This window comes from Chroicocephalus ridibundus, chromosome 1 (assembly GCF_963924245.1).
Source record: "Chroicocephalus ridibundus chromosome 1, bChrRid1.1, whole genome shotgun sequence".
Lineage (NCBI taxonomy): Eukaryota > Metazoa > Chordata > Aves > Charadriiformes > Laridae > Chroicocephalus > Chroicocephalus ridibundus.
In genome coordinates, this window is record NC_086284.1 from 31432461 (window position 1) to 31504549 (window position 72089).

At 44.1% G+C, this 72089-nt stretch overlaps 1 long non-coding RNA gene across 1 annotated transcript; it reads right to left on the reverse strand.

Moving 5' to 3' along the window:
• Nucleotides 1–13343: 13343 nt before the first annotated feature.
• Nucleotides 13344–33706, reverse strand: LOC134518519 (uncharacterized). The gene is made up of 3 exons (XR_010071984.1): nt 33517–33706; nt 30715–30794; nt 13344–14898 (listed from the first exon to the last, which is right to left on the reverse strand). It is a non-coding gene; the product is annotated as an uncharacterized LOC134518519 (long non-coding RNA).
• Between the last annotated feature and the right edge of the window lie 38383 nt (nt 33707–72089).

The window sequence follows — 72089 nt, forward strand, 5'->3', positions numbered from 1 at the left end:
GTAGAATAGCTACAATAACTTGTGTTCACAACACAACAGGGAAAATAAAATTAAAAAACCAAAACAAACAAAACAAAACAAAACAAAAAACAAAACAGGAAGGGGGTGGAGGGAAAAGGACTTTGAAGACATTGAGTAGCAAAATAAAAATCCACTAACGAAACTGGAATGAACACTTCAGTGAAGACCATTTCAGAAAATACTGGGAAACATAAACATATGCTCATCTCATCTACTTTAGGGGCCTGTTGGAGAGGAAACGTAACTACGGAGGAACTTTCAAAGCAAAGCACAGGATTTCTGGTCCTCCTCCTGTTTTTCTGTCTTGGCCACCGACCAGAGCAGCACACTGGTATTCACAATAAATATTCGTCTTCAGTCAGTGCCAGCAAGAGGCATGATACAGGTCCAAGCCAAACAGCATGACTGACCTTCTGGCCTGCTCCTGGCACCCAGCACCCTCTGCATAGGGGGTGGTGGCAACCAAGTATCATCTACCCTTACATTCCTGCAGCACCATGCAAAATAAAGGCATGACAGAGCACTTCTTACATGGGTGTATTTCCCGTATCTGTGCCGTGTTTAGGCAGAAATGATCCTTTTGATCAGATTTTCGAAATGGAGCTTCTGCCACAGGTTGAGCTGTGTCTGTAGGGCATGACAGAGACCAGGGAAGCAGGAAGATACCACACATAAATACAACACCCATCCCAAACCTGGCAAGGTGTTGGTGAGTTATACATTTACTTACACATACAGTATTTTAACAGAAAACCTGTCATATTTTGGCTCAAGTGGTCTAATTGTATGCAATAATATAAACTATTAATTTGCCTAGAGTAAAGGAAGCTGAGGGGAGACCTTATCACTCTCTACAACTACCTGAAAGGAGGTTGTAATGAGGTGGGGGTCGGTCTCTTCTCCCAAGTAACAAGCGATACGACAAGAGGAACCAGCCTCAAGTTGCGCCAGAGGAGGTTTAGATTGGATATTAGGAAATATTTTTACACTGAAAGGGTTATTAAGCATTGGCACAGGCTACCCAGGGAAGTGGTTGAGGCACCATTCCCGGAGGTTTTTAAAAGACGGGTAGGCATAGTGCTTAGAGATATGGTTTAGTGATGGTTTTTGTCAGTGTTAGGTTGATGGTTGGACTCAATGATCTGAAAGGTCCCTTCCAACCCAGGTAATGCTATGATTCTATGAAACTGCTGACAGTACATTTCATTTCAGTGGCTGCTGAAGAAGCTGTTTTCACCCAGGAAAGGAAAAAGCCTCTTACCAAAGCTTGCTATTACTGCACTGTAATGAGTTAATACAGAGTGCAGCTTTTTAAAAGGGCTGAGATGAACCAGCAGATATATGTGGGGAGGTTTGCGCTAGCGCCTACTCCTACAGGGTATGAGTCAGGCCAGTGCTGTTGCTCTTTCACTTTTATAAGCACTAAACTTCTTAGCAAGCTTTTGAGCTACTCTGAGATTTCAGGTACAGATTTTTTAACTGACTAACCAGCTAAAATGTCTGCAGGCTGATAAAAATGCAAGACAATCTTTAAAAAAACCCAACAACTAACACAGGTAAGAGAGCAGAAGAAATAATGATTACCAAAAAACAGAAAAAAGTGGGTCCGTGTAGGACTCACAGTGCAAGAGTGAAATTGAATGTCTAAACCTTGAACATTTGAGGCATTATACAGATGTATAACATTTCAAAGATGATTTGCTAACTTGTCTAATTCAGGGATTTGCTTATTAGTTGTAGTCCAGTCCAGCCTCTTTCTTAATTTGAGCTCTGACCCGTGGAGGTTAGATTATATAAATTCAGAGGGTACTGCTCTCCTGTAAAGCAAACAATCAAAACCAGCCCCTTAAAACACTGATCGAACACGGCAACATGGGGAGGAGATGGGACATATCGCATCACCCCACTGCTCTGAAAAGAGAAGTGACTGCGGGAAGGATGCAGGAAGGTGAGAGCAAAGGCGTGGGTTAGAGTCACCTTCTCACCGTGGCTAAAGTAACTGTTCTGACTCCTTTGACTCGTGAGGAAGCCGAGGAGAAGCAGAAGAGTCAGTCTCCCTTTTCAGGTTTGTGTATCTTGTTTCCCAATCCATTGAAACACAGTTTATGCTTTCAGAACTTACTTCTTTTCCATCAGATTTCTTTTCCTTCAGACAATTAAGCATTTTTATTTAGCTGGTTTTTCTTACTACATACAGTTAGAAGGAATCTTCAGTTCCTCTTCAAACCCTTCTAGTATCTGCACATACATGGAAAAGGCCAGTTTAACTTCAGAGCTATATTTAAAGATAAAGGGATCATAATGGTACCCACCACTTTACACATAGCATACGTGTAAAGATTGGTGACGTTAGGGACAATTTTGAGGTTTAGAAACCACCCCCAACATATCAGCAAGAAATCAGAGATCACATAAGCATAGTTCTGCTACAGATCCTTGTCACAAGTTGGTCCAGACCTCCTGTGAGACAACCAGCACTCTGGCCCTCTTCAGATATCCTGATGGAGGTACTGAGCCTGGTGGTTATGGCACTCCCGAAAGAAGAGAGACACGTACACCTTCATATAGTCTTTGAGCCTGGTTGTCAGAAGCTATAAACCAGGCTGGGAGGTATTTGAACACGGCCATTTCATCCACGCTGCCAAAACTGGACTCCTGGCACAGCCAGGAAGGAGAACGCTGTGCAATCTGTTGCAGCTGGCAGAGAAAGCACACGAAAACAAGGACCCTATCCCGGTGAGGCCACAGTTGAGAGACATCCTCCGGGAAGGTCTCACCAAGAGAAGAAGGGCCGGAGCTGGCATTCCTGAAAATTTTAAAGGGGGTACAAGGGTGCAGAAAAAAACACAGGAGACCTTTGATGTAAGAAGATCCAGGACTTTCTGAAGAATTTTTTTTCCAACACACCGTTTGTTTCTCTGTACTCAGCCTTTTCCAGTTTCGAAGCTTTTGTGCCTTTCTTCCTTTGCACATAAAACTTCAAGTAATAATACTTTAAAAAGTCTACATGTCAGACGAAATTCAACACCTCTCTGGGTAAATACATCCCACTGTGCCCCGTAGCTTTCATTGTGAATCAGAAGAGATGACTAATGCCATAACTGCTTATTAAAAAGAAAATTAATCATTTCTTTGTGAGCTAAAGTCTTAGAATTTTTTTAACACTTTAAAACCAAGGAAAATTAGCTTTGATGAGATACAGCAGAGGCATTTGGTTTTTTGTAGATGTAAAAGAGCATTTTGTTCTCAGCAGCTACTGCTGATTTTTCTTTTTGCTTGACAGATGAGCTTATCAAGTGTCACTGACATTTTTGCAGTACTGTGCTAAAATATGCTTCATTTGCTACTCATCCGAGAACTTCAGATGTGTGTCATTCAGAAGGCACTAAAGGATTGATCCAACAAATCATGTGGGCTGGAAATGCCTCAGTTTCCTAGACCCCCCTTGGTTTCACTCCCAGTGCCTGCACCAAGAGTAACAGATAACCTGGTGAATAGAGCTCCTTCCCAGGCAGTGGGAAGTGATGATTTGAACCTCCTCAAGCTGGAGGATGTCTTTCACCACCTGTGATGGAAAGCAGTTGTGCACTTTGGTCACTCTGTAAGTAAGCTGAGGCACAAGCTTAGGCATTCAGTGCCTTTCTGGGTAGGAATAAACTTAAAACGATCAAGAGGGGCTGCATCCATTGCTTACCTTCTGCACGTGTGAGCATTTCACCCTCAAAAATCCGCCAGTTGTTCTAAACAATACTATAACTGGGGCCTCAAACAATAACACATGACTGACAAATAAAAATTAATAAAAACATCAAAGTACAGAATAATATTTTTTTCATTAAAATGCCCATAAAAGTGTTCATATTTTTCCTCAGCCTATTCTAAAAACCTCTTTTGCTTTGGCAAAGAACCTAGCGTTTCAGGACAACTATTTCTGCTATGGCTAAGAGATAAGAGCTTCATTAAGTTATACTGTAAGCCATTTAACACAAGTTAACAAACCATTACACACAAGAAAGAAACACTAAAAGATTGTGACGGACATACCGTTTGCCACCGAGCATTTCTATTTCCTTCTCTCTCTGCAGCAGACGGAGGCTCGAGAAGAAAACATTCAAAGGGTGATATTTAGTTCCAGAGGTTATATTTGTAGTTTCTATTAGGAGATTAAAGCACATGAGCTCCTTTGCCCTCCAGTGCTGGTTTTCATGGGCTTTGCAGAATTTGAGGACTCTTAACTGCTGGAAAACAGTCTTAATATATCGCATCTCTGCCAGTAAATGTATCCTTTCATTGAATAGATCTGGTTGTTAAGATTCTTTACTTTACAGAGATTGATGAGATTTACCTTACACTTAGGGCTATGCAAATAATTGATTTTTCAGTTCAGTGGCAGAACACAGCTAAAGCCAAAACCAATATTTTGGGCGTTTTCTTGCCAAAATGAAAAACTGAAATATTTCATTTTCTTGTTGAAAAGAACATTGAGCTCAAACAGAAACCAAATGTTTCACTTTGTTTTATTTTTAATAAAAACAAAAGAAAGCTAAGGGATAGAGTCACAAAACCAGCATGGAGGAAATTTTCCATTTTCACCTGGTTTCCCAGTGTTTGGCAGATCACAGAATCACAAAATCTTTGAATTTGGAAGGGACCTCTGGAGATCACCTAGGCTAACCCCTCTGCTCAAAGCAAGGCAGATGAGAGCAGTTTAATCTGCAAAGCAGGTGTCATACGGGTCCACATTATTCACAGGATCTGGTTATGGACAATCCCTCCATCTTTCTTCCCACATGCTTGCAATGCTACTTAACTTGCACCAAGCCTGAGTGACTGCAGGAAGGTTGAGCAGGAGGCGAAACTTCACACAGGGACTAGGATGCAGGTTGTTACACTAGTTAATGAGGTGATAATCCTACTCTAAAAATGTTTTCATAGAGCAATGGAAGAAATCTTAGCTATTCTTCTACTTTATACTCGTTTGTTGCAAAGAGAAGATACATAGTGGAGACCAGGGAAGACAGACCAGTTCCCACACTGGTAAAGAAGGCTACATAAAGCAGGCTATTCATGTCTCTTACAAAGATAAGACTTTGATTTTTTGCTCTTTGGTACTGATTTCCCACAATGAGACTCTATATAAAATGAAGAACACACTCTTGAGTGGCGGGGTCTGATCCTGCAGCGCTCACTCCCCCCTTGTTTCGTCAGCAGAAGGGGAATGTTCTGTTGGAAGAGGCTACGCGAGCAAGGAGGCTTGAGCTCCCACAAATGCTGGGTCACACGCTGCCGTACGTGCGTAGCCAGCCCCGGATTTGAGGCTGGCTCTAAATGGGATCCTCAGAGTTCAGGACACCCTGAAGCTACAGTCCCTTGCATCTCTCATTGTCATAAGTTTGGCCAGAGATGAAAAGTTATGACCTTGGCCACTTTGAGGACATGCTGCTAATACGGCAGAGGAGCAGGGTACCGAAACAAGCACAGCCTCAGCTTTCACCCTGCTGAGCAACAGTTTTGACTACTCTTTTCATGGACCTTGCCTTTAGCTTGTCCCTGGAGAAGCAGACCAAGCATGCCCCAAGGGTGTGACACATTCCTCAGTAGGGACCAGATCTACTCACTCCCCTGTCTGTGCTGCACCTTTACCTGGCTCCCCTTTTTTTAATTAGGAGATCGCATGGGGCAGCCTGTTTCTGCACCTGAACTATTGGACATTTCAACCAGAAGGTTTTGGGTAATGGCTTAGGTCAACGTTTGCTGGGAAAGGCAGGAGCTGCTGCTTTGGCATGATGTTGATGGTAATGGTGGGGAGCAGGCTGGATGGCCTAGATCACTTCTCCAAGCTCTGTTTCCTTCAGTGCTCCTCTTCAGCTGTACCTTGGAAGCCCTCACCCTTGCTTCTCCTCTTCCTTCTGACGCTGGCAAAAGGCACTGTGGGGAATCCACAGCTATTCCAAAGGTCTAAAGTGCAGGCAGAAGAAGCAGAGCTGAAGGGCAGCTCCTCTACAAGCCTTTATCCAGCTTCCTCCCATGCCATATTCACAGCAACCTGTTCATGGTATGCAAAACATCTGCGGCATGCGGTGAATGGGAGAACTGCTTTTCTATTTAGTTTTGAGTTACAACTGAAGAATGTAGGACTAGTAGGTCCACCATATAAAATAGCTCTGCAGTGCCCTGAGAAAGAACAGGAGTTTTGCCCACAACCCCAGACTTTAAGCTTTGTTTCTTCAAGGTGTACTGCACACAGCTCAGGTTGCCGATGTCGGGGCACAGGGGTAGAGGAAATAAAATGACTCATCAGACAGCACTTTTCAGTGAGTCATTAGCAGGGATGGATACAGAAGACAAGGACCCACGATGGTGAGGCCTGCACATTCAACCACTTGCTGCCACTCGGTTGTAAATTCTTTTGGCCTCTATTTTAGACATGACTATAATACGGTTCATAAACAATGTTGCAGACATGAACAGTAAGACTTTTTAAAGCAGTCTTACTGAAACAGAGAGAAAGTGTTAAAGCTGGTTGCAAGTTCTTCTGATAAGTGATTCAGAAACTGTTGGACTCTACAAAACTAGTCATTTATTAAAAGGTGTAAGAATCATTTCTTAACCTATTAATGAATACACCCTACTGTAAAGCATGACTAACTTCCCATAAAAAGAGATCAAAATTGTGGGCGCACATAGTCACTTTGTTATCTTTCTGCCATAATTCAGTCTGTTTCTGCGCTGTGCATGGGCACATCCAGGAATGGAGTCTGCAGGCGCTTGAAGGCGCTTGGCGAGGGCTGAGAGACTCGCTCCTTGAAGGGAAACCTTTTCTCGGAAAGTCTTGCTCTATACTTATTTGGAAGATGGGGAAAACAACAGCAGCCTCTCTCATCTGCTTCACCAAGCCTAGGCCTGTTCCCAGTCATGCTATTAATCTCAACCTCTTTTTAACTCTTGTGGCTTTTTTGACCCAGCCTTTATTTTATATTTAGGCCATTTTCTTGTAATGAGTCACAGCTGTGACTGTCATTTTACTACAGTGAAATGTGTCGACAGGACCAAGAATAGCAGCTGTCTGTCAGACCTGCACCTAACGTGTTAATGGAGATACCAAACATTGGAAACAAAATGAAAGGCAGAGAAATGGAGAATGCGACTCTATGGTAAAAGTCATCTTTAAAACAACATGCTTATTTTTTTCCTTCCTAAAAAAGACAGTAGAGGTTTTTAAAAATGAAACTCACTGGGGCTTATCCTGCCCAGATCAGTCCAAGGTAGTGGTATTTACTGGTATAAACCCTCTGCTGGGAGGAGTGGAAGATCCAGAGTTATCTGTACCTCTTCAGCATCACCCCAGTGACCTATTCTGATTGATACCAGCTAAGAACTTGTCTCTTCCAGCTTCATAAAAATATATATATATGGCCTGGGAGTGTAGTGTGAGACTTGAGTGGAGGTTGGCTCAGCTCTGCACCTTCTGCTCCCCTGAGGTGCCACAGCCGCCTCAGTTCTGGGCAATAAAACTTTCCAAATACGAAAACTTTCACTTCTGCAGGAGCTGCTGTTTTGAGATGTTGTGGTCAGCAGTGCAAAGGCCAGCTCTCACTCCGTAACTTCTGTGGTTGCTAAAGAATCAGTACTGAGGTGAGTGCAGTTTCTTCATGCCTTCTTTAACAATCTGGATGATGGGACAGTGTGTGCTATCAACAAGTTTGTGCATGACACCAAATTGGGGGAAGCAGCCAATACAGTCAAGGGTAGGGCCACCATTCAGAGGAACTTGGACAGGCTGGAGAAATAAGCTAACAGGAACCTCATAAATTTCAATAAGAGGACATCTTCCATCTCGGATGGAAGCGGGACAGTCTGAGACCTGCTTGTCTGTGAAACAGCTTTGCATAAAAGGATCTGATGGGCAACAAGGGCAACATGCCCTTGCTGCAAAAAAGGTCAACCACCTCCTGGGCTGCCTTAGCAAGATTGCAGCCAGATCAATTCAGGAAAGGGACTGTTTCCCTCTATTTGGCACTTGTAAGACCACAACTGGAGCACTTTGTGTCTAAGCTCAGGCAAGGGGCAGAAAACAGGAATTGTCTTGGCTAGGCTCCTTGAGAACCTTATCTAATGAGTGCTCTTAGAGCATAGCTGTTTCATGTTAGCAGGTTCAGTGCAATAGGATTGCCAATGGCAGACACCTCTGGGTCTTCAGCTGGTGCCATGCTGGTGTTATCCCACTACTGGCAGTAGATTTTCACTGTTTTGTTGCTTTGGTGTTGTTTTTTTTCTGGGAGGGAAAAAGACCAACAAGTCGCTTCCAGTGCACAGACTGAAGGAGGTCTTGAGGGGTTTAAGGGCAGCTATTATTGCTGAGGTGACTTTACCTGATCAACATCTGGGCTGAGGCAACACGGAGGCTTATGTGAAATCCAGATCTTTAGCTACAGGTGGAAGAGGCCCAGCAAAGGAGAATTGGGTTTCATTCCTACAAGGGACCCTGGGACTGCTGGGCATCACTGTTATCATTGATCTGCAAGTAGTTTTGGAGCTTGCCTGTCCCCCGGCTGCTATGGTATGTGCGTGGCACCCCTCAGCCCCATGCGATTTGGACACGCAACTTGGCGCTGAGGAAGCTGTTGGTCAGTGCATGTCTGCAGGCAGCCAGGCAGCAGAGCCCAGCACCGTCCTGCACTGATGTAGCTTATCCTGCCTCTCCCGAGCAGAGGATAACCCATGTCCACTCATGGAGCTGCACTCCCCTCCACTCCCTTAGGAGCAATGCAAAATATGAAACAAATATCAAAATGAAGGGAGAAAACACAAGAAGGGCCAGTGGGTCTGGCACTCACTTTGGAGGAAAGAGCCCTGGGTCCAAGATCATTCCCCTGTTCTGGTCAACGAAAAATAATTCAGAGGGGAATCCTTGCCACCGGCCTTTCATTATCAACCATCCCTGGGCTAGAGTTTATCAACTTTAACCAGCCCTCTGCTTAGAGTTTGGCTATTTTGGATCCCTTTCCAGGTTTGATCAATTCTTCCAAGCACTACATAGGGTTTATGAGTCTCACACTGGGTTATGGATTACACTTTGAAGCTGAGGCCTTAAAGCTGGACCTTGTGGCAATCTTACTGCTCGCAAGCGCAAATCTTCTATTTGATTTGTTAATCAAATTGTTAATTTCTGCGCACAAAAGACTTTTACTGAATCCACCAAGTTTTCCATGGTTTTGAGGACTAGTGTGTAGTAGTAATAGCTTACAGATGATGATGACAAATGATGATTAAGTGAGCCCTCAGTGACTGTCAGGAAAATTTCAAATGCCTTGACAAATCCTGCTTCCTGAACCTAAAATAACCCATAGTAAGCCAGTATGTTGGGAGGAATTAGGCACAAGCAAATAAGAGAGTCTGCATTAGCCTGGCTGAGTCACCAGTGTTGGGACAACTTTGAAAGGCTACAGGTCCCCTGAGGCACAGACCCAGCAGAGGTAGCTGAAAGCACTTCCTTCAGCACCTGGACTGACGCTCAAGTGGTTCACACTAAAAGGTTTTAGACCAGGGTTCCTGAAGTTTTCTTCTGGGAGGGCTGTTTAATGAGCTGAATATCAGGCTGGGGCCAGATAACAAACTTCAAGTGGAATGCAATTCCCTTCTGTTTAAGAGTGTAATGTAACATGCTTTACTAATCGAAGCTGAAGTAGAGCAAATGCAGCAGTATTTTTCCATGTTTGAGGGAGTTATATGTAGGTGATTTCATTGCCAATAATTTTTGCCAATAAACTTATATTCCAAAGCTGCCTCAGCGTCAAGGACTGAGCAGAGGTAGTCCCCAGCACATCTCTGCACGTCACCCTTAAAAGAGATTCATCCAGATCCCAGCAGCACGATGTGTCTGGAACAGACATTGGAGCAGTTTGTTAACACAGCACAGGGTAACAGGAGGGCTCAGAGGAGTTCTTAGGGCCAGAAAAGTAGCAGAAATTAAGTTCATTATTGCCCTTCTCAGGAGCCAGTCTGAGCTCAACAGTTTTGTACAATATTGCAGTGTTTTGTGATCAGAAAAGGAAAAAAAAAAAAAAAGGAGTGGTACAGTAATTTATGCTATGCCTTTTAAAGAAAGAAAAATACCATCAATAATTACTAACATGCTACTCTTCATCATAAGGAGAAAGAGTGTAGCAGCTTCAAGGACACCTTCCCTTTAGTACTAATGGAAGTGGAGTTTGTTCAGTCCTAGACAGTACTATAAGAACATGATGGACCTAGTCAATAGATTCTGAAAGTCTAAAACCTCAGGGGAAACCTGAGACCATTTGTGAAACAGCCCATAGCAGTGCACCCCATCACCCTTACTTGGATGCAATACTTGGGTCTGGCTGAAAGCTTATTTTTCCGAAAGATATCCAGAGATGGCAAAGCCAACGCTTCATGACAATTAACCATATTTCTCTCTTGAAATTTTGGCCTTTCTGATCTGAAGGCCTCTGATTTCTGTACATTGGCCTGGGTTCTCAAACAGAGTGAAATCCCTTTCATATGATGCTTTGCCTTCTCAAGAGACAACAGTACCTATTATGGTAATTCTCCAATAGCTGAGTCACAGCTAAGCCTTGGTTTGAATAAGCAGACCTGGCTCTTCAAGGCGTTCCCTGCAAGGCATTTTCTTCAGACCTCAAATCATTTTTACAACTCTCATTGTGACCTTGGACACACACACTGTGCTCCTGGAAACCTTTGGAGAGCGAGGGCTGAACTCATGACAGCGCGGCTCTGCCTCAGATACTCCTGTAAGAAATAGAAGCTGGGATGAAAAAGGTACAGAGCGAGCGGTTTCTTGAGAGGTGAGTTTCAAAGCAATGCCTGGCACACAAGATGTCTGCTCCTAATCTGAAATATCTGAAATACTGAGAGTATCTGAAATACTGATATTTCAGCAGAGCAAAAAAGTTCAGATCCAATTCACTATGCAAAGAGTTAAATCAGGCAACACAGGCAGATAATAACTAAAAAGTGAACTTGTATTTATGAGCTTGTGTTCACAACCACCACTGTCAACTGATTGTACCACGTGCCAGTAAATAACAGGCAATGCTGAGATCACACTCTCCTATTATTAGAAACGTAATAGTCATATCTTGTTTAAAAACCTGTTTTTAAATCTGTTGCCACCTGGAAAACTAGACTAAACAGATCAAGAGTTAAGGTTATCTACAAATATTCTGGGCAGAAACATAATTAGGGCTGTAATTAGGATTATCATTTAGTAGGCAATGTAGACAAGCCTGAGAAGATAAGCCACTATCAGTTGCTGTTGAGGTCTAAAGTGATTATTAAGCTCGTAAGTTTGGGCCATGTGTTTTCCTGGCAATGTGGAAATAATGTTGAACAGCTTCCAAAAACCCAAGGCAGGACTGCAGGTTGTTTCTGCTAAAAAAGCTTTCCCAGCGTGGCACCATCAGCAGACAGGTGAGGTGCTCGCCTGTGCCAGAGCCTGCTTGCAGCTCTCCAGCGCCAGGCCAGCAGAGCATGGGGGACAAGGCTGTAAAGGGGGACATAAAGCTACTTGCTGAGCAGCCCCCCAGTAGTCTCTCCTGGCATGACCTCTGCCAAGGTGTGTGCTTTCCAACCCCCTGATTCATTCACATTATCGGGAATGCAAAGCACCCACTACCACTGCACAGCACCTGCAAGGTCAGGCTGAAGACTTCTCTGTGCAATAAGAAGGAACACCTAGTTAAGATGTAAGACTAAAATAATTTTTATAGCAAATCACGGCTCAACAGGTTGAGCCCTTAAATGAACATATTGCAGGATGTATGACGGTCAGGCCAAGAGCTTTATGCGTCCCTGTAGGCTGGAGGACAAGTGGGAACACCCCTTGGAGCATCTCCCAGCCTGCTGTAAGGTGACAGTAGAGGGCAGCCAGCTCTGTAGTACCAGGTGTCCTTCTCCTCTGCTCCCTCTCACCTCTGCCAGTGAGACAGGCAACTCCCCAGCAACCTCAACCTTCTTTGGGGCTGCGTTTCCCAAGTTTCCCAGGCCTTTACTACACCTCCCACCAGGGATGCATTGCTGTAACCTCTTGCCACATGGAAACCCGCATGGGATTAGGTGCTGGGACCTGTATGCTCCCACTCCACTCCATGCCCTGGCTCCTGTGGGGGAGCTGGCAGCACCTTATCTGCAATTCAATGTCTGCATTGCACCAGGGGCTTGGGGGAGACCCCAGCAGGGACCTTCTAACACAGAGCAAAGAGCTGGCAAAGAGCAGCTTGGTGCCACAGGCAGCTGGCAGAGGTCAGCACATCTCCACGGGCTCTATAAAGGCTAACGTGGCTGTCACATGCTCAAACAGGCTGACTAATCCAGAAGGCACAGGCAGCTCCACAGCAGCCCTTTCTTTCTGCCGCTGTGGCTGCAAAGAGCCCAGGAGAGGTGAGGAGGGAGTTGGGAAAGCAGCATGTTTGAGGGGCTTGGGGTGGTCTTCCCCAAACAGCCCCGTTCCTTGGAGCAGACCAAGGACTCCTGTTGAACGCAGCAAAGCATAGCAGCCCCTTGATTCTTTGAAGTCGCTGATGTTTTGCAGCTTGCTGAGCTGCTTAGTGAGAAACCCTCATTTTGTTTCCAGAAACAGAAATAAATTGAGTCAGAACTTGCTTTCCTTCAGATAACTGATCTTTTTCTTCCTCTGGAAATACTCAATGGACCTGTTTTTATCTGTGTGGTGTTTACTTTCCAGGAGGCTTTGCCATGTTTGCAGCTCCATGGGGTTTTTTTACCTCAAGCTTCTCCACAAAATACACAGAGATCCCGGGGCCGGTCCCTGCTGTTGGGAGGGTAAATCCACTCCCAAGACAGCAAAGAAGGCCCTGCTCATGAGTTTTTCTTTTCTCCATTCTGTTTTGACATTTTATTTTCCTTCATGCTACATGAACAGGAAGCTATAGGGGCAGCCACAAATCTTCTCTCTGCTTTACGTCCTTCGGTTCCACTATTTTTAAACTCTCAGTTGTTTTTATACATGTGCCTGTACCTTTACGGGATAAAATGAAGATGGCAAAACGTCTCTTATTACAAATTCCACTGTGTATAAGAAGGCCAAGTGCCATTCCCCTTATTCAAATGTAGCCAACGATCTTTACTACTCTCAATTTATAGTAACCATAATTCCAGAAGATCCTCAGATACCTCACAGTGGTTTTTTCAGCATGAATAGGTTTTACAGCTGGGCGAGGTCTTACATTACAGAGAAATTTATGCTTAAACATCTGCTCTTAAATGTCCTTCAGCTAGTTGAGGTGGTTACAAATCCATCCACAGCACTCGCTGGAAGATATAAAAAACTTACTACCCTAGTTTAACATACCAAAGTATTTGTTATTCCACTGACAGTCTGGATAGCAGGAAGGAAGATGTCAGGAAACTTTAGATTCATGTCAGACCTCTCCATTTCTGGTTATTTCTCAGTGTTAGGGAAAAGAGTTCTCCTTTTTTTTTTTTCCCTTTGTACAGCCTGTTAAATGTGCTCAGAAGTTGAACTAGTTCAGTGTTGCTGTGAGTACGCGGTCTTACAGGTCCTAACAGGTAGAAAAGCATGCTCGCTTATTTCTGCTTGCTCTAAAACTTTTGATAAGGATTTGATGAAGCTCATCGTGGCAGGATGACTCTACACACATAGTAAAACCTAGTCCTTGACAGAAGAAGGACATAGCTGAGAGCCGAAACCTACAAAAGATTGTATATATGCTTCCCTTTGCTACCATGAGTAGTGCCTTGAGATAAGAGTAAGCATGTCTGTAAATATTGCTGATTTACTAAATATTTTCTCATGTACATCTTTGCTGGTTTTTTTTTTTTTTTTTCAAAAACAAAGGCAACAAAACCTGGAGACACATCTTCAAGTAGACCAACCTGGCCCACCTGAATGAGGTCCTATGGGGACGTTTTCCATGGAGCAGGTCTTCCCAGTGGTTTTCCTGGTCTAATGGCCAGATTTGTTACTTAATTTAGCAGTGTATTGATACAGACCTCATCACTGTTGATCTCAACATCTTTGGTGTTGGTCTTTCCAAAAAGAAAGACCACAGAGCCTTCTTCAAATGTAACGGCACAAAAATCCCTTGTTACACAAAATTTCACCCTGATAGCTTTCCAGCATTAATATAAAATAGCAACTTCATTTTGTCAAAGAAGTCCTCTCTGTCATTGTGGAATCATATACCTTTTGTTATAGTAATTATGTAAATTGAAAAATAGCATCTTTATGTCTGAAAATGTAAACTTCTCTAGGTCGGCCTCATTGGGGTTCTGTAAATATCCAAAATAGTTTTTATTTACCATGCCACGGCCTCTTTTTTTCCTGCCAGCACATTTAAACATGAATAGACCTTTTTACAATGCTGTTATGGAGTTTCTATACCTGCAACAGAGCCAGATTCAACCTCATGGCCTCTCTGAGCATTTTATATAGTGATTTCCTTCTTTAACCAGTTCATTCAATGTTGAAATAAAGCTAGCAACTCACATGGGCAAGACATTCAAAAGGGTAGGCTGGTGGAGCTCCAGATGGAGTTATGCCAATTGACATCAAGCAAGGATACAGCTCTTAAAACCGAAACTCTCCGTAATAAAAGATTGGAGCCCCACACAACACTGATTAAAGCCATTTGGATTTTTCCCATTAACTTTAACAGCACGTCTATTAAGCTGTCACATTTTTTCTCCTTTTCTCTCAGCAAAATTCTCTTCTCTGGCTCTCTTGTATGTGACAAAGAGCTGTGTAAGACATTCTCCACTATTCTTTATTTGATTCTTTCGTAGGCTTTTGCTGTGCTGGCGTGTGGGGCTTCCGTGCCTGGTACAAGTGCAGAACTGGCAGAGGATCCTACACTGTGGATGAGAAGAAAAAAAAGCAAGTGATGTGTGTCAGGAGGAAGAATTTCCATATTAAATACTCATGGCTTTGCAAAGCTGCAAAAATGCCACTGTCTGCAAATAATTGATCTCCATCTTTTTCTTTCAAAACTTACTTGGTATTTGTTAATTAAAATAGAATATATATAATATAAACAAACTTAACATGCCCAGCACTGAGAGAGTCTAGGTGAAGGTTATAAAGCTTAAAAGGAGTCACTGACTTCCTAAATAAGTCTTAAATCAATGGCTAAACCTGTGCTGATTTCAGGGCTGTAAAATTATACCGTGGAAGAGCAAAATTAGAGCCTGAATGCTACACTAGGCTGAGCTTGGTCTAATCAAATTCATTTAACCCCATTATTTTCTTCCTTGTGTATCACAGATGAAAACAATGGAGCCCTCTTGGCAGGAGGCCAGCCCTAAGCCATCTATTACCCTCCATGCTGAAGTTCTGACGAGGAGAACAAGGCAGCTGTCCTCGTGGTAATTGATATTAATGACTGAGGTTAGAGCCCATCGAGCCGGCTTGGGACTTAACAACAGACAAAGAGAAACCCCAGCCTGGCTTGGTAGCAACAGGGACAGAAGTAGTCAGAAGACAAATCAATGAAGGGGGAGCAGAGCAGTGCTGTCCTTTTATTTTTAAATGTATTTTGCCTTGGAAATTCTTTAGATGGGCCACCAACACACACTAAATGAGAAAAAGAATTACAGTTGAAATTGGCGGTGTCTTGCTTTGCAATTTTTTTCACGTGTCCTGCATCACCTTCGGGTGGGCTGGAAGAGGCGGAGGTGGGGAGGTGGGGCTGGCCACCTGCCCAGCGTGGGGGTACAGCGGCCAGGGGGCTGCATACCAGGCACGATGCAGTGCAGGGTGAGCTGCCCGCAGGCTCAGCCCCAGCTATTCCCCAGCAAGCCCTGGCCTGAGCCCTGGTCCTGCCTCAAACTCCATTCCCAAGCTTCTTACGACATTCCTGGTAAGGTCATTTTCAGTGTTTTGTGGAAGTCCATGCTAATTTCATCAGATGCCTGCAGATTTCACACATTTTTGTGTGTTTGTGCAATGCTGAATGTTTGCTCTTGCTTTCAAATTAGCTGGAGCTACTTTAACCAGCAGAACCAGTAATTTGCATTGGTGAAAACTGAAGTGATTTTACCTACTTAATTTTACTCATAGCAGGCTCTGCTTATATGCTTTCAAATTTACTCTTTTAGCACAGAAGCATGATAAAATGAGTCCATTAAAATGAAAAGCCCTCCTCCCTTGAAAACCAAATATACTTGGATTACCCGTGGCTCCAGGGTGAAATGAAAGGATGGAGATGCAGCCCTTACAGTACAAGAGACAGCTTTTCTACCCAGGCACAAGAGTTTTTGCAGTGCTGTTTGGTTTAGTTTGTGACAGGCTTTGGTTTTCAGTTCACGAAAGGAAAAGAGGTCAAGGGGACAACCGGATGCGAGGGGCCTCTGTCATATCAACACAGGGGCAGCCGCTGCACTGTGACCCTGGGAGAGATGCACCACTGACTGCTCTCTCACACCTAACTCAGGTTTCCCTGGTCTTCTTCATGGGTTATTTTCTCTCTCTGCTTTATTCTACTCTTAGCTATTATACTGCTCATCTCCAAAACTGTCTTTCAATGGGTGTGTGTGGGTGTGTGCGTGTCACAAAAACTCTAACTCTATTGGTCTCCTAAATCCTCCACAGCACAAATATCAAAGAGGAAGGACTACTTTAGAGCATGACCATTTCAAATCAAGAGAAGGCTCCAGGGAGATCTTATAGCAGCCTTCCAGCACCTAAAGGGGGCCTACAGGAAAGACAAAGAGGGACCCTTTATCAAGGAGTGTAGCAATCGGATGAGGTGTAACAGTTTTAAACTGAAAGAGGGTAGATTTAGATGAGATATTAGGAAGAAATTCATTACTGTGAGGGTGGTGAGACGCTGGAACAGGTTGCCCAGAGAAGTTGCAGATGCCCCATCCCTGGAAGTGTTCAAGGCCAGGCTGGATGGTGCTTTGAGCAGCCTAGTCTAGCGGAAGGCATCCCTGCCCGTGGCAGGGGGGTTGGAATTAGATGATCTTTAAGGTCCATTGCAACCTAACCCATTCTATCATTCTATGATAAATCACTTTCTCACTGTGAACCATAATGGGCAATTAGCAATTGTGGGACAGAGACTATCTACTTGAGGGGCAGAATGACCTCAGCAGAAGATGCATTCGCTGGAGGGTCAAGCAGATCATGTGAACAGTGATTAGCGTATACCGCTGTTCTGCCTCCTGGGAGTGTTTTGTCTTTTGGCCATTTTATCATCAAGGTGTTGAGAAGTTCAGCATTGCAACATACGCTGTCTGTTAAAATAAATGTAGTGTCTATGTAGTTGTTGTTGTTGAGTAACACACTTTCCTAAGCAGGTCCTTGAGAAATACATTCTCTTCTTGACCCAATTCTCTTCAAAAGACTGAGAGATACAGTCAAGTGTATCGCACTTTCAAAATGAAAACAACACTCGAGTTTGCTCTATAATTTCTGGTCTCTCATGTAAACATCTGGTGATGTTCCCTTCAAACCTTCCCGGCTTTTGCACCTTTGGAGCTTTTTAGCACAAAGGGAAAAGAATGCAGTCTTTCAAAAAGGAAAATGTGTCTGTATGCCCCCACTTTGCAGGAAGAAAGCAAACCTCTGAGTTATTATACAAATACCAATGTTTTAAATGCTTTTGCTTTCCCAGCCTCTTCTTTACTGTCACTCCTCTGAAGTCCAAATAACACAAAGCATTTACTCAGTATAACTTGTCTGGGCTGATAACTATTTATTGACACAATAATCTGAAGTGCCAAAATGTAATTACGATCTGATTCCAACAATTACCTTTAAGCCACTGACACAAGGGATTCAAAACCATGCTATAGCCTGCTAGGAGAGGGACTAGAGTTAAATTTCAGGAAACAAATACTTACCTAGCAGGGGAGACACCATGATCAGGCAGGTGGTTTTCCCAGGGCAAGGCTCATTCCCTGCATTACTTTCTTTTTCTTTTTTTTTTTTTTTTTTTAAGAACATGGAGCAGATCCTCCTGGAAGATATTTCAAAACATAGGGAAGACAGGGAGTTGATTATATAAAGCCAACCTGGCTTCACCAAGGGCAAATTGTGCCTGACTAATCTAGTGGCTTTCTAAGATGGAATGACTGCATCAGTGTACAAGGGAAGAGTTACAGATGTCATCTACCTGGCCTTCTGTAAGGCCTTTGGTACGGCCATCACAACATTCTTACCTCTAAATTGGTGAGATGTGGGTTTTATGGATGGACTGTCAGATGGATAAGGAATTGTCTGGATGTCCACGTCTGAAGAGTTACATTCAATGGCTCAATGTCCAAGGGTACGTTCTGGGTCCAATACTATTTAATATCTTCATCAATAACATAGGTAGCAAGATTGAGTGCACCCTCGGCAAGTTTGCAGATGCCACCAAGCTGAGTGGTGCAGTTGAGATGCCTGAGGGAAGGGATGCCATCCAGAGGGACCTTGGCAAGCTTGAAGAGTGAGCCTATGTGAAACTCATAAAGTTCAACAGGGCCAAGTACAAGGTCCTGTGCCTGGGTGAGGGCAATCCCCTCAGTCTGGAGAAGAGAAGAAGAAAGGAGACCTTGTTGCAGCCTTTCAACACATAAAGGGGGCTTATAAGAAAGACCGACAAATAATTTTTACCATGGCCTGTAGTGACAGGACAAGGGGCAATGGTTTTAAATTGAAAGAGGGTAGATATAGATTAGATATAAAGAAGAATTTTTTCACAATGAGGGTGGTGAAACAATGGAACAAGTTGCCCAGAGAAGTGGTGGATGCCCCATCATTGGAAGTGCTCAAGGACAGGTTGGAAAGGGCTTTGAGCAACCTGATCTAGTGGGAGGTGTCCCTGCCCTTGGCAGGGGGATTCGGCTAGATGATCTTTAAAGGTCAATTCCAACCCAAACCATTCTGGGATTCTATGAAATCCACTATGTATGTGTATGTGTGTGTGTGTATATATAATGCCCCAAATGGTTCCAGACTTTTGATGTCTTTTTTCCCCTTCTTTGTGCTAGCACAGCATTTGAGGTACTTTTAAGACGTTGTCATTGTCTCTAGGGATGCCACAGTTAGACTGTGTTAGAAGTTAGTCAGAAGAGGTGAGTAGAGGTGGTTCATTCAATTATGCTTGTAAAATTCATGGGCACAGCCTCGATGGTATAGTGTGACTTCTGGGTCAAAAGCAGCTTGTGAGCAGTTCATACAAGGCCAAAATAAAAGGCCATAGCCTGCAGTACATTTGTGCAGGTGGATAATCCTAATGCCCAGATGTGGAAGGAGGGAGTGAAGCCCATAGTGTGCCACCACCACCTCCTGCTGGGAACCTCTCCCAGGGCATTCACACCTCTCAGCTCTCCAAGGTATACCATAAATGTCTTGTGGTTGTCAAATGTGGAGATCTTGGTGGTGTTTTGTAGAGCAGGAGAAGCCACTATCCCAGCTGTATGCAATGTCTCTTGTCCCACTGTTGGCAAGTTCACTTTGCTCAGTTTGTATAGCTCCCTCCTCCACCTACTCCTGAGCTTTGACATTCCTTTCTTTTTATTTTTGCCTTATAATCTTTATTTACACACCTTTTCACACTCTATCCTCTAGGCTCGGAGCTTCTTTCCCAGGGGAACTTGCAATACTTCCTTTCAGATCTCTCTACAGAAGTCATCCTTTCTATGAATTGCACAGGTACAAGCCTAGATTTATTTTGCTCAAGTGTTCGCAGACAGAACCTTCCTTTGTGTCTCAGGTGAAGTCTTGGCCTCACAGCAAAATTGTTGCCATCATTTACAAAAGTCCAGATTGTACATTTACATGAATTGCCTATTCGTGCCAGATTCTGCTAGAAACAGCTCACAGAACAGTTCATTTTTACAAAAAAAAAAAAAACCTTAAAAAAAAAAAAACTTAAAAAAAAAAAGAGAGAGAGAAAGAGAGAAAAAAATCACAATTTAAAAAAATACCCATTTTGGAAACAATGGCATTTACTGTCTGGAGATCTGGATCTTCCTACTTGAATTGGTTGCTTATTTTTTAAGCACTGTGGGTGCCTGAAGGCACTGTGTGAATGTCATCCATTTGCCCATGTTTTTCTGAGCAAAAATGGATCTGTTTCACTCTTGCTTTAAAGAGGTATTTGTCAAGTAGTGAAGAAGTGCTTTGGTGCAAGGGATTGGCATGCTGAAGCCTAGGTTTAAATCTTAGAGCTCACAGAAAACAGTGATCCCACAGTTACACTATTAGCGTTCAGATATTTTTCATCTTACTGTACTGCGATACAACTGGGTCCCAGCCTAACGTCTTGTCTGATCCATGACCACAAGACAAATTTTGGGTCATGACTGCCCTTCAAAGCCCGTAATTTGTGTGTGATGGGAGCTGGAAGAGAGGTGTAAACACCTTGTCCCTAGTTGCTTGATTGTACTTCAGATTAGGGTAGGTTGCTACTGAAGAAAAAAACCTTACTCATAATGCTTAACTGTGCTGGTGCAAGCCCGTCAGGCACAAATTCATCCAGAGCTCTGCCCTCCAGATAATGTAATGAATCTTGTAAATGGAGTAACTAATATGCTTCTCAAAGCATCACCTTCCAGCTAGTCTTTAAAAGATGAGAATGATACTGATGTTATTAGTTAATAGGGACTACACGATTACAGAATCAGTAATGAATTTACATGATCTACCAGTATTAGAAAGGTCATAAATAGCTGTCAAGAGCCTTTACCTCCATATCTGAGAAGACTTAAATACCATAAATGTGAGCGGTGAAGCAAAGTTTTTACCACCTCCTACTGTAGTAGCCCATTGAAAAAGCCTTCAGTGTCAAAGGTCCAGGTTTCACAGAGCTATCATTCCCATCAAAATAGTTTAATTACAGCTGGAACTGATTTTTAGATCTGTTGTTCACAGAGGTTTAGAGAGATTGCATATTGTCTGGAGAAGAGGAGCCTTCCATTTATTGCTTGCCCACCAAAAAAAAAAAGAAGACGGTATAGCCTACAAGCATGTATATGGATATCTTACAGTGTTTCAAGCCCACTGTCATGTCTCAAGGGTGAATTGAGTTAATGTGCAATTTGGAAGAAGCAGTTTCTTTCCTGAAAAGGTGAGGGGACATAATCTCATGGTATTGCTTTCATAGCTGAGTTTATTCACAGTTACACTCCTGATCGAATTTAGATGATAATTTATACAGCTGGATTTCAGTGTCCACATGATAATTATTTCTTTGCTTAGTGGTTTAAGCTGCTTTCAATTACCTCAGCTTACTAGCACCTCAGGTGAAACGTAGATTTTAACATATTAATTGATGAGGTTGGATCTGGGCAAATAGTGCAATGAATTTTGCTGATGTAGATTTGGAAGGCTTAGGTGCAGGATTTTGGTTTCTACTCCCCTGGCACAAGATTGCCAGAATTACTAAAGCCCTACCACTCTAAGACAGGAGCAATTTTTTTCCCCCCATGTTTTTTATTTGTTAGACATATGCACTAGCAGGAACTCAAAGTCCCTTTTCTTGTGCAGACGTGATGTGCAAAATGTTAGGCTATAGTGTTACCTGGTATTATAAAGCCCCTGAAGCAGGCAGAGTCCAGTGAGTTCTCAGCAAGACGAGAACAGTGGCTCATTCACGTCACAGGTATATGCTATTTTTGGCATCCAGTTGACTTTTCCTTATTCGGAAAATAAAAAATATTCAAATAGAAAGTTCTTCCTGCTCAGTATATATACCAAATTGGCTGCTTTCAGCCAGATTTATTTCCTTTCACCTGTAAAAACTTACTTTTTAAAAGATCTGCAGCTCTCTGGTTGAGGCTGGTTCATTTCAAGCTCTGTCTGTCTCTGCACTTCCTCTCTGACTATGGAAAAGGGTTATTTCTTGGGAATGACAATGGATCTGGTTTTGTGCCTAGAAGAGAAGGAGTTAAGGTAGACAAATGATGGATGGTGAATGCACAGTCTTCACTTGGCTTTCTGTGAGTAAAGCACATACCCATGTACAGAGAGAGGTGGCCATGCATGGGAGAGGCTGCAGGGATGCCCCATCTAGGCAGTGTGTCCGTACCACTCTCAACATTTCCCTCCTACATAACTTCTCCTCCACTTGAACTTCTAAAAACAAGTTCTGGAGCTGGTTGGGCCAAGGGTTTTCAAAGAACTGAGGCAATGTTGATTTTGTGCCTTCCATGGAAATTAAGCAGAAATGTTGTATTAATAATGCCTGGAAACCTTGTTCTGGCTCTCTTTCTTTGTTTTAATTGAATACTCTTTCCGACCACTACACCAAGGCCTGAGTGAGGGCAAATCAGCTCTAACAACGTCACTCCAAGATGTTTTTTGCTCTATCTGTACCCATCCATTTTTGCACAAAAGTAGCAACTTACTAAATTAATACCTACTGACGCACATCAGCATAATATATAAGCAGTTTGAAAAGCTGTGTCAGTCTATTCTTTACAGACTGTACTGAGGAGATGAGATTATAGAGTTATTGTACAAAGTGACTTTTCCTTATTAGGAGAATAAAATCCCTTCCATTGGAAAGCGTCTCTTGGTCTTCTCTTAAAGTACTTCAGATTTTCTCCAGTCTCTTGTTATTTAAAAGGAACGTAATTCACATCCATAATGGTCATGGGTTGTTTTCTGGACTAGATCTCTGTCAGGATGGCAGGCACACATTATACAAAGTACAAGCACCAGTAAAACCGTGCAAGGCCACGTGTAGTTCCCATCCTGTTCTGAATGAATGGAATGATAAATGAAAGAAGTAAAGCTCTTCATTTCAGCATGTGTTTATGGTCCCAGCTGGAGATCAGATCCCTTCCAGAGTCTCTTAACACAGAAAGTGGAATTGAATTTGGTCCAAATCATTCAGGATTATTTTTTCTTATATTGAACCTAAACTGCTTTCTGAAAGTTTTATTTGGTTTAACCAGAACTAAACATGAGAAGCTTCATCCACAACTGAACTTGAACTGGAACTGACCCAAAATAGATACTGCTTCAAGTTCCCAGCTCACAGATGGGGTTTTGCATTTCCTGACATCCCATGAGCACTGTGGGGCCCAGACCCGTTGTGAGATTTGGATTTAATCAGGTCTTAGTTGTGGTTGTTCCAGAGTGGAAGTATTGCTTTATTGTGATGCCCTGCTTTAAGAAAAAGGAAAATGGCATGACTTCATGAAAAGAGGGATTCATCTCATCTCAGGACTGGACATTTGATTTAAGCTAGTTGTCATGTCCACTTACAGAAATAGACAGGGGCATATTCAAGGAAATATTTGCAGAGAGAACTCAAATGACTACTTTAGACTCATTTCATGATTTTCAGGAGAAATTTAGATTAAAATTTCACAGTTGAAAGGTCTACACATGTACAGACACCTTTGTTTGATATTTCAGCCACCTGCTTCTTTTTTTTCAACCTGTTCCGTCTCTCTCCAGCTGATATTTTCACTCTTCCCAAGGCACCTCTGGGCAGCAGTGAGAGCTTTGTGAAGCGAGTCCATGTCGTGTGGAAAAGTTCACATTTTTCAGAAAGATGGCTCTTTTTCCTCTCTTTCATCACAAACTGGCAGGACCAGTCTGAACAAAGCCAATGGAAAATATGCACTGGAAAATCATCATGGACTAGCAGAAGAAGGGACAGAAGGAGGTTGTTTGATTTTTGTTTTAATTCTAATTTCCATGATTGTATGAAAACAGGATGGCGAGAATCTCTCTTCCCTTTCTCCTCAACTCTTGTTCCATCTGTAATTAGTCAAGAAGAGATTACAGAGAAAGAATGGGTTGTTCAAACTTGTTTGTCCATGAAAATATCTGTTGCAAGAATTTTTTTTCTCAAAGGTCTAAAATGCTTCGTTTTACCAGGCAGACTGGATGAATGCTGTGAAGTAGTTATACACAAATAGTTGAAATTTTTTTAATGAATCCACTTTAGTTATGTTTGCATCTGCTCTGGTTTTGCTTTCCACAAATATTCATGCAATTCATTTTTTTAGAACAAGGTCTTTCTCAAAGTAAATATTAAGTATGAGCACTCAAATGTATGTGCAAAGTAAATTTTACATTGGCTTTCTGCAAGGCTTCTGAAAAACAAAAAACTCAGAAGTATTAAGCTTATTCCTGCTGTCAAGGAGCAGTAAGAACACAGAATAACTGAAGTGACACGTCCAAAGTGAAAAAGCCAGGTCTTATTTCAAGGATGAAATCCCCGTTCCCATGAATTCAGTAAAAGAATGCTCATACATTTCAGTGTGACTGGATTTTATCATACTTCCAAGGCACTAAGTCCACCTCTTTTTGCCTAAGTGTTAATTAACGCTGACTTAATAAATTCAAGAAAATCCCTTTATATTTTGGGGACTTTAAAATAGCATGGAGTAGGCAAATCAGCCTTTTCCATTACTGTTCCAAATTCATTTTAGACAAATTTTGGGCTGTGTCACTGCCAAAAGAGATGTTTCGCCAGCCCTGGCTATGCCCTCCCATTCCTTCCCTCACACCTGGCACTCCGGTTGTTTTGTTTAGCTGAATCGATGAGCTGACCCAGCAGAAAAAAAAAAGGATGTTGAGTTTGTTTGGAGAAAGATTGGTTTCATCACAATGAGCCCCCCTGGTCTAGCTGGCAGCTTGGCTGTACAAAGAGAGGTGTCCGTAGAGGGGGCGTGACAGGAACACGGGGTCTGAGGGGGACAGCACGGGATGGGACTGCCTCTAAATTGCTTTTAAACCAGGCACATCTTCGCCCCCTGAGATAATCCCTTAGCAATAATGAGTAAGAAGTGTGGGAAGAGACTCCTTTAGCCGCTCCTCTGACTCTACTGGACATTTTTTCTCAAAAACAGGGAAAAGCAGAGGCACCATTACTCTTTTCAGTAGTAGATGCAGGGTGTTAGGGTGGCAGGCTGCAAAGCAGCACACAAACTCAATGAGGTTTTCCTCCCTTTCTCAGAGTCAGGGAGGCATGTTCTCCTCCTTCCCAGTATTGCCAACATAGAATCATAGAATTATAGAATTATCTAGGTTGGGAGGGACCTTTAAGATCATCAAGTCCAACCATCAACCTAACACTGCCAAAACCACCACTAAACCATGTCCCTAGGAACCACGTCTACCCATCTTTTAAATACTTCCAGGGATAATGATTCCACCACTTCCCTGGGCAGCCTGTTCCACTGTTTGATAACAATTTTGGTGAAGAAATTTTTCCTAATATCCAATCTAAACCTCCCATGGTAGAACTTGTCAACATTTCCTCTTGTCCTGTCACTTGTTACCTGTGAGAAGAGACAGACCCCCACCGCTCTACAACCTCCTTTCAGGTAGTTGTAGAGAGCGATAAGGTCTCCTCTGAGCATTCATTAAAACAGCGAGGCGTGTGCCAGGGGCTTCACCTCCCCGCCACGTGCTTCCCCCTTAGGGTGTCCCTCTGCCCCGAGGGTGCTGCGAGCCCCAAACCCGGCTGGTGCTGCAGCAGCAGGGTCTCTACACAACCACGGCCATGGCACCACATTGCAACCCCAAAGGGAAAAGCTCCGTCCTCTTCTCCCCGCTCCCCCAGCACAGCCTGCCAGGCGGCTACCCCTCCCCTGCTTTCAATCAGCAGGGCCGATGAAAAATGGCAGACTGCCACTGAACTCAGGTGGGTGTTTGTGGATTCACAGCTCTGTTACCTGTTCTGCCATTAGGAAACTGCCCCGATCTGCCTCGCCCAAATGTCAGTTTTGAAATCAGTGCCTCCGCAGAAGCAGGGCAGCCGCCTCTTTCCACGACTGGCGGAAACCCCTCCACAGCACCAGGATGTTAAACCGTTGGCCTTTATCTAATCTTGCCCATCCACCCCTTCCCACCGCTCACTATCGATGTCTCCACAGCTGTAGATGTGTTTCGCCAGAGCCAAACTTAGTCATTTCAGGATCTCACAGGAGTCTGTTTCTAGACCCTTATAATTTTCCATTGTGCCTCTGTTGAAATAGAGAATACTGGAAGTCTTTTATGGAGGAGGCTTATAAAATATGAACATCTGTTTGTTATGAAACTTAATGCTGACAGCTTGTAAGAGCCATCTAGAAAAGTATTTAACTCAAAGTGTTCTTTGTGTGTTGGAACAAAAGGTTTATATAGGTGTATTGGAGGAGGCATCTGCTTCAGGTAAGATTTGTTTCAAGATAGCGTTATCAGGCACTTAGATAGGATTTGTATCAGAAAATGTGAATTCCCCAGAGACTTCTTTCCAAGGTGCACTCAAAATGCCAGACTTTCTTAGTTCGAGACCACTATCAGACATGTTTTGTTACCTGGATATACCCACATTTCTTCAGTTCTGGTATTCTACTGTCTGAGGTGGTTGCATTATGAACTGAAAATCACTGGCATTCACCAGCTGCATGTGATGTTTCACAAGGTTATGTGTTAATATTCTGTGACTAAGAGCTGCCTCGGCTAGGTTAATTCCAATGGAAAGTTAACAACAAACTTACCTTTGAAGTGATTCTATCGAATTACATTTGGTGTAGCAGACTGTTGTATGCCTTGGTTTTACATCATACCAGCTTAATAAGCAGCATGAGAACAGGAAAAGAGTAAAGAGTGAGCTTTGTTCAAGGCGTTCTTCAATTCATCTATGTATCCGAGGGGGATGAGAGAGTTACTCTTTTCTAAAATGCATCTGTCATATTAATAGACCATTTGGTACATTGCCATATGTGAGTGTCAGATATTGCCAAAGGCAATATAATATTGTTAATAGTGGGATCCTAGAAATTAGAAATGGAAGAAGCTTATTAGATTTACAGTCTGCCCTTCTGTCGATATACTGCTAAATGACTTTCTCTGGTGTGTTCTGCAATTGCATTTTAAATGAGTCCAAAGTTATACTCTGTTAGTCAGCCATCAGGGCTGAAGAACTCGGAGCCGGAGGAAGAGTGCAGGTTAAGTCTCAACTCAGAAGAATTTGTTCCCAGTGGAAATAATATTTTTTTGCTGAGACTGATTATTGTTTTGCCATTGATTCAAATGGAGCCAAGAAGACTCAAATTGACAAAGCCGTGACTCAAAAATAAAGTGCAAAACAAAACATGCTGGTGGTGTTTTAAAGCAGCACTGAAATGTAGTTGGAGTATACTATGGCTCTATGCTCCTCAAGTATTTTGGTATTTCTGTCATGATTTATGTACTTTTTTCCCCCCTTTCTTCATAAGCAACCAAGAAAAACAGAGGAGAATACAGGAGACACAAAATAACTGCATCCCACACCCAGAGTTATAAAAAAAAGGATGGTTTCTTCTAACCTACTTTAGTTGGCTTATCCCAGGTTTAACTTGAAACACTAGGAGACCCAAAGGGAAACTGAACATAGTGTAACTTTTTAAGTTTCTAGTGTCCACTCGAAAAGATGGTACAATCTATTTCAGCTTCAACTTTGACTGACCTTAAGTTGTGTGCACGTTGCCAGTTTAAACACTGGTGTAAGCAACGCCATCCAAAACTGTAAGCACAACATAGCCCATAACACATTGTCTTTCATACCACTGTATGAAATGTCAACTTAGTAAATACTGCTCTTTTGTATAACTTACTCTTTGTCTTATAAACCAAGACAAACCTCTGGTGACATAGAAAATCTCCATTCACTGTGTGTGGTGGACCGTGGACCACACACGGTCAGATTTGTGAGATATGAGTGCATATGTATGCAGGACATACAATATCTCCTGTTATTAATAATGCACTCATGGGATTATCCCTGGGTCTGGTTGTGCTGGTATTATTAAGCTTCCTGACGTGTTATCTTTCAACCCCTTGTAGCTGTGATAGCCTTAAATCCCTGAACACACTCAAGAGATTGCTAGGGATTGGTTCATCTTGGAGGGTACCACAGCCATACCAGCCAGGAGACCTATGGAAATGCACTATAGCCCCTTCCCTCCCATCCCGAAAGTTGCCATGGGGTGAGGACGTGCCCCCAGGTCTCCACCTTACAAGCGGCAGGGCTGCCGTGCACTGCAGACCAGGGCCTTGGGGCTTGCAGCGATTCATCTGCCTGATGAATTGTCCAGGATGGCGTAAAGAAAAGGAAAGGTTGCTGCCTTAGTTTTGTGGTAGGCAGATCTCCTCTGCAGACCAGCCTGTTGGCTGCTTTACCAGCCCCCAAAGCCTCTCAGAGAGGCACCCCCAATTTGCAGCCCCGTGCTGCGCACGCCACAGTACAGCACAAAGTCAACTGCGCTCTAGCATGTAACCACGTTAAATGAGATTACTTTGCTCATACTAAGCCTCCTTCCAAGTAAGCCAGGCTTCAGAAAATGAGAAACCACAAAAATACCTGAAGCAATTTATTTTTTATCGACGTGATGCTACCAACTACAAGTGCCAGTTTAAATTAAAACTCACTCCCAATGATCAAAAAGATGCACAGCCAGCCCACTGCTTGCAAAGCTCCTCTCACTCGTGATGTTTTGAAAACAGGAGTAGATGAAATCCAAGAGATTTCTTACAGCCTTCTGGCTGTATTTAAGGCTTCGGGGAATGGGTCTTCATCACAGTTTCAAACCACAGCGTAAACAACAGTTCTTGTTACCGAGAGGAATTACGGAGAGTTTTAAGAGATCGGGTGAAGGAATTAAATATAGAACTCCCTACCTTCCTGCAATTATTCAATATATTATAGCTTATATTTAGGCAGAAAAGAGCTCATCATGAACATACTTACAGCAAAGACAATTATAGAGCAGAAGAGGCAACAAAGTGGATTACCGATTTCTTTGCTTTTTGAATAATCAATTTTGGTTATTTGCAAAACCCTGGAGACGTCACTTAAAATACTTCTCTAACAGTGAAAGTGATGATATTTTGGGGCTCTCTTCACAAAAAAAATGCATCAGAATAGCTAATTCTATACAGTAGGGAGGGAAATTAAGCTGTGGTTACTGATACACTGCTTTGCTTACATTTTTCTCCATTTTCTTCTGTCAGTACCCAGGGAATAAGGACTGGCTTCCATTCCTGGACTGCTGAACTCATTTTGGAGCAACAGGGTGTCCTGGACTGTGCTTAACTCAGACCATCATGAACGACGATCAGGGCCAGTTGGGTTTCAGAGGCTTCATGAGTATTTGCGATCTACTCTCTTCTGCTGCAGCCGTCTTTGCACGCACCCTAAGGAAGGGCTCGGGCCCAGCTCTAAAAGAGTCCGTATTCAGTGTAAATCTTGTTCCCTTTTTCAGCTCCACAAAGCTCAGCAGGGCTCTGCAGGGTGGGTCAGCAGCCACCTGGCCATACTGAGAATCCTAACTTGAAGTTACCTGTGGCAAGTCTGCTTCACTTCTAATTTCAAGGTGTAAACTCGGAGTGCTCCAGACAAGGTGAACCACACTAGATATACCCATGCTGCTAACTGCATCGTTTTCGGAGGGTGATCCCTGCAGGCTCAGAGCTCATGGCTTGACCTCTTCAAGATAGTCTGGCCATATCCTGCATCACTTAACACTTCTCTCCTCTGGGCCTGCTGTGATGCTCCTGCAGTTCCAGGACATCAAAATTATTTTGTGTGTAAACCAGTGGGGAGATGGCTCGGTGCACAGAGCCCAAAATAATATGAGGGCTGTGCTGTAGGTTAGTGCATTTCAGCATGAAACTGAAAGTGGGAGTTATTTGCCCTGGTTCATACCCTCAGGGCATGTGGAGGTGTCTGGGCTGTAAATTCCCTTGGGATACGGTTAGAGGGCTACATGGGGCAAACAGAAATCAACCCGGGGGTGTCTCATCCACACTGGCTTTTGGAATCAAAACCTGGGGTAACTTCAGAAATGCACAGGCCTTCTTTTCAGCTGGAACTAGTTGATACACTTCAAAATTGAGACTAGGAGTGAACAAATGTTTTGGCACCATGGATGATCAGCACCCAGGGACCTGTGACTGTTCTGGGGAGCCAACCTGCTTGGCAGTGTACAGTTGTGACCCATGCCCAGACATGGTAAAGCAGATTAGATTCAAAACCTCCTGCCCCGTGCATCTTGCCTCTTTGCAGTGCTCTATAACCAGTAGCATTCTTGGCAGAATCCAAAGAAACAGTTAAAATTCTGCACATTTAAATGTTCTCGAGGCAAGACTCTCTTCCGAGATCAGTATATGCCAGCACTCAGCATTGATGTTTTGCCTTTCCTACATGTGAAGATCTCTCACGGTTGACAGTATCAAAGAGCAGATATCAAAGCTCAGTGGTGCCTTGTGGATTCGAGAAAACTACCTTGCCCCCTCACAGCAATTTGCACAAGGTGCAATGCATACTGCGTATGGCATGGAAATGAAGCTGTCATTTCAGTAAGATTCCTTGTGATATTTCAAACCTCGAGAGTGAACACTGAGCAACATGTTCGTGTGACTGGAACCCCTGCGTGCAGTCTCTTGCTCTCACACATTTTGGAGATCATGGGGTATTCCTCTTACCAGTGAATCAGGTATTTGAACATTAAACTTTACAAAAATGGCAAAGTATAGAAATTTTTTATCTGTTCAGGTCTAAGTGCTCTTTCATTTCCCTAATTTTGAATTTTTTCCCCAGGCCCACTTGTTCCTCAGTGTTTTTCACACTGCTGTTCTGAAAACAAACACAAACTAGATAAGACTCTCTCAGTCTACCAAAAATTAAGTCTAACCTAACTAGAAGGCAGGGGAAAAAAACAAAAAAGGTAGCATAAATATGCTTACGGCCATACTTTAGGGCAAACTTCAAAGTAACTCCATGCAGGGTTCCTGGAGGTAGTTTGCTTGTGTACGACGCATAGAGGCAGCAGCTCTGTGCAGATGAACATGAACATAAAAAACATGTTAGGCTACTTCAGTAATTTATCTACAACTTTGATGTAGTGCTCATATTGCTAACGATATGTGTGCCATGCCGTTTGGGAACTGTATTTTACACTACTAGACCAATATTCATTGGTATGTCTTCTGGCCCTTTGAAGAGGCACTTCCATGAGAGGTAAGCAAAGTAGAAAAGGACATACATACCAGGCTATATATTTTTTTTCATTTGAGTACTTCTAAATGCTAATATCTCTGAATACGCGTTCTGAACACCAGTATTCACCTACTGAGAACCTGCCCCATAAATAATCTCTCTCACTCTGTGAAAACTCCTTCATTATCTAATTTGAGGTAAAAAAAAAACTCAGCAAAAACTGCTGTTCATTTCTCTCCCCAGTTTTTTCATGATAAGCCTCAGGAGAGAGAAAAGAAAAAAAAAAAGGAAAAAAGATTCCTTCCCAAAGGTCTCTCTTTTGCCAGGGAGTCACATCACTGTAAAAATATTGACCTCAATATGAGAAGAATTAGACCCACTGACTGTGCTTCCGAGGCCTTACAATCAAAGGACCAGTCGCTGTACAGATATTGTTTTTATTGAATCCTCAATGGACAGTAAAACACGGCCCTGAAGGAGGAGTGAAAGGGAAGACATAAAGCATTAAGAAAGGGAAGAAGTGAGGAAAAGCATTCAGAAAATTCAGATGCAAGAATGGAAAGAGCTATTCTAAGTAAGCATAGCATGAACAGGCACAAACTGATGCCCAGGACAATGACAGGCAATGGGAAAGGCTAATACTTTAGGACTTAAACTTGTTTTAGGGTGGTTTTGCCCAAATGGTAAGCACAAGCTCAGTTACCATCAGCATGATGCCTTTCCCTGGTTGTTCGATTATGCAGAAACAGTTGCTGAGGTCTCTGTTGTAGGTCTATCTGAGCTCCTGCACTGATCTCTAATTAACTTCACATCTATTAGGCTTGGGAGAGATCTTCCCTGCAGTGCAATTTGGTAAAGACGAATGGACACACAACATAAAATCCTTTTCTACTGATGTTTCTGCAATGTCAGGACTTACTGGTAAAATGTTAAATTCCAAACCCTGTCCTCTCTTTTCCTCTGTTCCACTCCAGTGGCAGAGGAATGCGAAATCCTAAGTCTTCCCATAGGAGCTGAAACTCATGGGCTGTGGGTTCCCAGACTCCATGAAAGGCAGAGCATGCAGACATGTCTGAGGGAGGATTCCTCAGCAGACAGATGCATTTGTGTCACACCAATAGAGGCAGAAGTTGCTTTAATTTCATATGTGCTTAACTACATGAAACTGCCACAGCAGAAACACCTGGTAATGCAGAAGTCTGGACACTTTTTGTGTGTTAGAGCAAAAATAAGCAGTTAAACAATCAAGCAAATGCATTGTATCGAGCTTGAGATCTTGATACTGTGAGAGATAATTGGGTGAATGTAGTAAAAATAGAAATTAGGCAAAGGGGGATTTTTTGATTGTTGTACTTAAACAGGTGATTGCTTATGAGAAAGATCTCAAAAATGCTTCACACATACCTTGACTAATAGAAGTTAGGGGAAAACTACCATATTTATTTGTTGAGCAGAGATTTACCATCTACAACAGCTAAATCTCTTCTGCCTTGAAGTGGCAGTAATGAAACTTCAAACAGGAGATCAGGCAAGCAATGAAGGGGGACGCACAGTTAGAATTTTTGATTCTCATTAAGTTTTTATTCCTTTTCTTCTTTTCTTAAGTTGGTATTAAAACAAAGCCTCCTTCTTTTGTGGCCTGTAGTAAACATGGTCCTTTGTGCACTAACTTCCACTTAGCCAACCATGTGTTGGATATAGGAGTCATTTGTTTTTCCCGAATTTTAGCATTTAATATCTCTGCCTTCCAACAAACACTCATACATAAAACTTTCACCCAGTGCTGGGGTTGGCAGTGAAATTCAAAGAGAGCAGCATCCACCCCTTCCTTAGGCAGCTTTATCTTTAACCTTTGTCCTCTCACCTCTTTCCGAAATGGTGACGAAAATGTACGATTCTACCTGATGTACAGTATGATGTAAATATTGTAAATAACTAAGTGTGAATAATGCAACTTAAGTCCCACTGCCACCTTCTGCAAAGATTTATCAATGCTGGCCACTGTTCCAGTTGGGCAGAAACCCACTAAACTGGTTCTGATTGGTAGGATTTGTGTGTGTATCACAAAATCACTTTCCCATATGTCTTCTTAGCTGGGTCCCTGAAGAGCTACCAAAATGCTGTGGTTTAGAAAGAAAGAGAAGGAAGAGAAGGGAAGAGCAACCCCAAGCTCCATCAGGAATTGCTCCAAAGTGTAGTGAGAAGGGGGAAGGTTGAAATATCAAACAACAGTAAACGATAGTAGGTACAAAAAAGAACCAGGAGGGAAAACCGTAGTGACGGTCGATGGTCACAATATGTCAGCAAGAATGATCAGTTTTCTTCTGCTGAGATTTACATGTTTTGCTGGGAAGGTAATACACACAGACTTAATTAAAAAGAGCTGGATGAGATCTCCAGCACTCAGGCATATCACCCACCCTGCACACCAAGCAGCATGACTCAGGCCTGTGACACCATCTCATCTCCAAGTCCCATTCAGTAATATTAAAAACAATTTTGAGAACTATACCCTCACAACAGAATTTCCTTTCCTTTCCCAGCAGCAGACACTCACCTGGAACTTACTGATCCTTGCCCATTCTTCCCCTCCTTGGGTTTAATTTTCCAAGCCCTCTGCTTTCTCTTCATTATGCACTTACTTTCCAGTGGGTTTCATCTGGGGGAACAATGCCAGCACCGTTCTTCTCAGAGAACAAATAATACAATATCCTTCTGCATATGATATGAGACCAAATTGCATTTTTGCTTCCTCAGCCATACAAGGGAACTCATTAATGAACGAGACAAAGATCTCACTCTCCAACCAAATAAACCAGGTCAAGTTTAGCACAGACCAGTAACTGGATTCTGGCTCTACTGCTCAGGTAGACAGTAAGGATATATCCAATAAAACAAACATAAACCATTAACATGGAGTTGTGAACTCTAATAGTCTTTGGCTTATTGTCTTTGCAGGAGCACACTGTGCCAGTGAAGCACAGAAATTACGCGGTCAGGCAAATGGTCCGGGGGATGGTGGCAGAGTGCGATCTTTCAGACCTTTGGAGCTATTTAGCTGCTCTCAAAACACACACACAACAACTCTGATAATTACACTCACTGCAAAACCTAGGCATGGCGTACTGGCAACCTTTTAGGGGCTCTTTATGATTTCCTGCTTTCGCCAGAATAAGGCTAATTTACTCCTATTTCAGCGGGCTCGGGCAGAGTGAGAGAAGAGAGACTGGATTGTCAGCATTATTGAAAAGATTCATGATTAGTCACACTCACTTGAAGACAAGTTACTTGCCAGGCACTACACCACTCATTAAAAGACCTGCAAGCTGGCAGCCCTCCAGCAGCTGTGAAACAGCTCCGGGGCTGGCAGGCCCAAGAGGACCTCCAAAACCCCGTGCTCTCCCGCACTCCGGAGTGCGAAAGGCCAGTTCAGGCATGCCTGGGTGCAATTGGCACCCCAGGATTTCAGCAAATAGGTCTCATGTTCTACAGTGGAAAAAAAAAAAAATATTTGGGAGCCCAGCTGGTGCTAACATCAAGGTAAAGCTTTTTGAGGCTAGTCTGAAATTGTTGCCCTTGCATGGGCCCCATTTCTCTGCGAGGCTCATGCTTGGATGGCCAGAGGATTCTTTCAGTGATCTGGGAACCTGAAGTGTTTCTTAACCTGCTTCAGCTCTGAGCTGGTTTCTGCAGGAAACACCGAAGTATGTTGGAACTTCCCTGCTAGATCAGGTCCACAAGAGCTGGTTCTCCATTTGCAGTTTCGTTTCCATGCCCTTGATTTTGCTGTTGCTCTTATGTGAGGACAGAGGGGAAACAACACTTCACTCCTCTCCCCCACACACTAGAGTGTGCATCTCTCTGGGTTTGTCCCTTCTCATTCAGCACCAGCCCAAGCCAAGCTGTTCCAATTTTTCCAGCTCTCCTGGCATTTGATGAATGCTGACTTCCCACTTGCCGTCCAGAAGCATCCAGATATTCATGTGTACCTTGCAGATTATTTTAAAACAGGGGGTGTAAGAAGCAAGGCTAGTAACCCGTATTTAGCTCACTTAACCCATGCACTTTGTGGGGCATACAGAGGGTTGGTGAGATGGCCAAGCCAGTCCAGCAGCTCCCTGGCTCCCAACTGCACAGTCTCTCTCCCTTCGTCTCGCCATCACCCAGTTCAGCTCTCCTATTTGTCTCCTAGCTCCAGCTCTTGTGTTCATCTGATGCTAACCAAGCCCCACCATCTCCCGCAGCAGTCCACACAGGGAGAGCGTGTGGCTCCAGGGAGCTGGTTGAGCCATGTCCACCACCGCAGAGGGATATGGTCCCTGCCCTCAGCACCTCAGGGAAGTCCCTGCAGCCTGGTGGATCACCATGGACCTGTGCTGACACGCACCTTATTCTAAGCTGAGGGATGACCCAGAAAAGACACCTGAAGGACTTACGTCCCAAATGGAGGGCAGCATGTGTGACTGTGTATGGGGAATAATTACTCCTTCTAATAATCTGAAGCCAACTAGAGTTTCCATGGGGAAAAGTTCTTTCTAGTTGATCACTCTTGCTGTTCCCTATCCCTCTCTTGTAAATAAGCATTTAATAGAAAACTAGAGCACAGTATGCTCCTATTATACTAGATTTGTATATTGTATGTGCAGGGGGAATTTATCTTCATACTGGAGAAATTAAACTGTAGTATATGAATAGCAGTGTCCATGGAGAAAAAATCCCCTTCTTCACCCATCAATGACAAGTTTAAATCTTGAGCGGTTGCATTCAATCTTTTTTCCTGTCTGCAGCAGCACTGTGTTGTAATATCTGCACCACAAAAACACCTCTGAGGAATCCTCACAGTGTGGTGGGGACGACAGGGCTTACCTTGTCCCCCTTGTCATACCACAGAGCTCAGCCCTAAGCCATTCCCCAGCAAAAGACAAGTGAGGGCCATTACCATCAGGTAACATAACAGATGCCTCCTCGCCCCCCGTTCCTGGCCACATGGTAGCTCTGAAGGACTTCTTGTCAATTTTCACATGATTGAGACTAGGTGTTATGAATTTCAGCTTGAGTTTTTATGCTAGGTACATCCTCTGGGACGGTGCAAATTTAGGACCCGTTCTAGTCACACCTCATTTCTTCCAGTCGCCTGCTACCATCCTCACTAGAAACAACCTGAGCGTGCTTCTAGGCCTAGAAAAAGGTTGCCTCTTCTTCATGGAGACCTGGTGCATACCAGAAGTCACATCATAACTTCCTCCAGTGGTCCTCATTTCGCCTACGTGGGATATAATACTTTGTCCTTCCCTTCACCCTTCCCTCCCAGAAATACTGATCATAGGACTGCAATCTGAAGCGACTCAGTGAAATCAGTTGAACTCAAAGCAAAGATAATCCATTTCCCTACATACTCATCTATCTACCTATCTATTTATCTGCCTATCAATTTGTGGGTAATCTTTTAGCCCCATCCTTCCACGGACACAGCTTACTGCCTATTCTTGTTCTGGCACAACTGAGGAAGTGGTGAGCCGTGGGGCTGGTGGCACACAAGCACAGGAACATTTCAAGCGCTGGATTGAACCACTGAGGTCGATATACTGTGTAACGACATTATCCCAGCCCAGCTGCGTGACTCTCCTGGCAGTGTGTGCTACCCGGTTCCTTGCCCTGTAATTGCACATTCTGACTTTCCATGACAAACCTGACTAAGAGCTTCCCACACCTGCCCACTCCCAGCTGCTTGCTGCTGCGTCCTTCCCAGCTGCCTCCCCAGTATGCGGATTCAACTGTGCATGTGGCTACTATCTAAAAATGGATGGGTGTTGTTTTCTTTTTTTCCTTTTCGGAAGGAAAGGAAGTGATTTGGATCATTATAAGCAAATGCACTGGGCTGAGAAGCAGTAAAATTGGAGCTGGGGGGGAAGGGTTTGGGGAGGCAGGACTGTGAGGAAGGACAGAAACATATGATTAAGATACAACATGGAAAGACACCTGGAGAAGCCTGGCGTTATATATCCATGCAGAAACACAAAAGAAATCAGGAAAATCCTTATGTAAATTATAACACTTTTCTTTCCATTACTGGAGCTTCTTTTGACATCCCTATTCTGTTTGCTGACTCAAATCAAAGTTGTGAGGGTTTTGGATTGAGCACATATTCCTTGTAAAATGTTACCATATTTCAACAAGTGCAAATGAATTTCTTCTCTCTCTTGTTCCTAATCCATTCAAAAGCCCCACAGGGGACACATGTGAGATATAGCAGCCTGGACCGCTTCAGCTGCTTCTCCTCCCATACTTACGCACAGCACAACCCTGGGCTTCCACTGCTCCAAGAAACAGCTTTTAAAAATAAAACAACCTCTATTCTGAAGAAAAATAAGATTTAGTACAGAAGTTTTCTCTAGCCAGAACCTACATTTGAAAGATTATATCCTTTTCCTCCAAGCATGCTATGCTACAGAAATTCCCAGCTATGGGACCCAGGAGTGCAGTTTTAGGGGAGCTGGGGTGGTGGGTAGGGTCCATTAATGTTTGGAGCGTATATTCATGCACATGTCCAGAGAGCGCATATTAAGGACATATTTTAGACAGCTGTTAATGCTGGTATGACTTGGACAACATTTTAAAAGGCAGTTTCTCCCTCTCCTCACCACAGATGCATCCAAAACACTTATAGTCATAAAGTTTCTAACCATTTCCCTGAACAAGTGACCTTTGCTATCCTTAAAAATCCCCTCTTCTATTCCACCCGCCTGTGCTTTCAGCACAGATGCCGGCCACCTGCCAGCTCCCGCACTGCTGTGCTGGAACCCCACCGTTCAGCAAAGACACTTTCATTCTGTCTAGAGGGTCTTACTGGCCAAAGCTGAACCTCTTGGTCACTGATTCATGTCCAGGGTTTTCTGGAAACACCATGAAGCCTGCCACAGAGCTGCCACGTCCCACGGAGTGGAGAGGGAGCCTCCAGCCTGTGTTGGGTGAGCGCTGGTACATTTTCAGGAAATGGAGGGCAGACAGCGAGTGCGAGAGCGTAGGATGTGTAAGCCACGGCAGAAGGTTAGTGATGAATACCAACGAATCCCAAAATTACGAGTTGCAACCCACAAGCGGTTCCAAGGGAGTTTCCATTCGGGGCTGTGACTCAGCAAAGCTTCTGTCACAGACAATAGCGTATCGGTCTCAAGTCGCCACTAAAACCAACTCTGATGATCGGCCTCTTCTCAGATGAGTGATTGCCTTGCCCCAATGGTTTTTCATAACTATCATTTTGTGCTCACATAAGATGTTGACAAGGCAAGAAACCAGAAAACTCTAGGCTCCAGCAGAGTTGGTTTCAAAGTTAAAGCACAAAACCCATGGTAAAACACCTCAGCTTCTTCTGGCACTGCACACGTGACTTGTTGAGAAAACATCTGCTCAGGAGTAACGTGGCCTGGAAATCGGCTGCAAGGTAGGTTAGCTCAGAGTGCTGGAGCCGTGCAAGGTTCACCATGAGATGGCAGCCTTCCCCACCGCCTTTGCACACCCCGCAAGCTGCGAAGAAGATGTGCCAACCCCAGCTTCAGCACAGAGCAGTTCTGTCTTCCCGGCAGAGATGGGCTGCCAAGATTTTAACAAAGAGCTCCCTCAAAAAAAAAGAAAAAAAAGAAAAATCAGCCTTGCTTTGCTATACATACAACGATCCCTTGGTGAAATCCTTTTTCTTCCTTCAAGTAAAACCCAAATCCAGTAATTACACATTTTCAGCGCGTGTTCTCCCCACACGAATCTACTAGCTGCAGATTGTCCCCACAACTGAACTTAACGGTCCTTGGCGGCAGCGAGCTTGGGCTCATCATGGCATGTCTCTGTCTCCTTAGTGCTGTTTTGCACTTGGTAAAGGTCCCTGCACGCTGCCACCCATGTCACAGCTAGAGGGGTTCCTTCATGGGCTGAGGAGCAACAGGAGGTGGAATGGACAGGCACTATCCTGTTGAAATGTTCCCATGGCTCCAGCGCCTTCTGGAAGCACGATGTCGATGGGAAGTGCTGGCATGGAGGGGTAAGAGTAGAGGGCTGTTGGCCCCATGTCAATCCACTTCTGGGAAACTCAGCTTGTGTCGAGGAACCTGTCAGGACTTACACTGTGGAGCAACTTGCACCACCCCTTTCTTCATGGACACAGAGAGACTGGGTAGAGCTCTACCTCACGCTGGTGACACCTGTACATTATATCACAGAGAGGATCCAGACAGATTTGGAAACATCAGGATATCTTCCTACTCTCCCGGTAGTTGTGCAAGTAGGAGGTTAACACAGGGGACACAGACACCACAAACCTACAGGGAAATAAAGGAAAAAAGTCAGCCAAGGGCTGAGTTGTCCTTTACCTTAAATGGGTGGAGACACTCCATGTGTAGGATTGTGTCAATTTAAGACTGTTTCAATGAATTTTCATTTGAAAGTGCACTAAGGTGAATCTGGAGAATCAGCGTTGCCTTGGATGAGTCAGAGAAACTCTCATGTGTCAGATGCTGACTTCAGTCACACCACCGTGAATCTGGGCTCACACCTCTGCAGGCAGTAGTGTGATTTCAGTGGGATAATTGTGCAACCACGATCAAAATCTGCCCCGCTCACCTCAAGGTGTTGCACTGGTATTACTGACAGCAGCGTCTGACCTCTTGCACCTTCAGCCTTCACTGCGTTTACACGTGAACAGAGATCAGCCGCTGAGCGCACCGCTGACAACAGGAGCTGACAGAAGGATAAACGAGGAGGACTTGCCTCCAATATCAGCTTCGCTTACGCCGCTGTACAGCTGTGTCAGCAGGGGTGTAAATGTGGCACAGTCTCATGTTCCAGGATCTCCAACCTTCATTTACAGAGCTAGATCCAGAGCAACTTCATGGCCTTCAGCAACGCGATTCCCAAATGGCCCTCACGTAAAGGAGGTCTGAATCTCTCCCTCTGGTTTTTCATTAACACCACACTTGATGGCTTTCTAATTGTGCTAGTGAGTCCCACTATGCCTTTCAGAGCTTTGTTCAGGCTATAAATACAGCGGGCAACTTTAAAATCACGGGCAGCAGCCAAGCTTGTATACTGAAAACATTCAAATATAGATGACTTTTCACCTTTACTTGCCAGAGGCCAAATTCTTTCAAACAATGATAAACCTTATTTAACCAGGAAGTCTTCGAAATTCTGGAGTGGGCCTAAAGGTCATGAGGTCTGAGATGACCTTGAAAAGTGACTTTTATCTCAGTGGACATCCTGGTGACTCAAGGCTTAAACAAATACGTCCTGATATCTAATTCTCCCAAGAGCAGGTCTCTGGTGCCAAAGGTTATATACTTAGTGAAGTATTCTGTGCAGACATGCAGAGCTGGGAGCCGTTGAATGTATTTCCTCATAATTAGCAGGGATTACTCCTAATTAATAAATACAGGTCTTTAGGAGGAGGAGAATTTGGAACTCCAAGGATATGCAGGCTTCCTGCAAAACTCACAGCACTTGATATGAGGATTACATAGGGTCAGAAGATGCAAAGCCAGAGGCAGAAGCATGATCACAAATCTTTAGGTCCAAGCATAAAGATTTTGTTATTTTGGAGGAAAGCAAACAAATAGCATGGGTGCAATTGCACCAAAGGCACTTATGCACAGAACAGAAGCTGGCAAGCTGTGCACGAAGCTGCAGCTATTCCAGTTCATGCCCATGGAAATAACACAGGGGACAAGCGGACAAGGTGGTAGAGGTAGAAGAGAAATGAGGGAGCAGGGTGAGAAGAGGCCTGCATTAGGGCTGGAGCTCCAAAACCACCTAAAAGATGTGGAAAAGAGAGAAGCGACAGCAGAGTTAGGAGTCTGCAAGTCTCCAGCATCTCCAGGCACTGCATGAGTAACAGGCTAAGCACGCAGGGCTGGGTGGAGCGCCACTGGGCTGTCACCCAGGCAGGGCAGCCCTGCTGCGATTCCATTCATCTGAGGGCACTTACTCCAGGGATTAATTGCAGCAAGAACTACAAAGGTACAAAGGTGCTTTTGAGGTGCCTGGGTACTGCTGGGCAATCCAGAAAGGCTCTGTCTCACCCTGTAGGTACTCTGGCATTCAGAAATGTCTACCCCTCTCTGACTTGTAGAAGTGGTGTCCTTTTGCTTGTGACTGCAATGTCTCGCTCCATTCGCTTTGGCATTGCAGTCTGAAACTCGTGATACCTAACCCTGTAACTTCTCCTCTATTTCTTGGCTTGTGTTGAGCCTGACCAGCGATACAAGACCCCTGCAGTACACTCAGAAGCTACTGTGTTTCATAAGCATAGGTTGTGGGTGTCTGTAAAAGCCCTGTGATTCTTCACCAACATGGATTATAAATATGCATAGGTAACAAGCTGAGAAGTTAACTTCAGGGCTCCTTCTCTGCAACAAGTTCCTTGCTTTCCTTTTTTTCCTTACCTGCTTTCTCTCCTTCAGTTCAGGTCTCTGGCTCTAAGTCTGGTTTTATCCTCATTATCTATAGACATGTATGCGAGTCATATATGTGAACATGAGCATTTCTACTCCATAATAAATGCCACTTTTATCTCAGCCAGTGTAGGAATTTGGAAGGTGCTTTACTTAATCTTCCCTGTGTATTTTGCAAACAAAAGGACATATACCAGGAACCACAGACTGGTCTTCAAGAACCTGATCGTTACTACAGAAAGTGGTGGAAAGACTTGTCTTAAGACAGCTGTTCTGTTGCTGTAGATCAGTCCCACGTCATGAGTTCGACGCTGTGAGTGCCTGTGAAGTGAATGGGAAAAAAGGGCAATTGCCAGAAGTTGCATGGCGAACCACCTTATCTCACTAACAGGATATGTCACATAGAAAGCTGGGTCTTAAATCCTGTCTCTGTCAAGGACTTAAGTGCTTTGTTCTTGTCTGAAAAGGCATATTCCCTTCTGCTTAGAAACCACAGCTCTAAATCTTTTTCCTGGAGTTGTTCATTTAAGCCCTTTAAAACCTCTCCCAAAGAACATCTGACAAGAAAGATGGGATTCACACCCCCATCAACTTCCTGTCCATTAGCTCAACATTTAGAGCATAATGAAATCCCTCTCTTCCCTGGGCAATGGAGGCAACTAAGCCCATTCCTCCCGGGCCAGCCTTGTCTGCTGCAGGACCAACTAGGAGGGGAGAGCCAGCACTCACCAACCTGCCATCACCACTCATTGTGCCGAGCCCACACCACTTCAGTAAATCCTTCTAATCCCACTGCCAAGCTGGACTGGAGGTCAGACAACACAGGACTGGCAAGGATGAGCAAGGCAGATCCTGAGGTGATACCACTGCAGTCAAGACAGAGCCCTTTCTGGGTATATGTAGGCAGAGTTGTGCTGGAAATAGGTTGGTCCCATTTGGTGAAATAATGGCTGAAATAAGAGACAAAATCCAAACTGCCTGTTACAGCCTACTCCAGTGTCCCCCTTATTTGTTGCTGCTCTTTTCCCTTTGACCATACCATTAGTCTTCATTTCAGGAGGCAGCTCCTTTTGCTTTACACAGTCTGAGACTCAGACATGGATGGCTCTGCCCCATCTCCTGCAGCCACACTTCATGATTCTTCCCTCCAGTCCTTTCCTCAAGGCCTCTTGCTCCTCTTTGTGAACAAGGTGATTTTGAAAGGCTGAAGTCATCCTGTGTGCTGAAGCTCCCTGATGCATCTGGGGAACTTTACTGTTGAGCACAAAGGTCCCCAGGGATGGCAGGTGCCACCAGGGTTCAATGGCAGCACATCTGGGAGTTTGAGAGACATAGTTTTGCATGCAGCATCTGAATCCTCTTGTGGCTCTAGCCACAAACCTTAAAGCCTGACCCCCTAGACAGCAAAAACCTGGTTCATAGGGATATTGGCTCTCTCTGTCACCTGCATGTTTCCAGCGGAATTGTGTGCTTTGCTGGTCCTCTGAAAAACAGGAACATCCAAAGTAAAAATTTCTCAACAAATGTTCACCATCACTGAACTGGTGAAACAAAACCTGGCTATATTATTTTGTATAATCAGACAATACCACCCTTATACAGATTGATAGCCATATTCAAGGCATGCAAACGGGAAAGTGTTAGTTAGTCATCTAGAAAAAGGGTATCAGAGTCTGGCTGCAAGGCTGGGCTCGTTATTTTTTTGCTATACATCAGCAGTTTACATAGCAAAGGCTTCACTTCATTTAACGGCAGAGCTCATTCAAAACAGGTCAGTGTAAGATACTGTATTTATAGGGCAACCAGCTTGCCTTGTAATTCTGTATCACTCATGCGTCACACCAAATTTATATCTGTACATTTCTCCTCTAAATTCTCCTGGCATTTCTGTGAATTTTATACCCTATCAGTTCACCAGTGTGTTTACATACCTTTTCTACACTTAGATTGTTTTTTAACTCCAAGGAATTGTTGAGTCAAAAGTTCTCTGAATGATGGCTAATCAAAGACTAAACAGGCTTTGCACTTGGTAGAAAATAGTAATAATTCATGTTCAACTGAAAGTTTCTTTTCCTTTGGGCACACACGCACACAGACACATCATAGTATTATCTGTGTCAGGTAAATCTGGGAGTAGCTAGGCTAAGCGAGATAAATATGATGATGTTGATAGGTGAACTTTCAGCGGTAAGGTCCAGAGCTAAACAATTGTTTACAATATTAATTATATTCAAGCCTAAATCCCACTGCTGGTTTTAATTGTGTGCATCAGGTTTTCAAGATTTCTGAGGTATGGGAAGTAAATAGGAAATTTGGTTGTGTGCAATGGCAAGTGGAGCCTCCAGCTTTCAGTGGCTTTATCTAACCTGTGCTTGCTGCTATTGCAGAAATACCCAGGCCACCGGGCATGCTGGAGGGGAGAAGTACCTGGTGTCATCACCTGAGCCCTGTTCGGGCAGGATGGGAGGATGCAGTCAGAGAGCATATGTGGAGGTAGAGGTTTGCAAGCTCTCCTGGGTTTGCTCACAGAAAACCTAGCCTATGAGAGGTGCTCCTAGCTCTATCTAGGTTGTTTTGCAGGGTATAGCTGGGACTCAGCTGACACTGCAAATTCAGCTTTTGAGGGGTTGATACATATTTACACTCCTCTCCTCAAGTTAACACTAATAATAATACCAAAAAATAATGAAACAAGACCATTATTTGGGGAAGGAAAAGAAGTGTATTGACCAAGACACTGAAGATACTTATTGCCAGAATAAGATTTACAGTAAATGGTTTTGAAATTAATTGGGAGGTGAAACATTTCCTCCTCATCATGAAAGGTTATCGATGTGCTTAGGAAGGATGCGTATACACAAAGATTGTCCACTTCTCACATTCTAACAGTTCTCTACTAAAGGACATCACAGTTCTTCACTCATTTATATCCTTGTACTACTGTCCTGGCTATACCAACTCTACAATGTGTGTTTGCATTCTTGTATGTGTAAGTGGTGATGGAGATTCTGGGGGGAAAAATAATTGCTAAATTTGCCCAGTCTTTCTCATTAAGACTTCCCCCTCCCTCCCCCCCTCCCCCCCCAAATTCATTTCAGCTATGGAGCTGGACTTAGAAATACCCTGTGTCTGCCTCAAAGTGACTGAAACCTCATCTAGAGAATGAATCAGCTTGTGATTCAGATTGGAGCTAGGAAAAGAAAAGCGGAGGCTGTTCAATGCTGTCCCCTCAGAAGCCCTTCTGGCGTATCCATATGGTTATTCCACCCTTAGCTTCTTGCTGTATTGCCCCAAAAGAAGCACCACTTAGTTCTGTCAATATTTGAGAAATGGGCGCTTATCACAAGGAACTGGATGGATATTGGCTCATTGAATACACCCAGCCAAACTAATCCACTGCAAGTTGACCATAGTGTCTGTTTGGGAGTAGTCTGGTTGGACTCGATGATTTTAAAGGTATTTTCCAACCTAAACAATTCTATCATTCTGTGACCTACAGGGAAATACTCTCTTTCTCCCCTGCAACACTTAGGTGTTAGGTTTGAAACGAAGTTACTCTGAATGAATCTACTCTACTGATTGCTGTGGCAATGATATTGTATGTCATAAATTCTGCCCTCTTACTCACCACAGGCAGATTTTCCTTTGGTGGCAGGAATGCAAATCTGGGCTGAAGATGGGGAGTATCTCTCCATGGCCAGTAAGACACTCGCTGTATGCAGCTTCCTGTGGAGCCTTGGAGATCACAGAGTTCTAATGAGTTTTTGTGAGTGTTAAATGATCTTATACAAGTGAAAGACAAACAAATGACTCACAGAATCAAGAGAAATTCATATAATTTTCCCCATGGAAAACTACATGTTTGTTTTGTCTTTAATCGGAATGAAAGTTAATGCGTTAACATTTGAGGAATCTCAAATTCCCGCAAAATTATTTCTTAGATGTAATACCAAAATGTTTCAATGTTATCAACTAAAAGAAAGTGTTTGGCTATTTCTAAGTCCAAATATTTCATTCAGTATGTCAATGCCTTTCACTGATGGTTGATTCAATTTAAGTTACACTCAATGCCTCGGCAAGATTTGGTACTCCACTGACTTTTGTTGCTCTTTTTCCCCACTGGCTTGAACTTCCCAGGCAAACTATACTACCTATAATGTGTCTGCAAGGGCTCCCTTGGTACCAGCTACAGTTCTGAAAGAAACAGAGGTTGATTTTCCTGAAGGAGACATACAGAAAAAGAAAAGAGTCATGGAAAGTTAAGATTTTGTAGGAACTGCAATTTCAGTGGAATTTTTCCAGGTAAGAAAGAGCAAAACCAGCTATTTGTAATATTGACAGTAGGCTGGAAAGCTAAGTAAAGAGACCTGGACTGCCACATGCCCTTCCCCTTCCACCCACTGCGGCTTTGTCCTTATTCTTATCTGTGGCAGCATTTGCCAGCCCTAGACCTAGGTTGTGACTCCCTTAAGAGGAACGCAGGCAGGTGTCCAAATTACAGGGGAAAAGGAGGAGGAGGAGAGGAAAGGACTTCCTGGAGGCTTCAGTTTCCATAGCTCTGCTTCTTATGCAGACAGAGGCAGAAATGCGAGTACATGAACTAGGAGTAACTGAAGAAAATAAAGAAAAGACTGCTCTGAGTTCTTGCTTTAATCTATTCTCTCAGACAAAGGTTAAATTACCATTTGAATGCCACTGTAGAAGAGCCAATAATGTTGCTTTTATGTTCCGAGGATACTCTCTCTTGATAATACAGTCTTTTCAACTCCAATTAAGGAAAGCTGTAGTTCCAATCATCTCCATGCTGAAGATCCCTAGTTTTTCCATCCAAGAGCTGGTTGCCCTCTTGCTCGCTCATTGATTTCCTGCAGGGCTTCAGGTGGTGCTTCAGAAACAGCTGACTGTGAGGATATGCTCCTGTAGTTAGAGAACAGAGCTATACTTTGAGGTCTTTATGAAATTATGCCAAGTGGCTTGTGATTTCCAACTTCTGGACCCCAGGGAGAAATCTGAACCCCTGGCCAAGAGCGGAACAAAAACCGTGGTCCTGTACTACTGTCCAAGAAAGCATTTTTGGACTACATTTGAAAATACACTCTCCCTCCTGATTAGGATACTATGTTTTCATTGCCATTTAGAATGGATTTAGCTATCTACGGAGGTTATCCTGCAGACTTTCCAGGCTTTCCCATTGTAAGTTATGTGTACACTAAGGAGGAAATCAAAACAAACGCATATTTGTCTTCAGAACTGACAATGGTGTCAAGTGGAAGACAAACACAGCCAAAGTAGCAAAAGGAATAACAAAACTACTTACACAGAACTACAATCAAAAACATATCATTTTTTAAAGGGCTGCTAATTGTTCAGCACAAAAATCCTCAGCTGTGCAGGTTGCAGCTGGAAAGCATTTGCAGAGTGAGGTATCAGGGTCCAAGTGAGGACAAGGCACAGTCCATCCTTTCATTGGTGTTTGCTCCTGACTTTCCCCATCCTCAGAAGCCACTGCTGACGCTCCACTGGTTCAGAGGCCCCGCTGCAGCTATATTGCCTCCTTCTATAATCGGTCTTACATTGCTTTACACAAAAAGGGAAGAATGTGTCCACTTGACCAGGGCCCCAGGTGGGGAGAAGCCCACCCTCATTTCTCCCAGACGCCTTACCTTCTGAGAGGTCTCTCTATTCATGAGTATTAAATAGGCTGAGCACATCTGGAAGGACATTTATGGCAACTCTGAGTCAGTCCTGTTGTTCTCTGGTCCAGGAACCCACCATTAAAGGGAACCTGCATCCAGAGACAGTTATTTCCCAAATCAGCAAAGCAGAAATTCATTTAGGCCCTCTCATATATTCCTTCTGTGAATGTCTTCTTCACTGCTAGCTCAGGGTATTTACATATTCCATATTCCCACTTATAAACCCCTTAAGAAGATAACAGCAATCAAAAATGAGACTCTAGGGACAGAGCTGCTGGAGATGACTCTGGAGGAAGTAACAGATCCTCAATCATACCCCAGGTGCTGGTGGCACGACCCCTTTCCCAGTGCTCCTCATGCTCCTCAGAGAGGCCAGGGTGGAGCTCTCTTCTGAGTTTAGTACATTAATTAATAGCTAAAGTTGATGTGACTTGTGGAAAAGGAGCAGGGCCTGAATCTACTTACAGTCTCTGTTCAGCTCTGTGTCCACCCTCTATAATTTGGAAAGCTCCTCCTACGAACACTACCACACTCGTCTCAAAGTCCTGAATAGTTCCACACCTACGCACTGCACAAACAGACCAGAAGAGGACTGGAGGGCTCCCAATTACACAAGATGCCTGTTTAGCCCTTCCATGAATCCCACAAAGCTCTCGGCTTTTGGGATGTGTGGCAATAAGTTTTGCAAGATAGTTCTGTGAAAGGTCAAAGACCTCTGTCCTGCAACCGAGTATGTGAAACTATGCCTCCTCATAAGTGCCGTCATTATTACATTGCAGTAGCATTGTAAACACTGTGGCCTTGCACACACTAGGAGGAACTGCAGTGTTCCATTTTGTGGCTCAGCTGCAACTTTGGTAGTATTGCTGGGAACAATCAAATCAGTAGCAAGGGAGCCCAGCTCCTGCGTGATAAGTACATGACTACCTGGAGGCAAACCCCAGAAAGGCATAGGCAAAAGAAAAACTCCTGCTGAAACATCTCAACACCTTGCTCAGCCTAAACCGAGCTATCAGCTCAGAGCTAGAGGTTCCTCAGGGATACTGACCCAGTGACTTATACTCCGGACATCCTGCCCACATGCTGACCAGGTTGGAGTCCATGAAAGATTCAGTGGCAGCTGCTCAGAACATCCCTGAAGGAAAAGCATTACTAACCTTGTCCTTTTCTTATATGCTTTCGTTAACTGGCTAGAAAACTCACCCCGAATGTGGCCAAGCAAAAATAAATTGAAATCTCCATTCCTTCTTTTCAAAAAAAGACTTAAACTATCAAGCTACAGGAGAGCTTTGAACATGCTGTGCATGAAGGAATGGATGACTGAGAAAGGGAGCAAGAATCTCCAGCCTCTTCTTTTACTTGAACATGGCTCTCCAATGTCTAGTAAGATACTTCAGCCGTTGATGGAAAGAGTTGTCATACTCTTCCTTTCCTGGCCTGATTCATTAAAAAAGGAAGGCATAGAAACCCAGGGATTTATATATTTAGGAGGTGTCTCACATGGCTAACCTAAGTATCAGGCGTTACAGAATTTAGCATGGCAGCACCCTGGTTGACCTTTGCATCTGACTACCCTCCATGTGCATGTGAATGTCTGTTATCTGACAGCTCAGAGGAAAGGAAAGAAGTGCCTCCCCACATGGCAGCGTGTTTTTCTGAAGACATTGTAGGATATTCTGAGCAGAAATTTTAAACATCTTATCTCAGAAATGGCCAAAAAGTGAGGGTTTTTTTAGGTTTGTTTGCACTGCAGTAAAGTACAACAGTGTTCAGCCATATAGCAAAACAAGAATTACAATTTAGCTCTAAGCTCTCAGACCGATATGAACAGCTACAGACCTTTAATTGTTTTCAGACCCTTTAATTTATTCTTTGGTTTTCCTGCTAAATTAATCTATGCATCTGTCAACTCACAATGCAAAAACTCCCAGGACTTCATGGCCAATTAAACTCTTCTGGCAGTGGAAGAGCCCCTAAAATTGAAGTAAATTGTATTAAAATCTATTATAAAGCCTTTCCACATTGACACAAAGGGGGAAAAAACCTTCAGCTTGTATTTGGATCAAGCCACTTGCAAAAAACTCATTGTATTCACTCAAAGACCTTACATATCTTACTGGTATCTTTGCTTTCTGTGATGGGTTGAGAAAGGGAAACCAAGTAGTTCTGCGAGAATGGATATCAATGATGCCTCATATTCCACAGAGCTGTGTTTTGTGGTTTATGGTAGTCTCCAACTAAGGCTATGACTGTGCTTGGGACACCCATATGGTCTCCCTTCTTTTGCTGACAATATATGAATTCACTTGCCAGACTTTCTCTGCTTGGGGCATTTGCAGGAGGTATTTGTGGAGTTTTGCACCTCCACCTGGGTACTTGTGTTTTTGAAACAGTAATGTAACCTCTCCCACATTTGTCTTCCTTTGTTATCTAGGGTTCAACTTGGCCAAGAATAGAAAAGTGATTAGTGAGCGATGATCAGGCAGACTGATTACACCACATGATCCCATAATTCTCATTTCACTAGGAAATGAGGCTAAAAAATGAACAGTTATCTAGAAACAAATAATGTTGCAGTGTGACTTCATAGACAGCATGTTTTCTAACAACTTTAAACATTTTTCTGGAAGTACATTTGAAGAAATACATAGCGTTAGATATTTGATTCTTAGGAGTCACACTTGCCGGGACAGATGTAAGCTGATCCACCCAGGATCACAAAGAATATTTTCTTTTCACAATATGTTAGCAGCAACTGGGATTTTTCCCTTTTTTTTTTTTTTTCCCTGGAACAATGAACAGGAGTTATCTCTTACATTCAAGCGAACATGGGCCCACAACATTTCCTGCATCAGCTCCCTATGGAGAAGGCAGGATGTTTAGGAGTCGTGATGCTGAGGACAAAGGTTGGTCAAAATACCCCACCAGCCCACTGCAGGAGTGGAATAATGGCTTCAGTGATATTTTCCACCAGAGAAAACCAAAAATAAATGTAGTTCAACTTTGTTCAGTGGTGAGCCAACAAAAATCAGTTTTGCCTCTGACAGAAGCCTGTCTCAAGTCCAGGACATGTCCAGATGAGGGTGTATTTCCCACTTCCCTGATCTCCAATACAAGGCTAATAAATTTTCAAAAAATCTGTGCCACAATCAGTTAACACACATATCGCTCAGTGACAACGCAGACTGTTTGATCTTTGCTCTAAGGGTAAAGCACCATTTCAGGGTTGCTTGGCAGCTCTGTTTTCCTTCCCTTAGAAAAAGAGATGGATTCATTTAGAATTGCAGGCCTCTGAGAAGGGACCTCAGGTGTGGCAGAAATGGCAGGTGGCTAGAGCTGACTTGACAGCAATTAAATGTACAAATCTTTGATTAGGCTCATGGGAATGGAGTCATTAGCTACAGCGAATGGACCAGCTTGCTTTCCACTGCCTCATTAGCCGTAATACTGATATTACTTTAAAAAGCCTGGAAAAAAGCCTTCCCACACAGAATTAGGAAAGTTGAGCTTCTGGGGAAAAAATAAGCTAGTGTAAGCATTTTCTAGCCGAACAAACAGAGCCTGGTTTTTCTGCATGGTCACTGACAAAAAAAGCCTCCTGTTTGCTGTACTGTGAGATAGCCCCATACCCACTGCTGCAAGATCAACAGAGAGCAACAAGTTGCTTTTGGCCACCAAAATTTAGTAACGGCCTCATCAGGCAGCATCCTGCTGTGCTCCAGTTCCAAATATCTGTGCCTCTAACAACATCCTACCCTGCAAGTGAAGACCTTTGTTCAATCGCACAGTGGAATTATCAGGCTGGATATAAGTTGCACATAAATCTCCAAACTAGCAAGCTTAGCGCAGGGGGAGATTTGGCTTGGGCTTTATTTATCTTCCTGTAACATGACTGGTTGAAGAAGGGCTGCAATAACAACATTCTGCTGTAAATTAACATCCTCCCCCCACCCCCACTCTACCCTTGCTGTTTCAGGGGAAGTTCATAATGAAATAATTTGTACCCACTCACCCTTTATCTTCTACTCTTCCTCCAGTACTCTCTATCCCACCAACTTAATTTCTCTGGTCTGCTAAACGAGAGTCCTCTGAACAAAGAGAATCAGAAGAAGCCCTTTCCCCCAGGGCCATCATGTAGGGGTTCAGGCCAACAAGTTGATTGCATAAAAGAGGTTCAGAACATAGCGAGGCCAGTGGCTTCTCGCCTCTCACGTTGCTCAAGCAAAGGCAGCACAGCTGAAGCGGGGGCAGAGGGAAACTGTGTTTGTGAGACAGTGACAACACTGCAGGGACAGGGCTTCACCCTCGACAACAACAGCAAGATCAGAAAATGGGATGCCACACTTCCTTGGGATTAATATTGTCCTCGTGTAACATGGGGCACTGAATTGTTGTGCACTTGTTACAACAATTGCTTACTTGTGAAATCTATGTTCAGGCACTTTGGATCCCACGGGTCTGTCCTCTGGTCCCAGTGGCTGGACAATATTGCCAGTTTCCTCTCACTTCTTCCAAGGTTTCAAGGGGACAGGATACTACAAGAGATCTCTGTGCCACAGGTGACTGGGTGGAAAATTTCAGTTTTCACACTGGCATAGTTTGAAAATAATTATACGGCCTCCCTGCAGTAATAACCACGTACTTCAACTTCCTTAGGTGTATTTGTTCTTCACATGCCTTTTGAGATGCAAGAGCTACAAATAGAAGAGAAACTGAGCTGAAAGGCATGCTTCCTCTGAAGAAGGACGTTCATATAGTCAAAGAAGTCTAAAATATGTGGTAAAAATCTGCTGGAGTTATCTATAGCGAGACAGGTAACTCTACTGCATTGGGCCTAATCCCTTTGTCTCAGTGACTGCCAAGGTTGGGTGAAACACATCCCATGTTAGCTGAACAGCTCACACTTAAGCTGAAAGACTCCCATCAGGATGGCCTTTCCCAAGACCGTGGCAGCAGAGGACTGACTGGATCTTCGTCATTTGAGATGGCATCTAAACAGCTCACAGATTCAACAAATACAGAGCAATCTCATCAGCTGTGCAGCGCTGTTTTTCTTTCCAAAATGGTGATGTTAGAAATACAAGGCGGGATTTGGTCAACAATATCCCTGGGGCATCTTTGTTTTATTTCAATGAGCAGTGGACTTCCATGTTGAAACAAAATATGCTGTGAAAAAAAGAAGTGGTCTTTGGGGGAGGGGAAATCCCAGGAAAGAGGGAATGAAGAAGAATAAGGATAAATTTAAGAGGAAGGAGAATATCAGAAAAAGCTGCTAAACAGCTTCTAAATTATTCTATGGTAGAAAATACAAGCTGCATTTCTTTTGCTCTTTCAGTGTCTGCCTCCTCTGCATTTTGATGACAGTTGAGTGACTAGCCTGATGGGCATTTTTATAAGTCTTCCTTGATTCCTACCTGCTTATGTATTCACCCAATTTCCTTTGCAGAACTGGCCTTGAGTGATTTTCCTCTAGAATCAGACCTCCGAGGATCCTGTGTCACATCACAGGTCACTTTGTACATGGGAATTAAAGCCCCACCTAGCTATGATAGATGCAGAGGAGAAGACCAACCTAAGTTGCTCCTACTTCTCCTCCGTGCCCCTCTTTTGGTGCTTGCTTGCTTCTCCCCAGAGCAGTCAACCGCAGGAGGCTGACTGCACTTCAGCAGTGGCAGGTCACCACCTGACTTTTTAATGGAGCTTGTGAGGCACAGGCACAGGTCCTCTTCTGCTGACTCTGCTGTGGGGATGGTAACTTCCAGCCAAGGAATGGAAAAGACATTGGTGGGCTGCAATAGCTGAAATTGCCACAGAGTTTCTCTGGAGGTCATTTGTCAGAGTGGTAAGTGATTTAAAAGCCTTGGAAAAGTCTGTCCTCTATGACTTAATATGGCTTTTCCATCTCTAACTTCTGAGGCTCTGAAGAAAGTGCAAAGGGTGTAAACAGTGCAGCAGAAACCCTTTCCAGTCATCTTTTTTTTTTTTTTATTTCCCATTCACAGCAAACATTTTGGTTAAAAGACCCACTAAAACAGAAGAATATTAAGCAATATCCAGAGCTGTGACTGTAAAAATTGCAGTCATCCACCATCCTGCTGCCCAGCCAAAAGCTGTGGCACAGCCAGGACGGAAACAGGAGAAAAAAGTATTTTTCACTATGTGTTTTGACACTGCTCGGGGGCTTAGATGACCTGTTGGTAAAAATGCCTGTGTCCTGTCTCCACAACAGTTATATCAGCTGTAAATTATCTGTCCAGTTTTGCCATTGTGAGTAGGGGCCCGGTGGGAATTAATGGCACTGTATTATTGTTGTTGTTGGCCAATAGCCTCCAAAAAAAATCCGCTCCCCCTCTGCTGTCCGCTGGGCCCTAAACACTGGCATTAGGAATATTTCTATTTGGGGCAGCCCCGGGTTTTGGGAAGAGGTCGGAAGGATGGGGTTGCCGAGCTCTCCAGTGCAGGCAGGAACACCCGCCTGTCCCACTGCCGACTCGCCACCTTGCCACTCGGCCCCCCATTACACGCGGTGGGAGCCTGGGCTTGGAGCGGGGAAGCAAGGCAATTTGTAGTTGTGTTCCATTTCCTACTTCAAAACCCTGTTTTTACAACTATTGGCCTCGCCTGCCCCAGGAGCCGTGGCCTCCGCAGCGGGCTGCGTTGTTTCATTTCTGTCAGCAGTGGGTCTTTTCTCTTTGCTCCTGCAGGAAGGCTTTTGTTTCATGTCTTTCCTCCCCTGCCGCACGCTGTGCTGGCCAGGCAGCCTGCCACGTGCTCGAAAGCTTCCTCTCCTCTCCTCTCCTCTCCTCTCCTCTCCTCTCCTCTCCTCTCCTCTCCTCTCCTCTCCTCTCCTCTCCTCTCCTCTCCTCTCCTCTCCTCTCCTCTCCTCTCCTCTCCTCTCCTCTCCTCTCCTCTCCCCTGTGCCACCACAGCCACCTGCTCTGCTCACCCTGCAAGCCCTCATTAGGTCCTTCAGGCGCAGATGCTCGGGGCCCGCTGCCATGTTCCACCGCAGCACCTTGTGTGATAAGAGGGTGGGCACCTGGACGACGGCCAGCCCACGCATTACAGCCCTCTCTCTCTTAGGTTGTTTACTTTTGTGACAGTTTCTCCTTTTGATTCTCATGTCTGCGATGTTGATCTAGGAGGGTGGCCATCTGGATTCCTGCCTCCACTGCGAGCCGCGGCTTGGTCTCCACCTCCTCCCTTCTCCTCCGACTGATTTTAACAAGTTTGCCTCCGGCTGCCCCTGTGGCGGGGCTCGCCATGGCCAGGGGCACCCAGCTTTCATTTCTCGCCTTTGGTTTTTGCTCTCCTCGGGTTAGGCTGACCACAAGGAGCACACGGGGCCATCTCGGCTCTGTGCCACAGCGGTGGTTACAGCCAAATCAAGACTAACCTTCAGGTCATAATGAACTGAGATCCATCTAACCCTCAGTCCAAAAAGGGGCACAGCCTACCATAAGGGATGGGAAGGGAATGCACAGATTCACTTTATTATTAGGATTTCCATCCACCAGGAGACCTTGACTGGGGCTCTCCTGGGGCATTTCCCCTCAGAGCCACTGCCTCTGTCTCACAAAGGGTTTGAGCAGAGCACAAAAGCGTGTCTGACCTCATCTGGGACCCCAGGGTGTGGGGTATTTTCAGAAATCATTCCAGAAAGTCCAAAAAGCAAAGAAAAGTATGCATGACTTTTCTTTTTTCTTTTTTTTTCTTTTTTTTCTTTTTTTTTTTCTTTTGGTAAAAATTTGTCTAGGAGGAAGGGAGGAAGAAGCAGCCTTTCAGCCCCCCAGCTCCAGCTATTCTCCTCAGTCCTCAGCTGGCCTCTCCACGGCTTTTGCTGCCAGGGTCCTGGGCTCCTGGGAAGCACTGGTGGCATGTCTGCAGCGCAGCATGGATACGGTGCGGATATCTGCCCTGACTGCAACCGAGCGAGGGCTGCAACCCACGAAAGTATAGCTCTATCAGCATGGCTCCCTGCCCAGCCTAATTAGACCTGCCAAGAAAGGCTAATTAGCTAGGCTCAGTGCCACACTGATGTGACTTTCAAGAACCAGCAAGTATTGTGTGCAGCTCGCTTTAGCACGGAGATCCAACGTGAAGCTGAACAGATGGAGTCTAGATTCACAGGGCTTCCCTCTCCAGCACGAGCAGCCTGAAGCTGTAAGAGCCAACAGCACATGCCAGTGTTCATTTGGGTGGTAAGGGCCTTTACAGGGGGACCTCCGTGAGTTAAGCCTCACAACACCCATGGTGACATTAAGTTCAGTAGATCTTCCCCTTTGCTGGTGAGGTAAAGCGTAGGCTACAAAACGTGAGCCGCTTGCTGGAGTTCAGAGAGGGAACCCATGGCTGTGCTCGTCTCACAGCTCAGCCTGCCCGCCTCGCCCTTCCCTGCCCACAAAACCGCCTGCCCAGCAGCCCTTGGCTGCCTTCCCCTCCCCTCCGCCACAGCCTCGCAGAGGACGGCTCCCGAACGTGCTTTGGACCCTTCTCAGGCCTTTCCGAGGATCCCTTCCCTGCCTTGAGGAACAGCCACACGTTGTGTTTTTCCCCTAACTTCTGCTGCCACGTAAAATGCCGTCTGCAGCCTCGCACACTTCGGGGGGATGCTGTCTGCCTGCGGGAGGGCATCGGTTCCACCGTGTCTGCGGTTCCCCACAGCCGTAGGAGGGTGGAGAAATTTGCTCTTAAAGTGCGTAAGAAGGTAGTGAATCATGGAAGCAGCAAACTCTTGTTTACCAACATCTTGCTCCGTAAAGGTTTCTTTAACGCGGCAATTTGTGAGATAGCCAAGGTCTGGCTTCCAGTTCAGACAAGCTCAGCACTGTGCTCGGCTGGGGGAAAGATTCCTCTTGGCTGATGTGGTGGGGATGCTGTCCATGGAGCACGATGGCCCCAGCTCCTCACGTGGAGAGGATCTTGTGTGGGACACACGCACACACACACAGAGCGCGACACACACAGAGGGGCTCCCGCTACTAGAGGAAGGGCTCCAGAAATTGCCCATTTCCTTCCCACGTTTGGCTGACTGTCTGGCAGGGGTAAAATACATGAGAAGGAGCTTATGGAGGTAGTAATATTCCTACTGTTGGACCATCATGTAAAGGTACAACAAGAGGAAAGCACGGGTTACACACACGCAGAAATACCGTGGCATGTACTACAGTACTGCGTAATGCACACAGGCATAGCAGCAACTCGTTACCCTAACTGAAGGCTACAGTGTAATTAGCTTAATTACAATGCCGCTGGCTGAATTCACTTGAGAAGTATGCCATTCTCTGTGCCCTACAGGGTAATGCATAATCCCAAATACTTCATCAGTTGAAAGCGAGCTCTGAGACACATTTGTGCTGCAGCACAGTCCCACAGCCAGGCTTTTTGATTAATGTTATTTTTTCCCAGCGGACCAGAGGATCCAGCTACAGTTGGTGCCCACCGATGCATTTACTCATTTTATCAATTGTGGGGAGAGATTATGAAACTTTCTTTTAGGGCTGGAGCTGCATTGAACTTCACCGCACCTGGAGAGGCCACAGGCTGCAGGGACTTCTGCCCCAGAAGATATTAATGTGAAAATGTTAATTTTAGAGCTGCTGATCAGGCCAGCTAAAACAACTAAGGGCAACAGACAGTTTTTTCTCACATACCCATGCACATCTGCGCACCACATCGCCTGCCCCCCCAAATGCAGCCATCCTGCTTTTCAGGGGCCAAAGCCACATGCTCAGTAAGATAACACTCTCTGTCGGGTGCAGGGCTACAGTCGGGAGTGGGTTGGGGACACAGCCCAGGCGCTGGTGGCAGCACGACCACGAGCACCAGCAGCTGCCCGCACACAGGGCACATCCCCGTCCTTCCCAAAGGGGTTACGGCACACGTGGCCTGAGCAGCGCGGCGGCGCTCAGCTGGCACACAGCTGGGCTGCACAAAAGGAGCCCAGCCCCATAGCTGTCAAACAAGAACTACCCGGGGTAGCTTCAAGACCTGGTCAGCCATAATCCCATACTTACAGCACTCTTTGGACCTTCGTCAATTGCTAGTTTTCATCTTCAGCTCCGCTCTCTCATCACCTTCCCCCCCACACATGCACCATTCTGTGAAACTTCCCCTCACTTCCCGGAAAAAATTAATTCCCGAGACTTTTTTCCTAAAGAGCAGTAGGAATAACTGGCTTTTGAATTCAGCACAGCAAGCCTATAATTACAAAAAATGTTTTGGCTTGACAGGAAATGAAACTGTATTTTCTTGGTAAAACAAAAAAACCCAAAAATTCCATTTTGGATAAAGCAAAGTGTTTGGTTCGACCTGAAACAAAACACTTCATTTTTGTGTTTAAACTTTTCACCCCTTTTTATTTATTGCAGGCAGGAAAACCTCAAAACAAAAACAAATGTTTCGAACTGAAAAGTTCAGCTGTTTCACTTTGAAATCCTCACACTGCATTGACTGCAATTTCTCAGAATCGCCCTCTTTGTCTTTGGCTGAAACTGTTTGCTAGATTTCAGATTCAATTCACAAAAACTTTTGCACAGCACAAAACAGCATCCCAAGGATTTCACCTGGCCCCACTTCCCTATTGTTCGAAAAAATTTAAAAATAATCGTGTTATTTTGCCAACAATATTCTTAATACCGGTGCCCTCGCAAAACCAGGTCCTTCCCAAGAACATATTGCTCTTCTCTTCGTAATACCTCATGCAGGGGACGAAAGAGAGATGGGGTATTGCCTTTGGCTTGGTCCTTATGTGGCCTGAAGGCAGGACCAAAGAGCAAATGTCAACCTCTAATGCAGTGCAGGCTGCAGTTGGGATCCCGCGGCTGGGCTGCAGGCAGTGCCACTTCACACCGGGCATGTGGCAAGCGGGATCCAGCCGTGCGGTGCCTGGAAATGGGAGCGTCTGGGAATGATCTCCAGACTTAGGTCCAGGAAATAAGGACCTACACACCCAGCCTGCTTTTGTCTTTCACTGCTCATCAGCCAGGGGGAAAGTTTAACTGTACACGGGGTTTATTGGGCTTAAATCTGTCTCCAGGTTTTGTCTATTAGAAATAGAAGGAAAACAGCCTCTTGAGACGCTTTATTATTTCCATTTCTAATTTCATATGAAAAAGCAGAACAGGGAATAGATTTGGCCTTTGACCCTAAAAGAGTTTGGGGCAAAGATCCCATCTGTTCTGCATTGTAGCTGGACCTACTCACCGTTTCTGGTAACATCTGGATACGTTAATGCTTTCAAGAGTGGAAGCAGCCTTTAACACAGACCTTTCTGCCTCTAAGCAAAAATGTGTCTTCCTTATCCTTATAACTCCGCAGAATGACCCAGATCATAGAACACACATAAAACTGCCTGGTTATAAGTAGACATGCAACAGAACGAGAGGATAAAAAGGAGGAGCAGAAGTGAAAGAGTTAAAAAAAATGCTACAGCCTCTCCCAGTGTTTCCTTGGGTGGAGTGTGTAAAGGTTAACGATTTCTAAATATTCAGGAGTAATAAATGATCTAAGTAGTTTTCTGGCGGTACCTCATGTTCCCAGAGAAACAAATGCTTCAAGGATATGCACCATTTCAGAAGAATGTGACAGAGAGAGGGAGAGATTTATTTTAAAAACTTGAGATGATGTGTCTCATCGCTGATAATAAAGGTGCAGGCTCTTTCCATCCAGAAATACCACCAGCTAAACAACGAGGAACACGGTGCCTTAGGATTTGTGTCACACCACTGAAGGGCTTAAAATTACATTATATGAAGGTTTTCTGCTTCCTCCGCATGTATCTTTCTCCATTCCCCCATAGAGCCTTTCTCCTTGAAGTTGTTTTTGCAGCGTACTGGGTGTTATTACATTTGACAAAAAGGAAATCAGCTGTAAGGATCAAATAGGAGTAAAAAATCTTGCAGACATTTGAAGTGCAGTCACTCCTGTCCCCAGTTACGGGGGAGTGGGGACAGGTGAAGTCCATGGGAAGTTAGTTATCCCACTGCCAAGCTTGGATGAAACCGGTCAGTCACTGAAGAAACTACTGAGGGAGTGAAACAGAAGACATCCCCAGGCTGAGCTGTAGCAAATATTTTTTCTTGCTTCCTTGACAAAAGGGAAGACTCTTTTTTCTGGTACACCACTTACCTCAGGAGTAGAGCAAGGAAAGGGCCAAGGAGCGTGGGAGGTCAGGTTAAGACCTGGGATGGAGAGCAGCACTGGCTGTCCTCCTTCTCCTGCTTTTGGATGTGAGGCTGAAAAGGGGGAAGGAAAAGAGATGTAGCCTGTGGCCAAGATAAGCATCGGGTAACATGATTCGTAGGTGATGATACAGCAACAGTAGGAAGCAGGACACATGGTTAGAGCAGCTCCTGGGGGAAACGGGAAAGCAAGGTTTACCTCCCACAAAATAGAAGCAGGAGCATTGCGAGGGTGGGTGGCAATAGGAGCCTGGCTGAGATTATAGGAGAGATGCAAGTGAGTATATGCGTTTATTTATTTTAATCTGGTTGAAACCTGGGCATTTGACTAATGGAAAACCCACAGCCAGAGTGCTCATGGTTTGGCAGCTTTGCAACACCTACCCTTGCTCAGGAGCTGGTGACCATGCTTGCTTTACATGCAGGGATGCTATCTGATAACAAGCCCTCCTAAACCATGAGCAAGAAAGGCTTGGGGTTTCTTACACGGGATGCAGCTGCAAGGAGAAAAGGCCTTCAGAAGATTCAGGGAAACCTGAATTAAGCCACTGTGGTTAGTGATGCAAATACTGAAGAGCCCAAGATAGATTAGTATCCATGGGCAAGGACCCATCCTACCCCCTACACATCAAATCTTAGCTTCTTATCTTCCGGTTCCGTGCTTTCACTCACCTCTAAGTGCACTTACAGCGTATACTGCAGCACTTGAAAGATTGACCTAGTTGGGTGCTAAGTACTGTGACGCTGATCTGCTTCAGTACATACTGCACCATGGGTGTAACAGCTCCCCTGGCTCCGCAGACATCCCTTTAGGTCACGCTGAGTTCACCCAGCTGCTGCTGGCAAACCCTTGGCTGAGAATTTAATGAAATACCGTGGGATCAGTCCCTCTTCTGACCAAGCCCTTGCCTGTCACTGGTAGGGCAGCAGGAGCAGTGAGGATTTAATGAAATACTGTGGGATCAGCCCCTCTTCTGACCAAACCCTTGTCTGTCACTGGTAGGACAGCAGGAGCAGTGAGGGACGCCAGCCAGATAGCTCCCAGCTGCAGCTCCTGGATGTTCTCGTGGCAAGAGAACCAACTGCTTTCAGGGGGTTTTGTTGGGACAACAAATCTACCTACAACCTCACAGACCCCTCAGAAACCAGAACTAAAGACAACCCCTTATACCGCACAGCCTTTTAGCAGAAACTGGGGGATTGACACTGAAATGACTGTGGTGGGATGAACCCTTACCTGTGCGATCCGCACAGATCGGGCTGCTAGAACAAGCCCACGGCCAAGTGCTCTGCGCACACCTCTCTTGGGTAACAGCTGGGCTGAGGTCCAAGGAATCTGTATAAAACATGCTCAGGACTGCTCAGCCAATTAATCTTTTGTAACTTGTGGGGGGAAAAAATGGCATGTGATCATGTAATTAATGGTTGGCTCCTAAGGTGTGTGCACTAATTAAGGTTCAGGCCTATGGTTGCTCAGCAACTGTGTTTGCAGCATTTTCTAGCACTAAAATGCTTGACTTTACGGCCTGAGTAAATGTTCTTTCAGGCCGTTTTGTGCATCAGTATTCCTCAATCAAAAAGGAAAGAAGCAGACAGAAAAGGCAGTGGCACCCTAGAGCACCCTCTGTCCACGTCAGCCAGGACGGGTGGGACATCTTGCTTTCCCATCCAGACCCCTGCTGCGAGTGCCAGTAGAAAGCCATAGCAGGTTGTTGCATCCTCCAAGAGCTTGTGCTGCTGGAGAGAAGATGTCTGTCGAGTGTGTTTTGCAGACTGTAGCTGATAGCAGAAGAACGGTGGTACCAAGGCTTTGGGGGTCTCTTCCCAACGCTGCAGCAGAGCCAGCTCCAGAGCAGCAGCCTTCTGCCTGAGTCTTTCCAGGTTTGTTTCTTTCTTTCCCATCCTCTTCAGCCTGTCGCTCTCCCAGGCTTGTCTTGCCCTCTCTGTTGGTTTCTCTCAGCCCTCTGCCAACTTGCTGGTTTTCTTCCTTCTCCCCCCGCAGGTCTCTTTGGCTTTCCCCTCCGCACATCCCTCTCCTTCAATGCCTAAGCGTCGGCAAATGGAGAGGAACACGGTGAGCACTGAAAGAAGGCAAGAAACACCCAGAGAGACCCACAGTGATATTCCAACATATCCCGTGCCCACGATTGCAGGGAAATGTGTGTTCAGCCCCTGGTTCCATGGGGGGACTCGCTCTGAGCAGTCAGGCTCCTTTGCTGCCAGCGGTCTACAAATCATTTTTCAAAGGCTTATAACTTCGCCAAATTTGGGCAGATTTTCCTGGACGCAGCAAATGGTATATTCCTGCTTCAGAGGCCGCCTCCTGCCAAATTTCAAGCCTTTTCCCCTTCTCTTGGGGGAATGCAAGCACTGCAGAAAGAAAAAGCTCACCAAGATATAATACAGAGACAGAGTTTTCCCTTAAACTTTCAGAAGTGCTTGGAACACTCTGGCAGTATCTCAGACAGAGACTCGGCATGGAAAATATCAACTTAAACTGTAAAAGCCCAACAATGTTACAAAATCAAATAAAAATAAGAAAATATAAAAACACACCTTATAACAGGCAACGTGAAGGTAGCTGGACACTGATATCAAGGTACCAATAGTCAAGATATTATCAGCTTCATTCATATTAAACTAAAAGGCATTAAGTGGAACTGAAACTGGCAATTGTAGACGACAGCCCTACGGTTTAAAATGTGATGGAGCTTGATGGATGGATTACATAATAAATTGACAAAGAGAGCAGGTAACTTCTCCTCAGATTTCATTTTCATTCTTTATGTAATTTGCCGAAGTTTTAATCAAAAAGAGGTACTTTTCTCATCAAAAACCTTGCACAGCCAGAGCAACCAGTCACCCCAGTCCCTGTGCTGGACCACAGCCAGGGATGTACCGCCACTGTGGCTCCCAGGAGCAGACACGTGCCAGAGGGCGAGTTTCTCCTGTAATTTTTCTAGTGTAATTCTCTGACAGGCCCTAGCAGCCTCCTGAGGAGTTCACCTAACACCATCCCACCGTGACGCTGTGCTACAATAAACTGCCCTGGAAAAAGTCACGAGACAAAGTGCTCGCAGTACCAGTTCCAGCCACCTTTGGAGGTGGAGGGCTCCTCTTCCAGGGTCTGCCTTCAATTTGGGATTTTTAATGGGTGACTGCAACCTACTTTGGATGTGCTGAATTTTAGGCTGCGGTTTAAATGCCCTTCAATTTCTCTCATCCCCAGTTAACACCACAGACCAATAGCCCTCTACTGTATTATTTAAGCCACACACTGAATACAGAACAAAAGGCTATCAAATCCATTTGACTATTTGTTGATACCGTGATCATCATTATAGCGTACAAATATATGAAAGACAATGTGTTCAGTAATCATAACAATATAAAATTGAATTGTCCATGAACAGCGCAGCTAACATTTTATACCCACAGAGGGTTGTGTGAATGGAATTCCAGTACTTTTCAGCAAAATCATGCAAAGCTTTCAGGCACTTTGAACTGGAAACTCATGTGAGAAATTAATGTTACTTTTTTTTTCCCCTTCCTCTATAGTGCTATTGGTGCTTCCCCAGCTTGAACAAAGTACAATCTGTACTTATTTTTGTTGTTGAGATGTACTCATTGAGGTTGTCTGTCAGACTGCTCATTTGAAAGAACATTCCCGTGTTTAAAAAAAAATAAAAAAGAAGAAACAGATAATTCATAATTATTCCATTCAGCTCCAGCCTTCTACTATCTAAATTGGAAATTTTATACAGCCTGGCTTAATGGAAACTCAACATTTTGGGTTACACAATGGAAAATTTTACCATCAACAAGCTGAGTATGATTTTGCAAAATTTCACTTAGTTTGAAGCTATCAGCCATCATTTCTCCACTTAAGAATCTAATTGGATTTTACAAATGTTATCAAATGACACAGGTTTCACTGCTGGATATAGCCAAGAAATACAACATGATGCCTTTAATAAAACTTGCCTTTCTATGTGCTCAGAGGTTTGGGAGGGGGGTGTTTAAGACTGGATGGGAGGACTTTAAAAATAGATTTTAAATCTGAAATCCTCTTCACCTTCTCAAAAATGAGATGAAAAAGTGTTTTAGCAGTTATGACATGTCTGCATCTTTTATCACTAAGTTCATCAGACCATTAAAAAGGTTCTAATATATATGTTTAAATACATTGTTGCTGATGACATGCTGAAATGTCATTGTTCTCTCTGAGTGGGCAGTCATTTATTTTGAGACCCTTTCATTCCCATAGGACAGTCCGCTGGAAATACCTGAGGTCATCTCTTGCTTATGTTCATATATTAACTCTATTGGCTTCTCGAAAATTGTCGTCCTAAAGAAGTAGTGAATACAGAGAGGCTGAAATTTGCTGTGCGTATGAATCTAAGTCCCACAAATCTCACCTATAGCCAGCCAAATCCTATGCTCTTTCCTCTAGATTCCCTTCATAGTTAATGAAGATTAAATTCAGTCCCTCCAGAGGGAAATTGCTTCCAGTTGTATTTAATACCTATCTTTGGATAAGGGACACGCTCTCTGGAGTTGCAGCTCTCTCCCTCTTTCTCTCTCCCTCTGTCGATGATGGAAGAGATGCCTAAATTTTCAAACATCCAAAGTCACTTGGGGTAAATTCTGTGCTTAAGTGAGTACATACTCTGGCTTCATCATGGTTACTCATATGGGTGAAGCTACAGTCTAGCATCTGCTTGATCTGGAGCAAAACCTATGATGAGGAATATGGACATAAATTTTATATGAGGCGCACAAATATCTACCTATCCTTTGTGGGAAAAGGTATTAAGACCCCACTCCTTTATTTCTTCTGCAGGCTCCTGTATCCAGATGTGTTATCTGTGAAAGTGCATGTCTTCCTGTACGGCAGGAAGAGCCAGTTCCAATCAGCATGGGATGCAAATGTGATGCAAATTATGCATAAGCCATATTTTATCAACCTCAAACACTTTTCCATGAAAATAAGGCAACATATATACCCTTGTTGCTGCAGAGGGGTTTGCAGCTCAATGTTCAGTGCAGATGAGCATGTACAGAACCGAACCGAACAGAACCTTTCTGGAATTACTAAGCACAGCTTGTCTCTAAACTTCTTTGAAGAGTATTATCCTTTGATCACTCTTCAGCTGCATCGCATATTTCATGAGTCTGTGTGCGATAGTATTCTGAACCTACTTGCTGGATTTTTGTAATTTATACTCCTTTGCCAAGGAAGATTACTCTCTCAGTGAGCAAGCAATGGTCAATTGATTTCAAGAGCAAATCCTGTTGGCACTTAAGACAGAAATGATTAGACCCCTTGTTATCAAAGTCCCAAGGTCAAGTCATCAAATATGACTGATTACGTTTTCTAATGGTTTTTCTATGCTCATTAAAGTGCATTCAAATATTCAGAATCACCTCTGATCATGACATTCAAAACCTGCCCTGATGGCTCCTGACAAGCAGAAATGTATTCTCTAATCTTAAACCACATAAACAATAGATAACTGCTTGTAATTGGGTTCAAATTGATTTCAGGTGGCTTCAGAGAAAAGCAATTTCTACAACAGATTAACCTTTTAATTAATGTTTATTAAGGATATTACCAGGTGCAGGAATCCTCCTAAAGCAGAAAATTAAACTTCATTGACATTCATTTATGATAAAATAGCTGATCCATTCCCAGGTCATTATTCATGTATTTATCATCATTTCTTGCTCTTCATGAAGATGCTATAAACTATAATTAACTATTGTTACACTGTATGTTTTAAATACACTTTCTATATTGAATAGGGGAGTGAGCATATGAAGATCAAGATGTCCTTTGGCACAGATTTTTAGAGAAGGACACAGCACTCTACCAAATGTCACCATGAGCAGGATATTCAGTTGTAACATCAGCCTCCTCTAAAGGTTGGTGAGATACCTCATTCATAAAGACAGTGCAAATGCATGGAGAACTCTGTCAAAGTTCACAGACCATAAAGGACTTCATCCACAGATGAAAGATAGGCTGCTGTCTTGAAGGGAACGCAACCTGGGCTGTAGACAAGTTTATTTTGCCATATTTGTGGTACATTAATGCCTCAGCGATTGTCTGAATCCAGATCTTAAGGAGAGTGATCTCCCAGATACCTTTGGAAATTTCCAACTCTAACTGAGGTTTGAGGTGATTTACCTGAGGCTGATAGGATTGCCACCTCTGGATACATCTCTAATACTAAATAAATAATGGCCAGTTATTTTCTGGATGTGTCTATAATACAAAATTTTAAAATGGTCAGTTATTGGTCATACTGTCCAGGTTTTAGCTCTTTCCCTGGCTTTGCTTTGGACAGTTTCAGCTAGCTCTCCCCAAGACATATCTGCCATGGAGAGGGCTGACCCTGGCTAATGTGGGTGTAGACCAGTGTGTACCATTTGGCTTTTGGGACAGGATTAGCCCCTGATCCTCTTCCATGTAACAGCGTAGATACCAACTCTGTGGCTATTGCTAATTTGCTGCCACCCAAGAAGACTTCCCACAGCTTCAGGCCATTCTTCTGATGAGCAAATTGACAAACCCTGTGCTCTCAGGGGGTTGCTTTGATTTTGTTTTGTTGTAATTGTGGAAGGAGTTGCTCCCAAGCATCATACATTACTTCTTTACCCACGGCTTCAGTTCAGTGTGTTGTATACGCAATATACGGTTCACAAACCAAGTAAAAAATTGTCTTGAAAAGCTCTCATTGATTCACAGTGTGCTTCCCATTCTGTAAAATTACATCAATTAAAAAAACCTTTTTGGTAATAATGAAATAAATAAATAGGTATAGAAGACCTTTAGTTCACTTTAATGCTAAAGCTTGTAATTTTCTGTGGAAAGCTTTGTTCAGCTACTGGTAGTGTATGATTTCCTTACAGCATCATTTCTTACCCTCCTAGTTCCAAATGAAAGACCTCCATACACTACTCCAACTGATAAAATAAATTTGCTTAAAAAAAATAAAAGAAGGTTGATACTGGGTTGGGGAGAACTGGGCAGACACAGGCAGGGACTCTTGTCCAGAAATGGGAGAATTCGGTCAGTCTATGGCTACAGCTTCTCCTCCAGAAGGCAAGGGCTCTGCCACCAGGAGAGTCAGGCTGACTTTGGAACGTCAGAAGACACACAAGAAGATGCTTGCAGCAGGTGACAATATTCTCCACATCTCTTTGTGATTTATAACTACCTGGACACTCTTCCAGCCAGCATTACTTTTTCTCTGTTATCTCATACCGTGGTACCCCCATCAACTTCACTGAAGATGCATTACTGGATGGATATTTACACACAGACAGGCTAATCACAGACCGGTACAGTCCATAGAACCTTTGAGGGATCTCCTACAAATGTCTTAAAAGATCAGACAGAGGAGATCCCATTTAAGAAATTGTCTGAAATTTAGATATATATATATATATATCATAGAATCATAGAATCATAGGGTTGGAAGGGACCTCTGGAGATCATCTAGTCTAACCCCCCTGCCAGAGAAGGGTCACCTAGAGCAGGTTACACAGGAACACGTCCAGGTGGGTTTTGAATGTCTCCAGAGTTGGAGACTCCACCACCTCTCTGGGCAGCCTGTGCCAGTGCTCTGCCACCCTCAGGGTAAAGAAGTTCCTCCTCATGTTTAGGTGGAACTTCCTATGCTCAAGTTTGTGCCCATTGCCTCTTGTCCTGTCCCCGGGCACCACTGAAAAGAGCCTGGCCCCATCCTCCTGACACCCACCCTTTAAGTATTTATAAGTGTTGATAAGGTCACCCCTCAGACGTCTTTTTTCCAGACTGAAGAGACCCAAAACCCTCAGCCTTTCCTCATAAGAGAGGTGTTCCAGTCCCCTAATCATCTTGGTAGCTCTCTGCTGCACCCTTTCCAGCAGTTCCCTGTCCCTCTTGAACCGGGGAGCCCAGAACTGGACACAGTACTCCAGGTGCGGCCTCACCAAGGCAGAGTAGAGGGGGAGGATGACCTCCCTTGACCTGCTGGCCACACTCTTCTTGATGCACCCCAGGGTGCCATTGGCCTTCTTGGCCACAAGGGCACATTGCTGGCTCATGGTCATCCTGTTGTCCACCAGGACTCCCAGGTCTCTTTCCACAGAGCTGCTCTCCAGCAGGTCAGCACCCAACCTGTACTGGTGCATGGGGTTGTTCCTCCCCAGGTGCAGCACCCTACACTTGCCCTTGTTGAACTTCATAAGGTTTCTCTCTGCCCAGATCTCCAACCTGTCCAGGTCTCTCTGTATGGTGGCACAGCCTTCCGGTGTGTCAGCCACCCCCGCCAGCTTGGTGTCATCAGCAAACTTGCTGAGGGTGCACTCTATCCCTTCATCCAGGTCATTGATGAATATATTGAAGAGGACTGGACCCAGTACTGACCCCTGGGGAACACCACTCGTCACTGGTCTCCAACTAGACTCTGTGCCCCTAATCACACAACCCTCTGAGCTCTATCTTTCAACCAGTTTTCTATCCACCCCACTGTCCATTCATCTAACCCACACTTCCTAACCTTCCCTATGAGGATGCTGTGGGAGACCATGTCAAACGCCTTGCTTAAGTCAAGGTAGACCACATCTACCGCCCTCCCCTCATCTATCCATCTAGTCATGCCATCGTAGAAGGCTATCAGATTAGTCAGACATGATTTCCCCTTGGTGAATCCATGCTGAGTACTTCTGATAGCTTTCCTTTCCTCCACGTGCCTTGAGATGACACCCAGAACGAGCTGTTCCATCATCTTTCCAGGGATGGAGGTGAGGCTGACCAGCCTGTAGTTCCCCAGCTCTTCCTTTTTGCCTTTCTTGAAGACTGGAGTGACATTGGCTTTCCTCCAGTCCCCAGGCACCTCGCCTGTTCTCCAGGACTTTTCAAAGATGATGGAGAGCGGCCCAGCAATATATGTTCCTATATTTCAGTACTTGGGTTTATCTATTTAGTAGAAAGTTTTTCATACAGAAATAAACTGTAAGGGATTTTTGTAACACTTCTGTACTTGTTTTTAATATGTAGGTTTCCTGATGCAATGAAATTCTATCAACTTCCTAAAAAGCCCTACTTTCAAACAGTTTAAAATTAAATTTCTCCTACCATTTCCATTCAGTTTCTTTGATTCCTTAAAGTTTGACAGGTTTTTTTTAGATATCCCAGAACTCTGGAGTTCATTTTCACCCAGTGAAACACAAAGGAGAGCTATTTTTCTCTTTTTTAAACTTATCTGAACTACAAAAAGAGAAAAGTGAGCTCCTCTGCAAAACTTCCACAAGAGCACTTAAACAGCACAAAGGGAAAAAAGTCTATGAGGCTGTATTACTAGGCTCTGCTTAACAATATGCCACTGCCTGATTAATATCATTCAGCTGTAATACATGAATAAATTGCAATTTGGATGATTGCACGTATGCACCATCATATCAAAACCGAAATGAGACACTTAGACAATCATAGCTTTCTCTCTTTTTTCCTTTTTTTTTTTTTACTCCACACCTTTCTCCCTTCTAACAAGGGGATTTCTGTCACACACTTATTCTAAGATTGTCTGTAAAGACAGGGCTGGTTACAAGGCAGAACACTAATAAAATGAAACCAGTTTTGTGGGCAACAAAAGGCATGTTACAATCTGCTAAGCAAAAAGGGAAAGGAAAAGTAAGCTCCTGTTGTTAAGGCACCACCCTGGGACGCACAAGAGCTGGATTTAAGTTCCTTCTGTGCAAGAAAATTCCTCTGAGTCATCAGACACGTGCTTTCTGCAGTGGTTCGTGAGACACCAGCCCAAGGGAGAACTGAAATAACATATCTAGGCTTTGAGGATCTGTGAACTAGGTTGCATGCCATTGCAGGGTCCAAACTTGCAGTGTCCTGGCAACAAGCATGTGGCTCAGTTGTCCATCCTTCACTGCTCTCATCCCAAAAAATCAGAAGCTGTTTGGAGACCAGAGCCTCGTAGTGCTGCAGGTACCAGAATGGGGTTTGGTGCAGGGCTGAGCCATGAACAGGCACCGGACATATAAGTTCATGGACCTGATAGTCACTCAGCCAATTTGGCAAAGTGAGCATTTATTTAAGAAAAACAGCACTTCCCACCTGATCAAGTCCAGCTCCTGGGTATTAGAGGCACTGCCTCTGATAACCCTTTCCTCAAGCAACCAAACTTCACGTGAGGCAGTTTGCCCACCTTGAGCTTATTGCTGGTTCTGATACTAAGTGTTAGGCAGGACTACCCCTTGTCTGTCTCTTGCTTTATGTCACTGTCCCCTTAGCCAGCCTTTCTGTTTCTCCTAGGTGCCCTGTGGCCATCTATTGATTTTTCCACACTTCTTGTCACTATGAGGAAAAAAAAAAAAAAAAGGATGCTTATCTATTTAAATGACTGTCTCTTCATTGAGAGAGGAGAAGTGGCATAAAACAACAGCACAAACTAGTCATTTAATGGAAACTTCCAATGTCATAATGTATTTCAAGCATAGGATTTGTAGTTCTCAGATAAGAATATTGATTGCATGGAAAAGGAATCAAAAGCCTAAACTGATGATCTTTCTACATTTCTTTTGGAACAGCAATTAACTGGTCGGTCATCGAATTGTTGGGGAAGCAGCAGGAAACACAAAGATTATGAGTAGGTTACGATGTAGCAGGTAATTGGCTTGGCCATATTGAAGACATTTCAGCTGAAGAAGTTGTTGACATAGGGCACCAGCTTGGGAAAAAATGGCTTTAACTTGGTTAAATGTCATTAAAGTTTTTGTGATTATTATAGCAAATGCACCCATCGTCTGTATATTATATCTTGTGGTCTGCCAGGCACTTTAGTTTAGACATGGTATCATTACAGGAGAACCACAAAAATGCTTTAGATTCTTTGGAAAACTGAAGGGGGGTAAAAACCTCAAGAGATCCAAGAAGGGGGGAAAAAAAGAGCGAGAGAGAGAATAGAAGGTTTGTTATCCATCCTGTTCTTGGAAACTGAACCAACGGGGATAAGACAACAACGGCGCATATTTATAAAGCACAATAAAAGGCCTCTGTGCAGTCATGTCTGCGCAGAGCAGATGAGCGGTGGAGTTCTGGGAAGAATTACATAAGGCGTCTTGTGTACACGTGCCTGCGAACACAGAAACACGCATTTGCACACATAGCCACAGTGCGTGCCCAGATGATGCCCCTCTTCACGTACAAAACCTCTCAGTCACCGTCAAGAAACGCCACAAACACTTCAGATGCGACACATGAGAAGTCCTGTTTCCTGTAGTGCCAAACCACCCAAGTCATAAGCAGCCTAAGAGCAGGATTGTGAGTAACTTTTCTCAGAAACAAGGCTATTTAGCCTGGCTTCAGCTCAACAAATCCAAGAGTAATTATACGCAGACATTTCAGTGGATATTGCAGACTTGAGGAGTCAGCTTACATGCACAGCTATTCAAGAGTAGTATGAATTATAGAATCTGCTAGCAAGATGCTTTCAGATGGATTTGTTGTGTGTGTCCATAGCAGCTTGCCATGTGGCCCATCTGCAGTTCACACAGCTTCCAAAATCTCAGTGCAAGCCTTATGTCCAAGTAATAACAAGACTGCATCTTCTCCAAGAGTTAAATGTCAACAATTAGAACTATATCTGGACACCCCAAAGCTCTTGCACTCTCTTCCCCCCTCGTATCCCTGTTGTCCAGTCTTTAATCATTCTGTTGTGCTGACTAGCTAGCATAATATTTCCTCCATCTAAAACCTTACCCTTTTTTCTACATCATGAATGGTGTCTGGATGTATACCATCCCAAACATGCCCTGCTATACATCCATTTCCATCTTCCTGCCTTGTACAAGCTTCCACATCTTTAACTGTCTCCTTGCCAGACATAATGTTCTGTCCTAAAACGGTTCTTGATTCTCCTGACAGCTTTTACAAAATTAACCTGTTTTTTCCCCAGAGTTTTCAGAAATAGGAGATCAATGATGTGTGATGAGATGATGCTAAAGAATCTTGCTTTTTCTCCCTCTCTGGTAAGTTTCCTACTCTGCCCTCTTGTCTTTAGGGTGAGAAGAAGAATTTGGTCTTAGAAGAAGAAGAAGAGAGAAGAAGAAAGAAGAATAGAACAGCAGAATTCCTCTGCCTTATTGAATTCAGCTCCATCTCCTCTTTCTGCTAACATCTTCCTAGGAACAAAAATCAAGTTCCATCCACACCAAACTCCCTCCACGTGCATAACGTCCCATGCAGGTTGCAGAAGTAAACGAGAAGGACATGAGCTGCTTCTTGGTTAATCTCTGTTGGCACTCCAGAGACCGTTGACATCTGCTCTGTCTAATGAGGTAGCTATGAGTCTGAGTTCCCTCCAACTAGCAGCATTCCCCAGCATGATTCCTCCTTCCTCCAGGAGTTAATTGATTTGTACACTCATTAGCTAGGCTTAGAGTTAGAGAGCTATTTATATTGCCACTTGGCTACCATCTCTTAGCTGTATAATGCCACTGTACAGTCTTGCAGGGCCTTGGCCCCTTTCGCAGCCCAGAAATGTACCTTTGGTCCAGAACTGTGATGGTATTTTTAAAGGGCCTCCTCTGAGCAGCTAGGTCTCATTGTAAGAGGCCGGTATCAGATTTTCGGAAAATGAGAGTGAACTTCTAAAGCACCGCCAGGCCATATTTGGAGATCTGAGCAAAGTGTTTACCTCCTGGATGTAAATGGGCATTTGTGTCTTACCTGGATAGTTTTCCATAAGAACTGCAAATTTTCACTTCAAGGTATCTCAGCTCCCTCCCAAAGCATAGACTAGACAGTCAAAA